Here is a 62,657-nt window from a genome sequence, read left to right as displayed (position 1 = left end):
CAGAAATACTCCTAGAATGTATTCAGTCCTTAGTAGAAGGCTTGTAAAGGAAATAGTAGGGTTATATCATTTTAGCCTAATCGAATGCTTTTTTGCGCTTCATGTTCTGGTTTATGCTTAGCGTGCTCTTATTTCATTAGCGACAAATTTCACGTTATAAGCTTTCTTTTAAAAATTTATCGTTTTTGTGCTTCGGTAATGCACTGAATGGTTAGAATTTGTGTTTTAATATACTTCTGTAGCTTCCATAAAGCCAAAGTTCACCGCGCGCACAAACAACGTCGCAAGCCATATATTACAGCATTACGAGCCATAATATGCCTTGGCAAGGTGCTAATTAAGTTGCATAATTATCGGAAGTCTGTAATGTATGTAAACAGACAAAACCAGATTTTAAAATCAGTAAATTGAGGGATTTTGCGTGTTACATATTATCGCACTTGTAAATTTATTTACAAAGTGCGATAAATTTAAGCTGATTTATTTACATCTGATAATCTGATAGCAGGGCCTCCGTCCGAAGCAGCTACTGATTAAAATGTATTCAAAATAAAGGACCGCATCCTAGGACGAGAATGCGGTTCAGCATTTCAGCTCGTTGTCTTTAATGCAGTCTGACATGCAAATTATATACAACAATTGAAATACCCTAGCTAATATTTGAAGACATAAATACAGTGACCTAACGCGCGTTCGGTAGGGTTAGGACAAGAACTAAAATAAGGTTCCCCAGTTATTGGGGCCAGAATAGATAACGAAACATCATAGTATATGAGCAAAACGTGATCAATGACAAACAGCGAATTAAGGGACCCGGCAGTACCAAGTATATCTCAAGACCCCATCCTCTGTTCGTTATGCCACTGCATGAATATCCAAGCAATTTAAATATGACGCGTGCATCTAGTCTAAAACTGGAGCAGTGCCCCGCTTGCAAAATTGTCTTATTTCCTTAAAAGGGTATATTTGTCTCACCAGATCTAAGCCATCTGGCTCGATTGTTGCTGGCATGTTGAAAGGTATCAATTGGCATAAATATAACTTATGGCATAAATATAACTCATGCATTGTAAATGTTTATTTAGACTCTTAATTCACAAAAAAATTACTTCATATATGTTGATATATATGCACATTTCAGCACAATTCACTCCCCATGCATGTAGCTATATTTTGGTTGTGATTTGATTTCTCTCGACTAGCTCCTCGAATCGGAAACGTGGAACGCGGAAAAGTCTCAAATCGTACAAATCATAGAGACTGTATGAAAGTAATGAAGCTATATCAATGATGTTCATTGTGTGACATTGTTTATTACAATAAAAAAACAAGAGTGTCGTACAATGAACATCATAATATTGCTCAGGGAAATTTAGCCTATAGGCTTTGATAATGCACAAAATATCATCTGGTCAACATAATTAGAGCTGTGGCCCGTGTGAAAAATATAACAAAACAGAAATTATGATCTATATTATACCATTTAAGTTTTGTTGATATTAAACTAGCATAAACCATCAAAGACGCCGTCTACAAATTCCGTGTTTTGTGAGATTGAGTTTAGCGCTATGTTTTAACCAAGTGCGTGCAGCCTTGCGCACAACTGGCCCAAGCCCAAGGGCAAGTTGCCAAGCTAACGTGTACAAACATTTAAGTTTGACCTTTCGGATATTTCGCTTATATATATTTCGCCATACTTCATCAGAAAACGAACATTAGAATTTATCTTGCTTGGACAACATATCAGCTGCTTGGGCAACAGGAAAATATTCACTAATTTTGATTTGGGCTCCTTTATTAGGAAATTACATTCCGGATATTAAATTGCAATTATGCATGGTCATTGCACCTTGAAGCCTGCCAGCTAGAGCGGCAAAATGAACAAATTTGAAATGGCGCCTATCAACTGTTTATGCGTATATGAGCGCTCGGGTAAAGATCTTTACCAGTAATTTCGCGAAGACTAAACCAAATATTTGCTGGATATTAACATCTATATGGAGAAGTCAAGGTATGAGACTATACGAAACATTAGCTATTATATAAGGCAAGTCATGACTGGGCATACTTTATTAGGCGCGCTTGCAATTATTTCCCTCCCAGCATTGAAATCAGGCTTATCGATGAAATCATCAACAGAATTCGTATTACGGTTGGCTCGATTTAAAGTTTTTTTTCCTTGAGTGTGTTTGCCTGGCTAAACTGTAGCTCTCTATTGATCCATGCATATATCGAAATATGACACGCATTCGAAGTAAGATTTCATATAGATGATCATGCAATTGTATATAACAAGACGTTCTCAATTGCATTTTATGTATATATGCTAACGCGAGTAAAATGGAGTCGGATATAAATGCGCACTGCAATATAATCCTTTAGATTACTTGCCATGGCCGGTGGAATCGAGTTGGGCCACGATCATCCAATCATTCCGAATAAACATGACATGAAAGGTTGCCAGACCTTTAAAATGGCTTGGCTGAGGTTAGAGTAGTTGTTAGCTTGGTGGTTACAATTTAATAGGATGCATTTACTCACATTGAAACAACAATTGTTTGCAAACTTTTCTGACATTTGTCAAAAAATATGTGGGTAGATGCTACCTTGAAATATATATATAATTATATGATATAAAAAGTTTTCGCAAGACAAAATGGATTGATGCTTTGATGCATGCCTTAACCATCTGTCTGGGGAAATCTTGATTAGTTAATTTTATTGTAAGCAGGAGGCACAAATTGTGTCACAAGTAGATGTCTCGAAGATGTTAAGGATCGGGTGTTTCTTAAAATGGTGAGTATAAACTCCCCTGTGCATGCATTTGGCATTGTCGTTTCTATATGGGCGGCAGCATTGCTATAAGCTTTGCAGAAAAAAATTAATTAGCGACTTGTTATACTGGTTAAAAATCATAACACATGCATATGTGATCGTATGGTCACAAAATATGTAACTAATATGAAAAAAATATGGCGGCAGAAATAGCGACATTGCAGCTTTAGCTTTGCGAAGAAAATATAGCGATGGTGCATGCAATCGACAAAATAGATTATTGTCAATATTTAAAATATTCTTAAGGTAATGATGCCCTTAGTTGCTAGTGACTTGCTACTGACAGTACTGTGTATAGGCGACATTCCGCGACAAGCTTGACCGCGGCTAAAGCTAGGCTACTGGTGTTGCTGCACGGAACATATTGTGTGCACTAGGTAAATATCCAAGCCTATATTTTAAATATTTTATTACCGCAATGCATTGCTGAAATTGAAATGTGGATTTCATGTGTATAAATGGTGTGGATATTTAATGTAGTATTTATACCAAATAAGTTTTGACAGCATGCAAGCACACGTTACTACGCTGGTTCGCATACAAACGAACTTTGCGTATGCGATATTCTGTATTAATGTTTGATTATCATCGGTAAACAACTTGATCCTTGCGCTAATTAATTTAATCGTTTGCGCGTCAAAGAGTATAAACAAAAGTGTACAATGGAATCTCTTGTGTTTATATGTCTTTAACCACTCATACATAGAGTTTGTTCGTGGAAAAATTTACAAAACCTGTAACGATGTTGCAAATGAACACGCGCTGAATATTTTGATGGGTATAGTTGCAGATGATGCATTAATTTGACATAACGATGATAATATATACTAATAACTGAAGGCTTTCTAACGATTAACCCGAATTTTGATGCAAAACGCCAATGTATATATGTATATAAAGTATAAAATAATGGGATTTAGGTAGTATAGCTAATAATTTTAGTTAAACATTCAAATGAAGGTATAGCTATTTATGTACACACATACTTGGAACAACACATGTTACTTGTTTGAAAATATTTCCTATTCTTTTAATTAGATAAATTAGTCAATAATATCTTGCGTCAATTATACGCGCAACAGGCGTTCAGACAAATTCGTTAAAACCGTTCATAAACATAAATCGTTCAAACGGCTTCAGATTGAACGTTTATTTATCCGTTCGTATTCTCGACTTTAAACGTTCACATTTTTAGCTGAATTCGTCAAAACGTTTTCTGGGTTCGTTGAAACGTTATTACAGATCGTTCACTACCCGTTCGTTATCCGTTCGTTTTGCCGTTTCAACGAAATATCGTTAACGTACGTTTTCCCGTGGAAGGTCACATATCCTATGGGCGTTGTATTCGTATACATATAATAAAAAATGTGTACGTATACGACGTATAGATTTGCAGTGTTGCAGAGGAATGTTCTAAGGGAACATTTATTCCCCAATGTTTAATCGAATATTTGTCCATATTCGGGTGTTAAGATGCCCATGCAGTCAGCAATCGGGCCATCGTGCCTAATAGGGTCATATAAGGCCCATATAAGTCCCAAACGGGCCTATGAGCACATGCTCATAAATGCTCATGAGCAGATGCTCATCCGCTAATGAGATATTTCAGGCCCAAACTCCTCAAAGGGAGGAAAAAGGGGGGTATGGCGAATGCGAAAATGTGTGCATTTTTAGAGCGAATCGAAATATATATTGGTGTTATGGACAACGCGATGCTTGAAGCATAAATTAAGACACGTATTAACGCTTGTAACAATGTAATTAAGTAGAACAATTTTACAAATATTTTAAACATATTGTCCGGGCACTACACTGTTTTCTTGTTTAGATCGTTTGACTTTTTCTTCCGTAAGCAAGAGTTTGCATTGAAAAGCCCGGACTTGTCCGGGTTAGGACGCCTAGTCATGCAGCAATCGGGCCATCGGGCCTAATAGTGCCATATAAGGCCATATAGGGCCCAAACGGGCCTAATAAAATACCTGACTTACGAAAAAAATGAGCCAATTATTATTAGGAATTTGTTGAGCAATCATCTAAATATGCGTCGCACTCGTAGGAGCTGTCCTGTGTTTAGCTGTGGTAGTACAAATTTAGCAAGGTTAGCAAATCATCTCGACCAAGTACACGATATGGGCACAGAGGAACGCAAGAGATGGTTAAAGTGGAGTAAGAAAGGAATATGTGTACCTCGACAGAGTAAAGAACCAAAGGAATTCGATATGGAGGAGTGTCTGGAAAATTTATTAGAGCGCGATGGAGAGAAATTTATTATCAAGAAGAGATGGAGAGAAACTTTAATGTTTACCTAAGCACTGCAAACGAACAACCTCTATCTAGGGGGAAACGAAGAAAGTACATAAGGGATTGCTAACATTTTAGTTTGTGTGAATGTACTGGACTAGGAAAAAGTACCGTTGAGCAGATTAGCACATCCTCATAACTACACATGAGCAGACATCTGCTCATAAAACTGCGTTGCTGCTCGATAACAAGGCATTTACACACTTCTAGTGCTAAGGATGAGCTGCCAATTTTGCAGAAGATATTTCAGCCGCAGTTGCAATCAGCGCAGACCCGAACGGGAGTATTGCCTACTACGAGAACAAGAAAGAAACATGTCTCAAACAGACTCGGACAGTCAAGAAAGTGATTTCCAAGATGATGTCTCGACCACTTCCACTCAGCAATCTGGAAGTTCGACGACAACGGACTCAGAATGTGAAGAAGAATTGGATCCCTGGATGCCGTTAATAGAAGAAGCATAACATAGAAGTAACACAGTATTCGAGGAAATGAAAGAAAGCCTTATAAACAGTGGTTTTGATGAGCACTATGCTAAAAAGAAAGCTTACTTCAATGCCATGCTAGACTCCAGGAAGAATTAGAAAATATCTATTTAAAGCGCCATTTGTGGATGAGACAACTGAAGAAAGATCCGGTACATAAGAAAATATGTTTATTACAAATGATGATTTTGACCAAGAAGAAGCAATAGAAGGTGCCGTTGATAAGAGAAAGTTTCTTATTAAGAAGTTTTTAAACGATGTGAACATGTGAAGGAAAACAAAGGCAGAGATGATGATGACGACGACGATGATATGTTCTAAGTATCCTGAACCAGCTTTGGTCATACCAAAATGACCCACTCGTGTCAGGTTTTATTGTCTCCTTTACCAAGCCGTCTACCCTTAAGTACACGGTTAAAACGGAGCTGTTGGAAGAACGCGATTGTATTATCAAGAATCAAATAGGTTAAAAGGTCTTAATTTCGAGTGGTATTATACACACTTCAAATTCAAGCCAGGAACAGTGGATGGAAAAATGAGTCAAATATACGTTCTCAATGGCAAGGGCATTTCACCGGTATCGCAAAAGCGTAGGTTCGATTCTTGCCATGATCTGTTCAAAAACAACACACGAGTCAGAACGCGAGTGAACACGAATGAACACCAGTGGACACGAGTCAGAATACGACTCAAGAAATATGAACACTTGTGAACACCAGTTAAAAAATCATCAACACGAATGAACACGAGTGAACACGGGTCAAAAAATCATGAACACGAACCAAAGATCAGGAACACGAGTGAACACGAATAAAAAAATTATGAACACGAATGAACACGAGTCAAAAAATCATGAACACGAACCAAAGATACGAACACGAGTGAACAGGAATCAAAAAATTATGAACACGAACGAAAGCTCACGAACAGAAGTGGAAATCGCATGAAAACGTGGAAATCGCAAGAAACATGCCAGCCCCATCAACTCTAGGCTGGTTTCCACGAGGGGCGTGTTTAATTATTAAGACAGTAATAAGAATACAGTATAGGTTTCACACACAGGTAACTAGGGCATTTCAGTGTGCAACAACAATTGATTTAAACTAACGAGCGACTCAGCTGATTTTGCTTCGTTTGTGAGCCGATTCCAAAGCATAGCGCGGCTATATTTGAAACTTTTTTAAGGTATTCTCGATTCGGCCTTGGGATCCTATTTCTCTTCTCACGAAAGACTCCCGAAGAGCGGGCGCAGTATGGTTATTAAGTATCTTGTACATTAATACTGACTTAGCACCAGACCGTCAGTTTCAAGAGGTTCATAATTTGCACTGTTAAAACCCTCGCTGCACGAAACTGAACTCTTTGCAACTAAATTGAAATCTCTGAGCAGATTGCCACAAGTATCCCACAGGGGCGAGCAGTAATCGAAGTAGGGCTGCACAAGACTTTTTCCGGGCAACAGGGAACAGTGGAATGGGAGAACCGGGAGACAGGGGAATTCCCCTAAGGATCTCACCAAATCCTTTTTTAGCAAATGTTTTATTTTAAATTGAGTGAAATATTCGCGAAACATTACCTTAATATATGACACGTTGTTTATGTAAATTGTAATGGAGAATTCTAGATTCACATGCACACGCCTTTAATTTTTGACAGTTTATTCCAATAGGTTATTTCAAGGTTTAATTTTTCCTATAATACTTTATACAATTACTCGATGAGGCTAGCATAATACGTAACAATTATTGAATGGAGTTGAACACAATATGAAAATATTATCAGCCGGTGAGCTAGTGTACTTCAAGTGACAAGGTATTATTATCTACTAACTAATTTGGTCATGGTAAGGGTCATGCAAGAATGTCAATCATCAGTAATCAATATGACAATCCAAAACTAATATTTAACTGCATGCGTAACTGTTTTAAGGCATCTGACTAGAAAAAAGCAGAAACAGGAGCACTTACATAACAAAAATGACCCGCTTTTCTAGATGTCCAAAAGAAAAACTAATTTATCGGGAAACGACGAAAAGAAGAAAAAAGCGCGAGAGAACTAAACTGTGGATCTCACGGAGGACGATGAAATCTTTTTTCCAACAATAAAAAGAGGAAACAGCGAAGAAAATTATCACATTTTCCAGTGATCCCGAATCAGTCAACTCATGAGAACAGTGAAAATGATAATACGTCTTACTCATTTGACATTGATTTGCCTAATCTTGTCCATTACAGGGGTGATAAAAGGCTTCCAATTTACAGTCATTCCAGCCCTGACATTAAAAAAATATTCCAGATCTGTTTAAAAAAGGAGATTCCTGCAGACCGAAAGGCAGAAATCAAGCCAACAAGCATTTCTACAACCTCAACCTTCGTTGTCGGCCAAAAACTTGCAAAAGTAAAGCATCCGTTTGATATCGAAACTTATGAAACACTTGGGTACTATGAGAAAAATAGCAAACTAGGTTTTATGAAGTTAAGGTTACGGACAGAGGCGAACTTTTTATCAGTTCAGAGGTCTCGGTGAACAAAGACGACAATGGCATTATCGTTGGTGGTACCTGCGACGTCCGCGATGCTCGAAATTGGGTTCGGCAGATCGTAGGCAAGGAGCTCTTGTACGCTGTAGTTAGAAAAAGAGCAACGCATAAGAATACGATGAAAATGTATCAGACGGAATTTACAAGATATGTCATATTTATTATGCTAATAGCAGAATATAATGAATCTTATAGTCGTCTAAAGAATTTGAAGTCATATACTTTGAAATGTTCCACGATTATCATGCATTACTATTTTAACACCGGGAATGCCGTCCTCGTAGTCGCAACAGCGCATGGAAATACAACACGTCCGCACGCCAAATCCTTTATTTCAAGAGAGCACTCTCTCAACAAAGAAGTGAAAGAAACGGTTCATACACATGTTCGTGCCCCAAGGGTTATTGAAGACGAAAAATCGAAGTATCTGAATTAACTTGATTCTCCATTACAGTCAACCACTATTCGGGATACCAAGCAGCTGTATAATTACCGTTATTTGTATGGGGAAACAAAAACCAGATCTAGTATCGATCAAATTCAGGAAGTTATCCTTAAACTCCTTGAGCAAAGACCCACTGCTGACGAAATGGACCCAGATTTGCTTGACAAGAATCAAGCATTCATCAGCAAATCCCAGGTTTACTACGCCTTTGGCTTGTGACACTACATTAAACATTGCAAATCATCTCGTGACACAAACGACCTACAAGCAGATGTCAGTCATTGGAAGAGAGAGTTTAAGGAATCCCTGGTTTCCAGGACCATTTCTGATCCATCGAAATCAATCAGCGCAGGATTTCGCATATTTTTGGCAAGCAGTGAAAAGAGGGAATCCGGCTCTTGCCAACATCCTTGCTTTTGGTACAGATGAAGACGAAGCACTTTCTAGCGGGATTCTTAAGGAAACGAGTGGAAAGACCATTTACCTTTTGGGCAAAGAGCATGCCCAAGCAAATGTAGATAAAAAATTGCAGTCGTTAAATTTTCCTTCAATCCAAAAAAAAATTATCCTGAGTGATATTTTCGGTGGTGCCACGTGCAAAGAAGAAGATACGGAAGCGAAAGTACTCATATTTACAACCGTAAGCTATTGCAACTGAAATCAAAATGGCTTCAAATAGAAAAGGAACACACCAGCAATCGTCCCGCGAGTCAGTTCGTGGATTATTTTGAAACTCATAAAGAGAAGCAAATGAGGGACAAAATGATTAAAAACGTTCGAAAGCAAGCTTCCATTGACGGAGTGTGCGGCCAAAATCCAATTGAGTAGCAAAACGTCTTGTCAAAAGATGAAATATCCGCCCACGTGCATTCAGAGGGTCGTAGTCATCGAGACGCGACACTTTCAGAGTGCCTAGATGCCTTGAAAGCATGCAGTATCCGTTTATTTAGCAATGTTGTCAAAGCCATATATGATGACGGTCCTTACGTCCTAGCACCAGCTTACCACATGTTTCGTAAAACATATGCCGATTGGAAAGGCATGTCATCAGACGAACGAAAGATGCACATCGCAGCATTCATGGCTTACATTGCTACCGACGATGTACTCTTGCGCTCCGGAGTTCGAAGTGCAGAAAACAAGGAATCCATTCCAACTATTTCCCTGTTAGATGACGAATCACCTGGTTTATCTACGTCAGCACCTAAACAAGATTATCTTCAAGTGTCACAACAAATCTCGAATTCTCCTCCACCAAATTTCTACCATCGGTCCAAGCCAGAGGTTAAAGGCCACGACGTTCTAGACAAACCACGACGCACGCTTTCGTATCGCTTCAAGAAGCTTCGGTTCTAAATGATGTTTTGCCTCCTCACCTTTTAGCAGATGCTTTTAATAAAGCCTTAATTTTTGGGTACAGTTAATAAGAAACGCGATGCGACTTTAATTGTGACAAGTATACTCAGTTCAACACTTGGTTTATTATGGAATAAGGTCATAGCCTCGACGGCAGACAAACTGAAAGACGGCGAAATTCGTAAGATTGTCGTACGCGAGTTATAATGATATCAAGTCTAAAATCGATGGCCTTTCTAGATCAACTTCACTCGCCAGTTATAATTTTCTAGAAGAAGGAATAGAGTTACTCAGTGTTTCTCTCGATAAATCAAATCTTTAGCAGAAAGAGAGCGAAACTCAGGACGAACCAGGTGAACTTTCGAGCGTTATTCTGTCTGGTATCTTAAACCAAGCAATAGAGCTTCCTCCAGCCAGGAAAAAGCTTAAAATCAACTCGGACAGAGAGTTAGAAACTCCGAGAAAAAGATTCGAGGAAGCGCGCAAGGCAGCAACCACTGCTTTCTGGAATGAGGCATTTAGTATCGAAGATCGAATTTTTTGCAGCGAAGCTACGAATAGTTTCAAAAATAGTGGAACATCTCGATTATCCTGAGACCGCAATCACCGAATGTTTATCGTTTTGGAAGAAGCTGCATAGCTTACAAGCCATTCAACTGATTCAAGAGATATTCTCAGTGTCTTTGAACGATGGAGTCAAATCGTTGTTGAATAAAACTCAACGGGTGGAGAACGTCTGTCGGTTATGTTAATCAACTATGTGTTGTTTCAATATGTTTGCAAATTCAGTAATAAATGTTCATTTGAAGTGTCCGCCTGCATGCCAACGATTGAACTTCCCACTCGCAGTTTTCATTCAATAATAAGCTGGCACGAAATTTCAGCAAGAAATTCTATAAAAGAGGAATTGCCTCATCCTCCAAACGAACAGACCCTTCATGAAAAAAAAGAGCTTCTCCATATGCTGTGAACAGTCAGGGGGTGTTCTTACTTTCCCTCGTACTCCGCCTTATGAGAAAATTATGATTATCCAGAAGGAAGGAAAAATTAAACGGATTGAATTACCTGAATTTACAGGCAATATTTTAATGGCCCTTTCTGTTGATATCAATAACAATGTTTACGTGCTAAAAACATACTGGTGAAGGATTCCTGTTGACGATATTGAACGAGAATTACAATGTAAAAGCAGAAGACAAATTAGATTTGCTCGAGGACAAAATATCTTCTGTAGTTAGAATCGCAATATGCAAAGACGATGATGTCATCATCATCCAACACAGAGGCCTAATGTGTATGTTTGTAACAAGATGTGTCAATTGAAATACAAATTTGACAACGACTCAAGTGAGGCATTTTCATTGAGTATTTCCCAGCAGAATGAAATCATGATACCAACAAACGATCATACGGCAGTTCAAATATACACCAAGGAAGGAAATCTGAAGACAACAATAAAAGTCCCAGACCATCATAAAGTTGTCAGAGTGGCATTTCACTAGGTTATTTGTAAAATATTGGTTCTAACCGTGGTAGGGGAAAAAATTCCTATTTCTTTCTGCGCTACCCTGAAGCAGGCGGGAAGCTGGAAACTCTTACCTTCTTTTGTAAAGTTGTCGATGTGCAGTATCCATATCTGGTATCCCATCCCAATGGCCCTATTGTTGTTGTAAGAGAAGGAAACTTCACTTACCTATGATGAGACTCAATTGTTATAAACAACCATTTTCTGCCTAAAACACAGTAAGTAAGGAACACAAGCGTAACTTATATTTAAATATTGATCCAAAAAACGTTCTTTGATCTTAAAATTAAATTAAAGATAATCATGTTTTTGTCTATCGTTTTATGCCAAATTTTTCCAGGCTTATTTTTTCGGTGAAGCCAAAAAACGAATTAATAATTATGACGAAGTTTCTATCCCATGTGCATGATGATACGATTTTAATTCAACGCCAATGTTTCTTCATATGAATTGATTTTTGTATCAAATAACCGAAGACATGCGGATCTCGTTCAAGTAAACTTTCCTATTCATAATGGAATATTGAGGGTACGTGACATTTTACTAAACCTTTGTGACGATTTGCTGACAAGTGCAATTTTCGTAATTCGGGTGTTTGTGTACATTGACATATTCCAACTTCGCAGGCCAGGCTATTCTACCTACGCTCCACGACCCACGCTGCGGCAAAAACCCTGGTTAAGGCTGGTCATGTGACAGCGCAAAAATTTTTAATTAGCGGTTAGTTCATATGCAAGGGAGGGGCGGAAAAGGGCTATCTTTAAAGGCTAGTTTCCACTCAGGAAAATTCTCCTTTGGATCGGAGGGGACGGAAAAGTTTCTTTTGTATAAACGCCGCCTGAGAACTCAGCGACAAAAGAAATTTTACTGTCCATTCCGATCCAAAAGAGATTTTTCCTGAGTGGAAACTAGCCTTAAAACCAGTTACGGGGAATCGAGGAAGGGAACGGGGGACGATAAAACAAGGAATAGGAAAAGCCAGAATCTTTAAAACAAGGAAAGGGAAAAGCCGGAATCTTTAAATCAAGGAATGAGAAAAGCCGGAATCTTAAAAACAAAGAATGGGAAGAGCCGGGATCTTTAAAACAAGGAACGAGGAAAGCCGGAATCGTTAAAACAAGGATAGAGAAAAGCCGGAATCTTACGGCTGGAAGTTTGTAACTAAATTAGTTACTCAATTTCCGCGCGAAATACAAAATATGGCAATTTGGCATGCCTATATTTCCGTATTTTACCAATTAAAGTTGTCAAAGATCTTTTCCGTCAGTTCACTCAATTGCTTTCAAAGAAGATGCTCGAAAATTTTGTCAACGGTTATCAGTATGTGTTTCGTCGGAACCAAGACGACCGGTTAGCAAGTAATCTCAGACATTAAACCAAAGAAGTCTCGCAAATCGCATTATAAATTATATAATAACAATTCGATCTAAATAGAGCAAATTAATACAAAGAAATATTAAAGTAAACATGCATATAAGCCTATAAATGTTCGCACGTGTGGCGTATAAATTACCCATACAATGCATAAATTCTGCGTAAACAAACTAGAATATAAAGTCAATGTCTTACTTCTGTGGCGAGATCCTTTAGCTGTCTATTTCATCGTTTATCGTTCAGGTTAGCCCGTCTTTCTTTCATTTACTTATTTAACAAAACATGCGTTATATTTACACCTTTTCCGTCTCGCTGTGCGTCTATATGCTAATGCTATGATTGCTATTTGATACCTAATATTGTCATCATAGTTTCAAAGTTCAATTATAATGAGTTCCATTCGTGTCTACGCACGTGTATATAAACTGTCAATCCACTCTCCCCCCGATGAGGACTCTTCCTCATCACTTAATGTTACTAATTGTGAGTTACTTATCTTCATATCCTTCTGCAGGGTACAGTACTGCGACTTTTGTAATAGGTCTTTCGTAGTGCGATGTGGATGTCTTCACCTTAACGTTACGAATTCGTCCGTCATTTCCAGGATATACATTAACAATTCTGCCCGTAGTCCAGTTTCCACGAATCGCATTCGTATCTTGAACCACGACGATGTCATCCACTCGTACATTTCTTTTTTCAGTAGTCCATTTCTTTCTGGGAACTAAGGTGGGAAATACATCTCTGCTCCAACGCTTCCAAAAACTATCGATGATCTTCTGGACAAATTCAACACGATGTTGAGGATTCTTCGTTTCTCTGAATGGCCCTTGTGGTACCATTGTTGATGCTCGACCAAGTAAAATGTCGTTTGGACAAAGGAAAGAACCGTCATCTGGATCATTGGGGATCCTTCCAATAGGACGCTGATTAATCAGGTTACTAACTTCCAGCAAGCATGTGTACAGCTCGAACGGAGCCAAAATTTGTTCACCAATCGCGATCTTTAATGCTTTCTTCGAACTCTTGACAAGAGCCTCAGCACAACCGTTATGATGTGGTGCTGCAGGAGTAATAAATCTCCACTCCATTCCTTTCTCGGCGCTGAATTCCTTCAACTCTTTCTCGTTCCATCCTTCTATCATTTCTCGGAGTTCACGTTGAGCTCCCACCAGCTGCGTCCCGTTGTCACTGATCATCAGAGCCGGTTGTCCACGGATTGCGAAAAATCGACGTAAGGTTTGCAAGAATTCCATAGCGGAATAGTCCACTGCGATTTCCAGGTGTACGGCACGAGTATTCAGACATGTAAACAGTACGCCATAGTGTTTGGTTGTTTTGTTTCGGCCAATTTTAACTTGGTAAGGACCGAAGTAATCGCATGCCGTGCGATGAAAGGGTGGTGTGAATGGCTCCAGTCGGGTAATTGGTAGGTCTGACATGAACTGCTCCTCGGTTTTGGCTTGGATTCGGCGACAACATACGCATCGGAACTTTATTGACTTGGCAAGATCATGACATCGGATAATCCAAAACTTTTTCTTGATCTTTGCAACGGTTGTTGCAACTCCTGAGTGGCCGTTTCGATGGAAGTTACGAGTGATCAGCAGGGATATCCAGTGTTCACGTGGGAGTAAAACTGGATGTTTGGCATCGTACGAGATTACGGCTTCGCTTACTCGACCTCCGACTCTGATAACTCCGTTGTCATCGGTAAACGGGGTGAGTCCTTTCAGTTCTCCCTTTTTCAGGCGATCATGAAGTGACTTCTGACTTTGTTTGACCCAATACAACTCGGCATCTTCTAACTCCTTTGCTGAGATTGATCTATCATCTGAGGTGTCTTTCGGTCGGGTCGTTTCTGTGTTGTCTTTGTTTTGATGCTTGTTTCGTAGCGTGTTGATGAACCGTAACACATAGGCTGTGACTCGGATAAGTTTCCCCCAACTGGAAAACTTCTTGCACGGAATGACTTCTGGCGATTGGGTTACTTGAAAGACAGGTTGAACTTTTCGACGTTCAGACTGATCGATATCCACGCTTTTAGTGATGGTAGCAGAAGACGACTCGCTCGGCCATTCTTCCTCCGGTAACTTCAGAAACTCGGGGCCATACTTCCATCTGCCTGTCAGTTGCAGAGCAGGTATTCCTCGCGACACATCATCAGCGACATTTAGCTCTCCAGGAACGTGTCTCCACTGATCTGGTTCAGACTTGCTCTGGATTTCGGCAATTCGGGCTGAAACGAACGGCTTAAACTCTCTGGGTTGGTTACGGATCCATGAAAGAACAATGTGGCTGTCAGAGAAGAAAATTATCTTCACAAACTTCATTCGAGACTCTTCGAGAATAGAACAACATAATCGTGTCGCCAGGACAGCTGCTTGTAGCTCTAAACGAGGTATGGTCAGCGACTTCAGTGGGGCTACTCTTGACTTTGCTGCGATGAACCTGGTTACAAAGGTGTTGTTTTCTGTCTCCCATCTGATGTAAGCACATGCTCCGAAGGCTTCAATCGATGCGTCCGAGAAAATGCATAGTACTGGCGCTCCGATCACGGAATCTGGCGTAAGAGACCTTTCGAAGGTGACGTTGTTCAGGTCGTTCATCTCTTGGAAGAATCGTATCCACGTTATTTGGAGATTCGGCGGCAATTCATCATCCCATTGTAGTCCTTCTAACCACAGTTTTTGCATCTCTATTTTGGCGCGAATCAGGAAAGCTGCAGCTACTCCTAGAGGATCGTAGATCCGAGCTACTTGGCTTAGTATTGCTCTCTTCGTAAGTTTAACTAGTTCAGGAGGAATCACTTTGAACCCAAAAACGTCGTCGTGGTGGTTCCAGACAGTTCCCAAAACTTTCTCTTCAACTGGGCCTTGTAGGAGCTTTAATTCCAATTCACTTTTTTCAATAACGCTTTCATCATTCTTCTTTAATGACCGGTTTGAGAGCCAACACTTCACGTTAAAACCACCGTTGCGAAGGATTTCGTCAATCTCTGCTGTTATTTTTCTTGCTTGATTTTCAGAATGGACCGAATCGCATATGTCGTCCATGTAAGTATTCTTCTTTAAGACTTCAGCAGCTGCAGGGTAGCGTTTTTCTCCTTCTTCAGCAGTCTTTTGCAGCGCGGTCTGTGCCATGGCTGGGGCTGGTTTGTCACCAAATGTCAAGACTGTTTTGACATAAACATCAGGTTCTCGATCCGTATCCATGTTTCTCCACAGGTATCGGTGAACATGTTGATCTCTTTCCGGGATTAGGATTCTGTGATACATCTTGGATATATCCGCGTTGATAGCCACTTCATTTTCTCGAAATCGTAGGAGAACTCCAAACAGATTATTTAGTAAATCGGGTCCTTTCATCCAGTAATCATTTAAGCGGTGCCCTTTATACGATGCTGAGGAATTGAAAACAATTCGGATGGGGGTGCTCTTCTTCTCGGGTCTGACTACCTCATGGTGGGATATGTAGTGGGTTGGTCCCTTGTATGACTTTAATTCTTCACTTGATAATTTTCGAGAGAAGTTCATTTCACTCATTTCCCTCATCTGCTTGTCATACGCTTCTGCATGATCTGGGTTCTTGGCTAATCGACGCTCGGTTGTTTCCAATTTCTTCTCCGCTTGGCTTCTGTTATCCGGTAATTCAGATGCATCTTTGACCCAGGGGTATGAAACTAACCATTTATTACCAATCTTTTTGCAGGATTGTTCTATAATCTTGGCTTCGTAGGCTTCAACTGGACTTAACTTCTTGCTTTCACAAGAACACATATTCCCTTCCACGCCCATTGATTCGGTGGTCCAAAAGTCGGTCATATCGATGGGATTTGAACACTTGACATGGTAGACTTGACTGACGTCACACTTTTCAGACGTGGCTCCAAAGACAACCCATCCCAATGGCGAATATCTTGCAACAAGATTACCAGCTTCTTTTGTCTCACCAGTGTGCAACTTCGGTTGATCAATTCCCAACAGGACATCTATTGGACCATTCTCTCTTCGTAATTTCTCTCTTTCAAGGTTGAAAGCTTCAGCTATGCCATCAAGTTTCATTCCGGAAATATCACCACTGATACTTGGGATTCCCACAGCTGCAATTGTGTGGATGGACTGGTTCTCGAGGGATCGAATTTGGAATCGATACATCTTTGTTGACATCTCATTTTCTTCTCCTCCAACTTTCGCCATTGTTACTGTGACACTCTTGCCTTTGAGACCCAGCTCCTCAGCGACTGATGTCCGTATTAAACTGATTTGAGCACCAGTGTCTAGTAACATATTAGCCTGTTTCTTGACCTTCTGTGGTCCCAGGATTTCTGCCTGAATAGTCGGTAACATAGTCTCTCCGCTAGTAGTAACAGATGACACAGCAGATATGTTTAAAATATGCAATAGTGGATGATGGTAATGCTTGCACTGAACTCCGCTGATGGTCTCGCTGCACTGGCGCCTTCGAGAGCAGGTTGACATGTTGTGACCACGACCAGCTCGCTTCAGGCAGCTATAACAGGCATGGTTCTCCTTCACAACTTTCAGGCGGTCGCTAGCACTCTGGGCAAGGAACTTTTGGCATTGGTCGGTCCAATGTTCAGACGTTTTGCAGAACCAGCACTTATGGTTTGTTGGCTTCCCATCTTCTTTTCCAGTAACATGTCCAACATGCTTGGGTGACTGCCATGAGCTTCTTAATGGTGCCGTTGCTCTCATTCTCGACTTCATCTCACTTGTCATCCAGGAAATTAACGACTCCAATGTGGCTTGACTCTTTGAACTCTCCAAATAGCGTGACCAGACTTTGCGATCGTCGGTAAACATTTTCTGTTCAATGATAGCCAGCATGTGGTTGTTATCCATGTCATTCTCCCGTCCTACTTCTCTAAGGGTGTTGAAACTCCGCTTTATTAAATGGACCAAGTCGCAAAACCGGGCATCTTCTCCGTCCTTTATTGGCTTAAACTTGGAGATATCGTGAGTGATGATGTCAGCAACAAATCGTGGATCTCCATACACGGAATCGAGATATTCCCATGCGGCATCATAGTCTTGACCAATTCCCTTGATCATTTCCAGCGGTTTTCCTTGGAGACTAGACCTCAGAATGGTTATTGCATCACGTTTACTGTATCTATTTTCCACCAAGTGCTTAAAGTCCGCTCTAAAAGTTCCAAATTCTCTGACGTCACCAGTGAATTTTGGCATCTTTGGCTTCTCAATTCGAAATAGGCTTTCTCCTTTGCTTATATGAGTTGCTGTCTCCGCGGTGTTCTCAGTTGTGTTGAACGATGAATCATTAATAGATGTGCTGGGTTGTACAGGATGACTTTGGGTTTCTTGAGCTACTGGTGCTGATATCTGGTTGTCTTGATTTTCTTCATTCGGTATCGATGCATGACTTTCTTCGCCGGCCGGGATTTCGTTAATTTGTTCTTCATTCGACAAGTTCTCTGCGGGAGTATTTACGCTTCCGGTTTCGACAGTATTTTGTTTCATCTCTGATATTTTCGTCTGTTGCTTTATATAATCTTGCGCGTCAATTTTTAAGCGCAGAAAGGTTTCCTGGCATTGTTCAATATATCGTTCTTCCTCATTGAACTGTTCGTCATCTTCGATTAGCATTGTCACTTCTTCGTGTTTGGCTTCCAGGTCGGCAAATGCGTGTTCATAATTATCAAGCGCCCTTTGAACCTCATCGGTCGAACGTTTCCCCTCGATTTGGACTATTATAACTTTCCCGAGCCGTGTTAATGCTGCTTTGCCGTTTCGTCGTTTCATCTTAGCTTTCTTAAAATCGTCGCAATTGCCGTCTTTCGATGTCATATTTTCCATTGTCGTTTTACAGTATAATTCGTCTCAAATTCCTTCGAACCGTGGTTAGCAAGAAATCGAATAGTGTTTCGTCGGAACCAAGACGACCGGTTAGCAAGTAATCTCAGACATTAAACCAAAGAAGTCTCGCAAATCGCATTATAAATTATATAATAACAATTCGATCTAAATAGAGCAAATTAATACAAAGAAATATTAAAGTAAACATGCATATAAGCCTATAAATGTTCGCACGTGTGGCGTATAAATTACCCATACAATGCATAAATTCTGCGTAAACAAACTAGAATATAAAGTCAATGTCTTACTTCTGTGGCGAGATCCTTTAGCTGTCTATTTCATCGTTTATCGTTCAGGTTAGCCCGTCTTTCTTTCATTTACTTATTTAACAAAACATGCGTTATATTTACACCTTTTCCGTCTCGCTGTGCGTCTATATGCTAATGCTATGATTGCTATTTGATACCTAATATTGTCATCATAGTTTCAAAGTTCAATTATAATGAGTTCCATTCGTGTCTACGCACGTGTATATAAACTGTCAATCCAGTATGGTAACCGGTGCTCTAATTGGTTTTGGAAAGGCGATCGCCCTTTTTGTGCACTGAAATCCATTCATCCCGTTTCCAGTCCAACGGTCACACTCCATGTCGGATTACTTTATTGTATAATGCATTAAGCTTGCCTCCTCCGCAGGCATCTCTTATGTATTTATATTAGGCATTTATAATTGGCTTTGGTTAGCTTTGTCGGGGAGCGAGAAAAAAAATTGCTGATCTCTCCCACTTTTTCCTCGCCTACCCCGACACAGCTAACCCAAGCGAAATATAAATGCCTAATATTAATACATAAGATATGCTTGCGGAGGAGGCTAGCATTAAGCATAGTAGAGACTTCTTCTGCTATCTTTCGTTAAGCAATAGGAGGTATAATATCGGGTCCTGTAGCCTTGTTTGGATTTAGCTCTTGGTTTGAATAGCCAACAACATTCCATCATAATCAAATTAATTTTAATGTAATAAATATATCTAGTTATGTTAGTCATTAAGTTAATAAAAGGATACTGTACGAGTGACTGCTAATCAGTTAAGCGTCAGGAGAAGTACGAGATAGAACGAACGGTTGATTTACAAATAGTTGTGTTAGACAAAGTCCTACGGGGATCCACCCTTCAGGTACTGAACTTTATCTGTTTGCATGTATGTTTGTAGTGTGATTAGTGTTTATGTTAATGTTTAAGTTTAGTTTGATTCATCGTATGAACTAAGAAAATGATTGGAATGCATGTATCTTTATACCTTTTACTTATATATAGTTAAACTTAATCTTTTCTATAGAATACATTTTCAATAAATATTAAAGAAATTCCCGTTCGACTTGCGTTTAAAGTAGCAGTGCCAAACAGCTCTCGTAATGAACCCAAAACGTCAGAACATGTAATCTCTCTAAAGCTGAATAAATTATCGTACCATTTATCTTGAATTTTACTACGCTACTAGTTGTGTGTAGGGTATTGAGCGTTGCATTTCAATACATGAAATCGGTGCTGTTATCAGAAAAATCCATAACTTATCTACTCGTTCAATATATCAAAAGAAGATGGCAGCAGTAATTGAAAATGTAAACATGTCTTAATATGTACCTCTCCAATAGCGACATCTCTCTGATATGAACATTTAAGTCAAGTCCGGAATTGCAAAGTTAACCCATCCCCTGCTAATGATGTGATTTATTGCAAGTGCGTGAAGAGATAAACAATTGTGATATCAACAGCCCGTGTAACTCAGATATATTTACTAGTCAAGGCCCTGTAAAGGAGTTTGTGTGCATTTCATGCAAAACAGGTTATCTCAATTGTTTTCGGGTAAAATGACCATGGCGGTCATAACCGCCATAGCTCTAAATCCTGAATTATCAAAGCTACAGTCTTTCTGAATTGCTTATATGGTTCATAATGGTTGCTTTTAGGGGTGGTCACTGGAGGGTGAAATTATCATCAGTTTTATATTTTACAAGCAAATTATGTTTACCATTCCAGGTCAACTGCTAATTAGGCATAAAATTACTGATTCACCCGGAAAAGTCTAATTTTTTCTATTTTCTAAAAATGTTCGCCATATGATGAAAAAAATGCTTTTAATATATTTATTATAAATTTCCAAAGAAATAACGATGTTTTGTTGCGATACGACATATTTCATTTCACTTAACCCCCCTAAAACACAATTTCAGCCATATTTTGCAAATTTAATCGCTGTTTTTCGTCGTCCGTCGCAAGCGCCTTCTAAACATGGTACTCTAACACGACTCTAGTTTACTAAAGAATTCTTTTCGCCATTGATTTCATCAATTATGTCGCCATTGCAATGGCATAATCCTCAACAACTCCACCAAGTCCACCTTCGTTAATCAAGCCATTTTCAATATTGTAGTAAATCACATCTGTAAGTCAAAAGCAATTGCTTGTCAATACAAAACAACTTTATACTGAAATATGTAAAGTAGAATGGATATTAGAATAAAAACAAATTAAAAAAAATGTTCGTGATATTTGTAGCAATACAATCGACTTGCAAACTTCAACAAATGTTTTAATTCCCATCGACAACTCTGGTGACGGGTTGCAAATTTTAAGGTTGGGAAGGTTTGACTTGGCTTTCTTTGATAATTTTCCACTTGGTGAGTTTTTCTCTCCAAATGTTGCACTTTCTCTTCATGTCGCAGATGTTTCAAAATATAAAGTGATTTTTTTTATAGAGATGAATGAAAGAGTGCAATGGAATAATGGTTTTCAGTCGAGGCCTAAAGGAGAAGTCTTTCAGCACTTTTTGTAAATAGTATAGCTAGTAATTTTCAATAAGTGACCGTAAGTAAGAACGGGTTCAAACGGCTCACTCCTTTCACTTACTTGCGAATGCCACTACAGAGAGAAAGATACATAAATATATGCGAGTGAATAATACTGATTATTACTGAAAATGAAAAAAATGAGGAATGATCTAGCAACGGCTTCAGCCAGTGCTTCTTCTCTCAGCAATAAAAAACTCCATAATTCGAAACTCGCTAAAGTGCAAAATTAATGTTTCGAAGTTTTCTGAGCGTCATTTAGTAATACCAGCAAAGTGGTGTTCAAGGTTTTGAAGTATACGATACTTCATCAAATTTAGATTAAAATTTAAATTACAATTAATGTATCCTACCTTTCATTTGTGCTATCGGAAACTGCAGTAGAACGAGATTGAAGCTATAAACACAAATTGAAAATACCAGTTACGGATTTTTGTTAAGCGTTGCAAAGTATTCTACAAACATCGTGCTTATAAAATGTCTCAATATTTTGAACCATGTTTCATGGTATTTGTTTTCAAGAAATAATAGATGGACAGAAGAAACAAAAATGAGGCTCACATCAAATCTCATAGTTGGAGAAAGAATAAAATTAGACCTCTAGATGTCACCCAACCAGGTTGATCTTTTTTGTTATTTTCGGAATAATTTTATTCATAAAATTTTATCATGTTCGCTCTCTGTTGTCATTTCCTACCATCTGTTGAGACCTCTGTGCCGCTAGGCAAGCTACAGCGAAAGAGCACTGGCTTCCACTGTGATATCTTATCTGTGAAGTCTTATCAATGCCCGTTTCGTTGAAGAAACGATGAACCAAGATTCAACTTCGCGTCATAAAATCTTTGAAACATCAGCCCGACTTTCTTCATATTTCAACTGAAGGCATTTCCGTGAAGTACTTTAGATAAAAAAGTCATTTATATCCGGATTGGGTTCCTCCTCCAGGGCAAGAGTCGTGCATTGACCACGTGATAACGAAACATTCTGAGCTCATCAGTGAAGGATGAACAATTGTAAAGGTTGTATTGCAACTCATAAGAATTACCAAAGGATATATTTTGTAAAATCTATTATATTACGAGCGTCTTTCTTAAGTCTAGCGACCTACATTGTTCCGGTACCGCATGAGAAACTCTAGCTCGAATCCTCTTGATCTGACGTATTCTTTGTAACCAATTACAGCCTAGGTATCTGTAGTTTTCTTCTGATTTTGGTGAATAACTGACGCAATCTTAAAAAGAAAAACATTCGTATACCGTCAATATCACATCCGGACATTTAAATTGCCCTAAGTTACTGACCAAATTTATTTAACATGCATTGCAATATGACGAACCAACTTCGACAGGTTTTTATCGGAAATAACTCTAGGGCCATAATTTGTATTGTTTAGAATATCCCTGAGTTCATCTTTAACGTTCAAACACACGATATTACTGTCGTTATCAATGGAAATGTCAAATACGTTCCTAAGAGCTTTCACTAGAAGAATATTAAAACTTGGTCGCTCTTGCAAATATATTTTGTTGTTTAAGCATGAATACGCTGGGCAGACAGTGTATGCCAATTTAAACAATGATACTGAAAGAATTTTCCTTACCTGACTAATTGAGGCCTCGTTTTTGTTTCTCTTAAGCTCAACTTTTAAAACCTCAGGCTCCGTGCCCTTCTGCAGTGAATCATCTCACACAAACACTTTTCCTGCCGAACAATATGCGCATGACATGTTCGAAGTTGCCCGCTTGTTGACCGTAACCGTGATAACACATTGCCAAGCAACCAACTTCTTGACGCTCCATTGCGCAGGAGTCGTTCAACAACTGCAGTTCTATAAAAACAACAAAATAGTCATCTTCCCTGAAACACAGTGCAGAAAAATACGAAACCAACATACAGACCTTTTTGGTTGGGTCAAATAAGAAGAAAATGTATATTTGACCATCATATCACCCACGATTTCCATCATCTCTGAACTAAGTGTGTTGCTTGAGTCTTCCTTTGATTTCTCAAGGGAGTTTGGGAGTGAATGGAATTTGGTGGGGGGATTAGTGACTAAGGGTATGGGTTTGCAGCATCTGAAGATATATCTGCGTTGTTAAGACTCTAAAGGAATACAAGGACAAATGATTGAAAACGAGCTTGCATATAAGCAAAATTATGTAACATGAAATGGACAAGTTTATGTAACAACACTGCCTAAGCTGTATAAAGTTTAAACACCACTTCTTAATATCTATTGAAAATTTAGCAAGCAATCTCCGTGGCCATAGAATGACATGTGGACTTACTTTTGTAATCAATGGCACGAATTGTTTTCTTAACAACAGTGGACAGTTGACAAACCAGGATGAAATGACATTATCAGCAAGAGTTACCGTGTATTGAGAGTATCTAAGGTGAAACATATCAGTTCGTTTATATTTTATTCAATTTCACAAAGCCAATAATATAAAGTTTGAGATGTTATCGCGTTAAACAAACCTCGATGATGCTGTGTGAGGCAAACATATTCCAATGACTTGTTTCAAATGGATCGCTGTGAAGTTTTTGTACTAATCACGAAGCTTTGACAATGCTATTTAAACGTTTTAAAAGAATGTTAGCAACTTTTCGTCGAATACGATTGAGTGTTTATACAACCTAGCTCTCCTTAGGGGGTACATTGATATTTCATAAAAGATTTCTTAATTTCTGTAACTTCAAGAAACATACCAGAGAGAAATTCTAACAGTGGTATGACAACTTGAGGCGTTGGCGAAAGTTTAGTAAACTTTTCCAGATATGTTGGGAGCAGCCTAAGGACAGAAAATTTAGAAATTATTACCCAAATAATCTTGTGAAGGAGTATCTCGCATAACAAGAGACGTTACATTTAGGCTGGAGTTTATTGAAAAACATTTCTGTAAATTCACTGAGCACATTATCAAGGCACGATTTCAAATATCTCCAAAGTAATAAACTTCTAAAACGCTGCAATTACTTAAATCAACTTCATTCTTTACAAAGTGCTAATGGACATAAAAAACGTCTCAAATTCCAGACAATCTTAAGTAGCCATACCTTGCCATAACTGAAGACATTTCTAACATACATATGGTGAGACAAGATACGCTTAACGTCGTGGAATGAGCAACCAAACCAATCTCCAAAGTACGCATCAGACAAAACTAGACGAAATATACAACAACGTTTAAGCGAGAACAGACAACCGCTGAAAATAAAGTGAAGCAGGTTCTTACCTGTTCATCTTGCCCAATAAAAATGTGGTACGTACACAGCTCTGTTAATACCTGCACATGTTACAATAAAATATCCAATTAAATCATTAGTATAGTATGATATAATTATGGTATAAATTGGTTATGCTATGGTATGGTGTGATATAATTATGGTATGATATGGTTATCGTATGGTATGATTTGGTCATGGTATGGTATGGTGTGATATAATTTTGGGATTATATGGTTATCGTATGGTATGATATGGTTATCGTATGGTATGATTTGGTTATGGTTAGTTATGGTATGATATGATTATATGATATGATTATATGATATGATTATATGATATGATGTGGTATGGTTATGGTTATGGTATGGTATGGTTTTGGTATAGTTATGGTAAGATATTATGATAGATGCAAAAAACTGAATGATAAGAACCGTACTGGAAAAATTCTAGCGTACAAATGAGGTCGGCGCATATCATGAGGAACACGAAATAATCCAGGAAGAAAATCATAATTTCAAACCTGAATGCAAAGTAAAATTTTTAGTTCATGATTTTAGTGTGAAAAGTGCACAACTTTACATCCCTTACCATTTTAGATAACACTGTACATATTGAACGTAAGTAGTGCTTTCGAGAATGTATCAAGTTTTTATCTTGCAGTGCCTCCGGAAAGTTTCTCAGAACAACATCCAACACCTCCCATTCCAATTTCTAGAAAATGAAGAAAGTTGAACTTCAATCGAAACTTAATGCCAGATGATATATTATGATAGAAAAGTTTACCTGTTGTAAGCACACAGGAATAACATTCATCGCCTCGCTGTAAGGCAGTGAAACAATCCCGGTTGTCTTATCTTCTGCAGAACTAAAAAAAAATGAGAATGTATTACACTAACAAGAAAAGGAATTTTGGAAGCAGAATAGCTGACATGCCTTGCACTATCATCATTAACCAACGTTTTCCTCTCAGAACAATTAACATGCGAAGTGAATTTGACTTTTCCACTTTTGTCTTGCACAAGGCCTTGACGTTGTCAGCTCGCAGACTGAGAAAACATTGAAGAATCTTTACAAAAAAACAATGTAAGACATCATAGAAAAATCGCAAGAAATAACATTGAATTTGGCTTACCACAAGTCGTATCTCCGATGCAATAGACGTCCGATAGCCATTGTCATAATGAGTTTTTATGTGGTACACTAATATATTGAATATTCGTTCTGCAATTACATAATAGGAAAGGGAGAATAAAAAAAAATTTTATATAGCATCAGTGTAAAATGAATGATGGAACTGTACAGCAAAATATGGTGTAGGCATAACACGTGGCCCTGCGAAGTAGTTGGCACTAAGAACCATGCTGTCATGCCTGCCATCACCAGATATCATCAGATAATCTTGGTTTTTTAATGTTGAAAATAATCCGTTTTGATACTTTTTCCTATGAAGATATATCACAGGGAATATTTTTTTCCTACAATTATTATATACAAGTACTATAATATCTAATTCCCGTCTGGTCCCTATTAGGCTATTACTCCTGACAATATTGTCGCACAGAAGAAAAACATTAAATATCTCAGCAAGTATTTGGGCTAAAGACCCCGGAATACCAGTAAACGATAGCGGTTAAAACGATTTTTGAATAGTATATTCCAACCAGCATATAGTTATAACCTGCATTTGTATTATACGTGAAAATAAGAATTAAAATAATAGCTTGCTTTGTTATCTGAAATTACTCACCCATTGCAAGATATATTTTGGAAATTCCATATTTTTTCGCTTTTTTGGTCTCTGTTGTCTTCAAAATGTCTAGAATTTGACATGTTATCATTCTGTTTTAATTCTGAGTAATTCTTGGTGTAGTATGTGCAAAATAATCATTTTATAAGTTCTAAGCGATAATCATTGCTAATCACGTGCTTAAGGCAAGCTCGAATCGGACCTAGGTCAGATTTTCGGCTTTTGGCCCGAAATTTTTATTATTGTGAAATATTATTGCCCGTGATGCGATAATTCATATCATCAGGTATGTTTATATAAAAAATGGGCAAAAATCTTCTAAAGCTTGATTTTGACGCTAAAGATATCAAAATAATCCTGAATATGTGAGCTAAACCACTGCAACCGGCTTTCGTTTGCATTTGGGCAATATCCAAAGAATTAGGCCGCTTTGATGTGTAATATTGAATATATACAACACGTGAATATCGTAGCTGTGAATAGCTATGTATGCATGGCGGTAAAACGCCGTATTTCCACTGGAATTTGCAATATTTAGCCTTGAAATTTACTACATTTAGAATTTGTCAGTTTGCTATATTTACTATTATTCTATGCCATGCCCAATTCTACAATATTCTGAAAGGTTCAGTAGTTAAATGTACCACAGAATTCAAGTGCTACAACAGTTTGAGAGATTTACTTGCCTTTTAAATTCCGACTTTCCTGTTCGATGGGGTTCTAAAGCTGGTAGGGGAATAAAGCCTTTTAATAATGATTGAACTGTAATTTCTTGTGAACTTCATGAGAGAAATAATCGAACAAATACACTCATACTGCGATACATTGGCTTGGAATATGCTCCAAAACGTGTGAAATCGAACATTTGTTGTGCAATCACCTTGCAAATATCAAAGAAACGGTATCAAATTTTGAATATAGATTAACCAATCTGATTGGTTTTTATTGAACCAATCGTGGAGTACAAAAATTGACCAATGACAAATTGACCTGTGTACAGAAATAACCAATCAAGTTGTCTTAATTTTGCTGAATTATGCAAGAGCCTACAGGCTATAAAACAGAGCCGTCTGCGACCGTTTTTCTCAGGTAAGTGAGTTCTTTCTTTAGGTAGGATCAAGGTATGTATAATTAATTTTTTAAATAGAAGTAGACCCCGTGGCCCCGCTGTTAGCTAAGAATCTCTGTCCCCGTATCTGGAAACACGGCTCACTGCTTGTCTAACTGTGTTTTGCTTTTCGTTTTCTAGGGAGCTACTAATAATTTTTTTTTGTGTTTTTCAGACAAAGACGATCGTAGTTTAGTTTCAGTATCCAACCCTAAGAAGCCACCCCATATCCATGCCGTCAGTTAAACCCAGCCAGCAATTGCCTTCATGCTAATTGTGATGCTTCATTTTCTAGGAACAACTCACCATATTTTTTGTCGTTTCAGCTACAGAGTTAGTGGGTTGTGGGTTGTTGGATGTTGTGTCGTCGGTTGTGTGTTTTGTGTTGTGTTGTGTTGTACTGTCTTGTCCTCTACGTTTCGTATTGTCTGCCAGTCGGTTTGGGAGAAGCCCTGTAGCTCTCTCTTTTTCCTGGCCACACAAAGAACACATTTTGCGGATACTCCTTTTTAGGAGTTCATGGGTTCGAATCCCATGAATGTGTCAATTTTGCGCTGATATCTAATGTGGTCCGTCTCAAATACAAAAGCACAACATCCAACGGACAATCTGCATCCTTTCATCACACCAACTACAAGTGTTGTCCTCATACAACAGAATGGAACTTCCAACGGAGCAAAGAGTAACCAATACCCAAGATGAAGTTCTTGTACCTTCTCAAACAGGACAGAATGCGGCACTTGTTAATGAAGTATTCTCGATGTTTAAGGGATCCTCTCAGTTAGACGTCCGATCAGAGGATATTTCAAAGTGGTAAGCTCATTTAAACTTGTGATTACTCTGCGAATACTTCACCCATTTTAATAAATATGAGACCACTAAACTCATTGCTGTCCGGTCGTAAACGGCGCACACAGATAATTTCGGTTTTATCTGGAAGTGTTTTATCAATTCAACTAGAAATTGTATTATCTTAAAGAAAAAACATTTACCTATTTGTATAATTTTAGTTCATTTCAAAAGCTTTCCTATAAGCCAAGATATTTATTGCAGAACTTGTACTTTTTAAATTGAATGTTAGAGAAGCAAAAATACGCAAAGCCTTCCAAAAATCTCGCCTAAAAACCTCCAAATATTTGTAGCTTACATTGGGATTTTCATATATTTTACTCGAAATACAGTTGCTTTGGCGATTTGTAGTGATATTTCCAACAAATGTGTTTACAAACGGAAACCCGAAAATGTGCATATAATTATCACCATATTAGCGAAAATTTGACAATTATGACCTCTAGGGACAATTTTACCCAGAAATCGATTTCTGGGCTTATTTTACCCGCACGGGGTAGGCAACATTACGTTTTTGACACCTCTAACCTCACGCGACAACCACTTGTGCATGCGGCTGAGCAACGCCTCGCTATACACAATAACATATAAAAAAATCTATATTTTTCCAGTTTTTCTGCCCATCCTGACTTAAATCCTATCAGAAAAGATAACTAATGCCTTTACAGTTTATATGTAACGGTTAAAAGACGACAGGATAAAAAATAACGAAGAAAATAACGAAATTCCAAAGGCGAGTTATATTTCCATTTTGTAATCCTGTGTAATTTGATATGATTTTTAGAGCTGCACTGCAGTGTCAGGTTAACAGCAATATTGATTAATTTCTTGATTAGAAATTTTCGAGCTATATTTTGGTGGTATTTTTGTGCTTTTTAAATTAAACGGATTAATTTCAACATTAAAAAACCAAGATGATTTCATGATATCTGGTGATGGAAGCATGACAGCATGGGTCATAGCGCTAAGTATTATGCGTACACAATATTTCACTGGTGTTATAAAAAATAGATTTTTTTTCTCCCTTTCCTATTATGTAATTGCATTTACCAATATATATGTAACTGTCAGGGGTTGGGGGTATTATGTGAATATGAAAGAAAACAACCTGCATTTTGTTCTGTATATTCTTGTGTTATAGAAGTAAAAAATACATGCTGTTACTATACTGTATAGGCCCTTGTGATTCATATACAATTATAGTTTCAATTGTGTGATAGTTATGTTCTTGTAATCTCAATTGTAGATTCTATGGCATATAGAGTCGAATTGGTACGGCAAAATATCTTTGAGAATTGAAGTTTATGGCGGTTCTTCAGGTATGTTCTGGCAATTCACTGAAATACTATTTGTTCGCTAAGGAATGTTGTCCCATGGTAGCGGTACGCATGAACCTGGGATATCACAATGCTGATAGCCTCACAACCCTGGACAATAATATAATAATTTACTTGTTCCTTGTGTTTCAATTTTAGATCAAATAAAGTATGGCAACCCAGGAGTTGCTAACAATTATTACCTTTCTCTTATCACTGACTACACCTCCATCCATCGCTGTGCCATACATGGATTTGATGGACTGACATACCAAGCAAGGTAAATATTGCAGGCTACATGGTATATGTTCAGTTTATTATTATGTCATACTAGTCAGGGTTAGCTGGATTAATAAGCAAGGCTTCTACAGATTACCCTGTCACGTTATATGCATCACATCATTTCCATGCGGTCATATATAACTTTTAATGTGTGATTAAGATTAATTGTTTAACAAATTATTCATTTCATTAGAGACTCGCTGGTGGAAAATGTCCTATCACCAACTGTAACCGCGCTTTACATCCGCATTCATCCAAAGACATGGTACGCAACATATCTTTGAGAATTGAAGTTTATAGCTGTTTTTCAGCTTTATAGGTATGTTCTAGCAATTCACTGAAATACTATTTGTTCACTAAGGAATGAGAAATGACTGAGAGATCCATCTGACTGAAATATATAGCGAAAATTTTTCAATAAGTGGCTTATGTAAGAGCGAGTTTTTGATTTAGAAATAAATTCTTTACACCCTACCGGCGGGTTTGTCAGGTTTTTTACTAACTTAGGTGCATTGGAATACAAGTAAAAATAAGGCGTGTTTTAGAAGTTATACCTGGACGAGGAATCCAGCATATCATTATGAGAAACAAAGCTATTATAGCGGTATATACTCAGGGCTATCACAATCAAGTTTAGTGTTATCGCTTTATTTCAATGTTTGCTGCACGGTCGGATTCTCACAATTAAAAGAAAATCAAGCGAAAAGTTTCACACGTACAAAAGTATAGGTATGGAACTGGGGCCGGTTGTTCGAAAGATGGATAACTTATCCAACGGATAAGTCCTATCCAACGGATAAATCTTGATAGTTATCCATTGGATAAAAACGCGTTGCAGGAAGCGTGGATAGTGAAGTGGATAGCTATCCAATAGATAAGTTAAAATTTACCAGAAGAAAACAGGATTTTTCTGAAATTTCGTACCACAACGTCAGCTGTTGCTAAGCATTTACAACATTGAATTCATAATCATTACGAATTCTCGAGTATAGTTACTGAATGGAAAAGACTTGAACAAGTGATTTGCTCGAACTTTGCACTTCACATCATAGTGATTTTATTAATTAAACACATTGCAATTTTATTCCTTGACCTTGCAACGCTTTGCCTTTCGGCCCCATAGCAAATTTAGAAACACTATTTTAATGTTCGTGAATGAAATTACTTAGATATTAGCAAGTTTCCTTGGAATAGGTTGAATCTTTCTTTGCATATTCGCGTTTATAAACTGATTAGAAGCGTATAGTAAATTTACCACCTGTTATAAATGCGAGGATGTCCAAAAAATCGCCGGTCGAACGGAATGTGTAGGCAACGTGAAACGCTGCTGCGACAAATTGCACTTCGAAAACATTTTTAATATATAGTGAATACAATCATGATGTGTATTAGTTTGTTGAAACACAGTAAGAGGAATATTGCATTTTTGTCCTATTTTATATAAATGTTTACAGTGTTACCTTGTATCTTTGAATTTATCCACTGGATAGTGGATTTAAACCACCTCCGGACCTTGGATAAATTTATCCGGTAGATAGCGATTTTTATCCTCTGGTTAAAGTTAGACAAGCTTCGTGCAACCCAAATCACACGCTGGATAAAACTTATCCGTTGGATAGTGAGTTATCCGTTGGATAGCGACTTATCCACCTTTCGAACAACCGGCCCCTGTTCTTTTATTTATCGGAATAACTAGTGATGTGATCTTACATGAAGCATTTTCAGTCATGCTGCTAAACTGTCGTGCTGGCTTACCACTGAGTATTTTATTTGCTCGCAGAGCCTCGTCTGCGAACGTGACCGTCGGCCAGTCTTCACCATGTACGGTGACAGTTATTTTCTGCCTTTTAACTTGCCGACATGCAATGTTTCATTGCACGGTGAGTTTTCAACTTTACTGAAGGCGCTACTATACAATATGCAATTTTCCTTACAACTTGCAATGCAATTATAACTCCGAAGGATGTTAATTTGTAAAGAGTGTTCGAAATACTAAGGAAACGTTAGCGATCGTAATAGATGTTCGTATTTGACAACTTTAGATGCCTCAGGAGTAGAATGGTTTTGCAATTTGCAAGGAAAGTTGCGTAGTGTAACAGCGCCTTGAGATTGTTTCGGAAAGCTGGTTAAATTTCGATGTAACTTGCAAACATGTAATGTTTCATTGCAATTGCGAGTTGAAAATAAGGGTCATTGGACGGAAGAACGGGACAAGTATCGTAGTTTTCAACATACCTTTTATAAGGGCGGAGACATTGATCTTCCATCCACGGTCAGTTTTATCATTTTTTCTGCTTTTTCTATCATTTCTTTATCCTACAAAAGACAAAAACCTTGTTAAATCGTGGATCAATCTAACACTTTTAAAAGCTTTCTCTCCTAACTGAACTAATTTTATTTATACCGTATAGTTCTATCAGTTCTAAATTGTCCTTCATGGAGGTCCAGTAGGGGTCATCCCGTATTGATCCAGTGTTACTACAGGAGGAAACCTGAACTAAACTGACTTTATTTATGCTGGATAGGTGTATCGTTCTAAACTTCAACCAAACTAATTCTAACAATTCGAAAAAGCTGGGACTTCAGACGAAAAAGGTCAGCCGATTTTGAAAAATCTTAGATGCGGGGTGTTATAAGGCGGTTAGTAATTTCATCATCACCTTCATCCAAGGATGTTCCAGAGCTTCTGAAACCGTGATGCATTTTCTGTGACCAACAGTAAGCAGTTTTGTTATAAGATCCTTAGCTTCACTGCTAACATTCTTCCAGAGGTTGTTCGGAAATTTATACGACCCTTCTTTGACTTGTTTCTCCAATGGGTTATTTGCCTGCTTTGAAAATAAAGAAGATCCGGAAAGTCTAAAAGACGTTAACTTTTCATTGACGTACTCCAATTTTGAAATGAGGTTAAGCTACCTCCAGCTTCATTACAAATCGTGTTCACTACGTGAATTTGAGTAAACTGAAGTATATGGCATACCAAACATATAACACACGATTTCTTGTAGGATCGTTCTTCAGGCTACGGGATTAACATTTTGGTAGCGAGGTAACTTGGTGTACCACAGAGTGTTTCCATATAGGAATTCTGATCTAAAAAATTAATTGTTATCATTGAGAAACTGTAACAATGAGAAATAACTGAACCTAAAACGTTTGCAGAATGCGCTCTGCTTTCGTAAAACGAAATCACGGACAAAACTCGGAATTGAGATTATAGTGACTTCCAGGATTTGCTGGCAATGGTCACATCGAATGGTTTCTTCAAAGACAATTTAAAGGGCAATTTAAACACAAGTTCAATACACAACCGACACAAACCTTTATAAGCGTTTCGTCATACGAGGAACACAATAAAACATTTTCTGGCTAGAGAAGAAAAAGTTAAATTATGGTCGTTAAAGTTTAGGATATAAAGCAGTAGTGATAAATAAATTAGGGCGTGCTTACCTTCCAATCCCTGTTAGTGATGCCATTTTCATGTAAATGCTAAAAATACGAAACAGTATGAATAAAGTTAGTTTAGTTCAGGCTCCTGCAGTAACACTGGATCAATAACAGATGATCCTTAGCTTGGTGTCATTAAAAGCTCCAATCTCTTCGTGATATTTTCCATAAACTTTAGTCATCGCCTGTGAATGAAATATTCCAATTTGTTTAATTCATTCTTCGAAGGCTACACATGGCTACATTCGCGCTAAACGACATCCTCACCTGAAGGCACATTGCTTTCATAGTTGGTTTAGTTGTCAATAGGAATCAGTGATACAGATCGTTAGACAACTCGAGCCTGAAAACAAAATAGAAAAGTCGATCGAATCTTGAATGGTTTCATCCATGATTCTATACTTCTCTACTACATTCTGCAGGACAAATAACATTGCGTGAACTGTGCAGCAATATAGAGAATAGGGGGAAGCCAGACAGAAAAGCACATGGAAAGTAGTTTGAATATTTGCAAACCCTGATAGATAAATGTCGTGGACTCACACATTTGTTATCGGCGTCTCCTCGTCGTTTTGTTCCAACAAGACTCTCAAATAATAGTCACCTGATAGCAGAGATACGTTATGAGTTTGATTCCTATCGAGGAATAAGGGGGGGACGCTTTATGAGAACTGTTAAAAAGCTAGAGCAGTTAGGCTTATCACTAACCTATTTCAGTTCATCAGCTAAACATTCATACAGGACTTCAAACTAAAGGTGATTCCAAAAGACAACGTAGTTTCCACTCAGATCTTTTTCCATTGCAAATGCGTGCAAATCAGATTCGAGTGCCCCAGAAGTTCCTCTCGCGTCTGTCACATTGAAAACATAAGAAATTGTTTCATACTCTTTTACGAGAACAGTTTAGAGAAAGAGGTCAGGACTATTGAATTTGTCTTGTTATACTCATAGCGACAGGAAATCCTCCATTACATTTCCATTTCCTATATTTTCAACGGAAACTAACCTTAACTTCGAGACTCACCTTGTAATTCCAAATCAGGTTGTACGCTGTCAGATCTTGACTGAATCTGTAAAAAAGATCCGCTTAAATATCATTGCTTTTTCATCTTTCAAACGACTAGAACATTTTCCCATTTTCTTAATATGAACACTTACTTGTAATAAAAAAACTGGATTTAAATTCTCACATCTTTCCTGGATTTGAATCCTATTTTTGTCCTCCAATGCGAGAGATATCCTTCAAGTTGATTCCTCAACGTTCCCCTCGTTTTTCCAGAGCTCTAAGACACAAGTATAGCACGTGAAATAACAGGCTTATACGTACATGCAAGCATGCATTATGAAATTTTGGAACACGATTGTTGATTTAAAACGTACTTCTGCAAGCTTTACATTGTCACGAATTGATAAACGATCTTCTTCAGTCTCTGGTGGCTGAAGGAAAGATAAAAACTTTCCAACAAAATTGTTTCTTTACAAAAAGGTTTTACACTTCTGAATGAATTACCATTTAATTATTTCGTCAGTGGGGCAGTTGGCACAGTTTAAGGATGAATGATGGAGTTTAGTTACCAAAGCAGTTGATACCCTTAGTCATGAATACGATTGGTTAGTCAGAATCACCTCAATGGGTTTATGTAAATAATGGCCCTCGCAAAAAAGTTTTCAAAGATTTCTTACTTCGTCAGGGCTTTCAAGGTAATAGAGCAAACCAGCAGGCTGTGAAAATCGTATTCAAATTTATTACATAATTGTTTATGAACCAAAAATTATGAACAGGAAATCTCGCATTTAAACTTTCTTGTATATTTTAGACATTAAAAACTATAACTACTTTAATACGAACATTATTCTCGCAAGTAATGCCATTGCTGTTGGATGATGCTATGCCAACAATAATGATTATAAATTACTTATGGAGTATGCTTGTTAGTCTCAATTGAACTATTTACAGATGGCTAGTATATAGAGGATTATAAAATCACAAGTTTTAAGATGAATCTGAGAATGTTGCTAAAATACAACTCAGGTCCTGCGGATGGAATAGAGGCTATACCTCTGCAACAATTTGTTAATTTATCACACTAATTCGCACCTGTTCAATAGCGAACGTCTATCAGTGCTTTGCGTAAACATGGCCATGCGTAAGCGTTTTGGTAGAGCGCCCTCGGCAAGCGCCAGAACTTGTATTTTTGCCGCGGTTTCATCAGCTTCCTAAAGTGAAGTTCTAACTAAATATCAACAGATGATTTTAGGCACTTCACACGATGCAGGAATATTCTTGAGGTTTTAAAGGGTCTTAATTTCGAGTGGTATTATACGCACTTCAAATTCAAGCAGGGAACAGTTGATGGAAAAATGAGTCAACTGTACGTCCTCAGTGACAAGAGCATTGCACCGGCATCGCAAAAGCGTAGGTTCGATTCCTGCCGGAGGATCTATAGTTCACTCATTTTTCCGTCATCTGTTCCTGGCTTGATTTGAAGTGTGTATAATACCTCTCAAAATTAAGACCCTTTAAAACCTCTTAAATATCAACTGAACTAATATGTACATTCATCACGGCTAAAAAATGCAGAGCGTTATAAATGACGTTCGTCAAAGGCAGAAAATTCTCAATGGATGAATGAATGAATAAAACGTACCTCGATTATCGCCTTCAGAACCATGCCAGCACCTTTCACAATTGTTGTCGACGGATGCTGAAATTGTTGAGGAACGAATTCAAAACCACGATTGGTAAGAACCATTAGCGGGGCAATAGTAAAACATACATAAGCGAAGAAATGGTAAAATTGGTACTATTATTTAGTTTTGTCGTAAACCTACCTGGAACAATCGATAAATGCAATGACCCATTTCTAGACAAACAAATAACAGACTTCATGAGTTGCTCCTATGCATGGGTCAAGCTAGTGGACGTGGTAAACTTCACCAAAAAGGTAAAGAGAGAAAGGCTATTTAATCAACTCTCAACCTCAGTCAAAGAGCCATAAACTACCAAGAAGACAAGTTGAATGAAAAGCTCCTCAAATTTCTTTGTAGCATACCTGCAACTTTCTCCAGTAATTTCCCAAACTGTTCATCATCTGTTGTCTCACTAAGAGGAATATGCAATAGTCGATTTATTGTAACAGACTACATGAGTTGATTCAAAATATTGGAAGCAATCACACCTTACTATTAGTTTAACATGAATGTCCAACTTCACCCCCGTATTATTTTAATATATTGCAAAGCAACTAGAACAAACCTGTAAGGAGGACACAGAGCAAACGTCAGAAAATCAAGCAATCCACTTATAACTAAAACCCCAGTAGAACGAATATAGAAGAAAAGTTTTCATGGTTAATCTATTTCTTGTGTTTAGTTAGAAAGGTAGTTCAAATTAGAAAGGCAGTTGCTACGAATCACTTGCTGGGTTTTGCAAGGGAATTTCTCTTCCAAAACAAAGCTATATACATACAAGAGGGATGGAAAAATAAAATGCAAGGGTTCAGCATAGATTATAGGCAACCAACACCGCACATCTTACCACATTTATCGTGAGAATTTCCAACAAACTGCTTAGAAATTTTTCAGAGGATAACAAAGAGCTTTTGTTTATCTGTTCTTGTCGAATGTCATAGTTATCGTGCGTTGGCTATATAAAAAAACAGAATTGGTTTCGATAAAATTGGATCCTGTTAACATTCAGATTTCAAAGTTGGCTGAGTTTATGTGGATTGCAAGTTAAAGGGGTAACACTAATGACAGTGACAGATTTGGCAACATATTACCAGGAAATTCATCGTTAAAGTGTTGGCGCTTTCCTTTATACGGAAAAAACGGCCAGACCGGTCCTATTGTTGATCTCGGTACAGACAGATTACTGGTATTTTAGAGTGTTTCAAGAACTCTGCGTTCAAGTATATCGTTACTTGCATCTGTCTAGCTCGGAAATTTCGCAACTATATTCTTAACGAAATACTCTATTTTAAATTTAAATATGACCGGTCTGACCATTTTGGCCGCTTAAAGGAAAGCCCTCTCTTTACCTGCATCAGAGCACACAGCATGTCGACAGCGGCGTGAGTCACGGCTTCATTATTCCTCTTCAAAGCTTTCACAGTTTTCACACCAACCTTCTCATAGAAGCTGTAAAAACAAAACAGAAACACGGTCTAGAGAAAGTGAGCTGGTTGAGTAAACAGCGTGTGTTGTGGTTAAAGATAAACGTTTCTCACCTAGTGAGCGTTGTGAAACCTGCTTTGGATCCAACCTAATGTCTCAAAGCGTGAAACAGTGCTTCGAGATCTTTATCTGATATTTTGTTTTGGTCTCCTGCAAATAGACGAAACATTTTAACTATTTTATGTATATATTGAACCTGTGAAGGTAATAGCAGTCAGAATATGTATATTTTAGGGGTGAACACTAAATATATTTATTGGCAAAGATATACAATACCTTCGTGAGCAATGAGCATTGTGATGGCATTAATGATAAGTCTTTCTTTATTCTCCGGGAAAAGTCCTTACAAAATATTTAAAATCGTTTGAAATATATATTGGAGTTTAAAAGACTTAATATTCCAGCCGTACTTCTGGCGAGAAAAATTCAAATCTACCATTTCATGGATTCGGACCCAGTCAACTCAGCAACCAGAGTTACCGCAGCGTAGTCCCTAGCCTCTTAACGTTCCTTATACGCGGCGAGGCGGGAACTGAGAGGCCTAGAACAAAAGTGTTTTGTATTTTGGCTATTTTGTCCCCACTTTCTGTATTGAGGTCAGTTTACGATCCACGACGCGGTTAACTGGCCTTGTTCGACGTCGCTAGTCAAATATTTGCTTGAAATAACCTACGGGATATTAATTATACTGTCAGGACTTCGAAATATCCATACAAACGTTTCAATGTCATTTGCTGTCGACGCTATCGACTATCAAGTAAACTCGAGTCCGTGCGTACATGGTTATGATTATAATAAGCTTCAATCTGCCAATTTAAATTATTCTCGCTTCCTTTATAACGATTATTGTTGTAAATCTAGGTCAACTAATGCATACTAAAATATGCAGAAAACTAACGTGCGTATGAAAAACACGTGAGTGGAAAACAGCCTTAATCCAGATTTTGACAGAACATTAAAACTCAGTAAAAATGCAATAATATTCTCTACACAGGATTTTGTCTGCAGAAAAGTACAAAATAAGAAATTGTCAACTTACGTCTTGGGTGACTGCATGAAGTAGACCGCTGTAGGAAATATTGCAGTTAAATCTCTACACATCTTCGGTTAAATTTCCTGCAAGGAACCAGTAATAAGACAATATAAGCTTTTGGAGATATTTCAAAAATTTAAAGTGAAATAAAAAGAGAAATATTTCACCTGGAGACGCAGCGAGGAATTTTAAATGACTGCTTTCTACTTCTTCGTCAACAACGTTATACAATGGACCCCAACGATAACCTTGAAAAATATATCATCTTAAAAAAACAATTCTTCTTTTGCTGTATGTGATGTATTGGACTGACTAATAGGAATACCTGACGAGAAGTGTAATTGTTTGTGTGTTATATGAGATCCCATACGTCAGGAGGAGAATGAAATGAGGGTTCGTATTTACGGCAATCATAGCAGTGCGAGATTTTCATCAGGAAAATTTTGACCATAATTTTCGCTCAATCATCTATGAAAAAGCGTACAGTACTCTTCGTTGGGGTCGTTTTTACACAAACATCTCCATTTCCACTGCCTCTAACCCCGTGTAGCTAACCAGCCAATGATATATCCCTAGATTGGGTAAAATACAAACATTCAGAACAAGAAATATTTTATATAGCTTCATACAAAATCTGCTTTTTTAAACTACCTGTCGGAAGACGAGTAATTTCTCAGCTGACCGCTTGTGTATTCCAGCCCGAACAACTGAGGATGGTCTCGATAGCTAATTATTGAAAATATCTGACAGAAAAAGAAGTTTTAAAACTATGATATACTATAATACACAAGTCTTAACCAAACGGTATATTCTGGAAAGTAACTGCAAAAATAAAACTATTTTAAGTCGGCTGGATACTTTTTTGCAATTGGACATGTTCAAAATGGAAACGTGAAATAAAAAAGATGATAAAAGCAGTAAACTTGAATCCAGGTCAGAAGACATGGAGTGTTTGGAGTGTTTGGAATGTTTGTTTTTTTTCTTTCAAGGTCTGAGATGAACAATTACTGGAACTGACATGGAATGTCGCATGACTTACTGAGCTAAGGGGATGAAGGCTGACGATGTTGAACATATATTATAGTAATAATAGTTTATAGTTTATTATATATTATAGTAATAGAGTTGATGTTCGCGGGCATAAATGTGTTTTTGGCCCTCCTCGCGGAACACATTTTAACCCTCGCTACGCTCGGGCTAAAATGAGTTCGAAGTCGGGCCAAAAACACATTTATGACCGCGAACATCAACCCTATTGTTACATTATTATCACTATAACATACACATGAGTATATACAAAATTAGTAAAATACAATAATTAGTAAATACAATAATTAGTAAATACAAAATTAGTAAAATACAATAATTAGTAAATAGATTTGAATAAATATAGTTCACCTGGTGCAAGGCACTTTTTAATGATAACTCCAAGCTTATACTTTCTGGATAATTTAATACATGCTATAGGGTTTAATGATCAATATAGGGATAAGTATCATAAAATTGTTTGGCTGTTGGGGTTATAAACTATCAAAACTACAAAATTATATCCTGTCAAAATTTCGAATTCTAAAATAATGCCGGGTTTATGGTCATTTGAATTTGCTTGCTACTTTTATAATATGCAAAAAAGTAGACGGTAGACACTGATTTTAAGTTCAAATTTATAATATTTCGAAAATATATTATGCATTATTAATTATATAACATACCTTGAATAAATTTGAAGTTTTACATGATTCAAGAACATTTTCATTTGTATACCGAACTGTTTCGCCTTTGGATTTGATTCCGTTCATTAGTCAAAGTACACTTCAAGATGTCGGGCTTCCCTTCAAAATTGTCGAGGCCAGGGATATGACGGTGCTAGTGCTGTGTCCAGCCAGGTAAAAGGTATTTCTGGGAGAATATTAGAGAAAAACCCGAAGGCGTTGCATGTTCATTACTCCAGTCATCGTTTAAACCTTATTGTTGCCAAAGCGTGTTCAATTCTTCCAGTGAAAAATATTTTGAGTCAGGCACAAAATATCGCCAGCTTTTTTATCAGTTTCCCTATCCGCTCACAGTATCTAAGTAAAAAGATGAAAGAGTTTGGTTTAACCCGTAACAAGCTCGCAAAGCCTTCCACGACACGATGGGTAGAACGAATAAGATCCCGCGATGGTTGTTTGGATGCATTCAAAGTTATCTACGAAACACTCAATTTTATGCAGTTTGGAGGATCGCAGGAAGGGCCATTTCCTAGATTAGCTAGTGACGCACAGTCTCATTTTCGCAACGTGGAGAAATTTGAATTTATGGCTGCTCTCATTATCACCCAACATGTTCTGGATCATACTTTGTCATTGACGGTCCAATTAAAGAAGAAAAAAAATCGATATTGCGGAATCAATAAAACAGATTAATCTTTTAAAGGATGAAATGGCAAAACTACGTGCCTCTGTAGATTTATTCCACAATGAATACTACGACAAGCTGTTGGAATTAGCTAATAACCTCGACGTGGCTGAGTGTTTTCCCCGGGTATGTAAAGCTCAAACAAAATGTGATAATAATCGTACCAGTACAGCAGGTGGTTACAACAGATTAACAGTAACCATTAAGAGTCGTGCATAGGCCACGTGATAACGAAACATTCTGAGCTCATCAATGAACAATTGTAAAGGTTTTATTGTAACTCATAGGAAAACCTAAGGATATATTTTGTAAAATCTATTATATTACGAGTGTCTTTCCCTAAGTCTACCGACCCCTGAATTCCCCACGCTATCGTCACCCTGTAATAAATAAGTAACGTTGCAAGTCCTCACCTTCAACCACAAGGATTAAATTACGTAATTCGAAGTGCAAAATTGAGATTACCGGTTTCTGAGTTTACCGGTTTATAATGCTCAGTATTTAATAATCCGTATAAGACCAATTTATCATTATTATTACTTGACTTACGGATTCATTAAGTTTATCCTCGTCTTAACTCAAAAAAGTTTTCAAAGGACTTGCATCCAGAAGGGATTTACCAGGAACAGGCTAAAATTAAACAGATGTTGAGATTAATGCACGATGATGATTCGTGATCTTAAAATTGCTACCTTTTGAAACTCTTCACGAGTTAATAAGCCTTGACTGTTCCCTGTGAAAGAAAAATAGGTAAATATAGTCATATTATAATATATATTTCCTCCATATTGCAAAGGTAATTTCGCTTGCCTTCAGTTTCTTCCTTGTGTAAAACAGTGTCTTTGGAATCTGGTACGACATCAATCTGAAACGATTGTAAAATGAAAAAGCTAGTCTAAATCAAAGATTCTTTCTTTTCTGCTTCCCCTGCCAGTCATGTTAGTAGCAATATAAGGGATGGATAGTGAATGTTCTTGCACGAAATAAATTTCATGCAAAGCGAGTTTGAAGAGAAATTCTTACCATAAAAGCGCTTGGTCCATATCTCGGACTACGACTCAAATATCGAGTTCGTTGAAGAAATGCCGAACCAAGATTCAACTTTTGACCGGAATCTTGTAATAAAATCGACGAGGGTGAAGATCTGCCGTGTTCTGTAAGCAGCATCTTTTGTTCTGCGCTGTCTAAAATGTTGGCAGATAATTTGTTCATTTCGTAAATGCGCGAACAATGGCCGATCTGTTTTAACATTACAAACCTGACTCCTTGAGTTCGGTTTTCTTCATTTCAACATCATCCCGGGTATCTTCAATATTAGTTTCCTCATCTTCTCTACACGATGCGAGGCGATCTTTGACAAGATCTACAATCAATGTACGCTGTCTGTGCTCTTGCTAAGAAGTTCTGTTGTAGTTTCAAGGCGTTGTCTGGCTCCTTCTTTAATGAGTTCGGCCGATAAATCATCTGAAATACAACAATATCAATTTGACATTCCGCCAACGGAATGCCCAACCAAACATTGAACAGGTTTGACCCATCGTTGACCTTACCAAAGAGTTGTTTTGGAATTAAACTTTCATAAATCTCAGTCTTTCCCACCGCTGGTCGTCACAAGATGTTTGAGTCACAAGATTTCTGTACTGAGCCTACGGTACCAGTGGGCTTTAAATCGCGGGTAAGAAGGTCAGATGCTTTGGTATCGAATTTTGTGTTTGGCACCGGCTAGAATCATCTGCACGAGTTTTTCTATCAGTTGAAGAAGCCTGGAAATGACAACGTTCCTAAGAGCTTTCACTAGAAGAATATTAAAACTTGGTCGCTCTTGCAAATATATCTATTGAAAATTCAGCAAGCAATCCCCCTGGCAATAGAATGACATGTGGACTTACTTTCGTAATAAATGGCACGAATTGTTTTCTTAACAATAGCGGACAGTTGACAAACCAGGATGAAATGACTTTATCAGCAAGAGCTACAGTGTATTGAGAGTATCTAAGGTGAAACATATCAGTTCGTTTATATTTTATTCATTTTGACAAAACCAATAATAAAAAGTTTCAGATGTTATCGCGTTGAGCCAACTTCGATGATTCTGTGTAAGGCAAACATATTCCAAAGACTTGTTTCAACTGGATCGCTGTGAAGTTTTTGTACAAAGCACAAAGCTGTTACAATGCGATTTAAACGATTTAAAAGAATGTTACCAACTTTTCGCCGAATACGATTGTGTGTTTACACAACCTAGCTCTCTTTAGGGGGTACATTGATATTTTGTAACAGATTTCATAATTTACGTAACTTCAAGAAACATACCAGAGGAAAATTCTAGCAGTGGTATGGCAACTTGAGACGTTGGCGAAAGTTTAGTAAACTTTTCTCGCATCACAAGAGACGTTACGTTTAGGCTGCAGTTTATTGAAAAACGTTTCTGTAAATTCACTGAGCACATTATCAAGGCACGATTTCAAATATCTCCAAATAAATAAACTTCTAAAACGCTGCAACTACTTAAATCAACTTCATTCTTACAAAGTGCTAATGGACATAAAAAAACGTCTCAAATTCCAGACTATTTTAAGTAGCCATACCTTGCCATAACTGGAGGCATTTCTACCATACATATGGTGAGACAAGATACGCTTAAGGTCGCGAAATGAGCAACCAAGTACGCATTAGACAACACTAGACGAAATATACAACAACGTTTAAGCAAGAACAGACAACCGCTGAAAATAAAGTCACGCAGATTCTTACCTGTTCATCTTGACCAATAAAAATGTGGTACGTACACAGCTCCGTTAATACCTGCACGTGTTACAATAAAATATCCAATTAAATCATTAGTATGGTATGATATAATTATGGTATAAATTGGTTATGGTATGGTGGGATATAATTATGGTATGATAGGCATGGTTATGGTATGGTATGATTTCGTTATGGTATGGTATGGTGTGATATTATTATGGTAAGATAAGGTTATCGTATGGTATGATTTAGTTAAGGTTAGTTATGGTATGATATGATTATATGATATGATTATATGATATGATTATATGATATGATTATATGATATGATTATATGATATGGTATGGTTATGGTATGATATGGTTTTGGTATAATTATGGTAAGATATTATGATATATGCAAAAAACTGATTGATAAGAACCGTACTGGAAAAATTCTAGCGTACAAATGAGGTCGGCGCATATCGTTAGGAACACGAAATAATCTAGGAAGAAAATTGTAATTTGAAACCTGAATGCAAAGTAAAATTTTTAGTTCATGATTTTGGTGTGAAAAGTACACAACTTCACTTCCCTTCCCATTTTAGAGAAGACTGTAGATATTGAACGTAAATATTGCTCTCCAGAAAGTATCAAGTTTTTATCTTGCAGTGCCTCTGGAAAGTTCCTCAGAAGAACATCCAACACCTCCCATTCCAATTCCTAGAAAATGAAGAAAGTTGAACTTCAATCGAAACTTAATGCCAGATGATACATTATGATAGAAAAGTTTACCTGTTGTAAGCACACAAGAATAACATTCATCGCCTCGCTGTAAGGCAGTGAAACAATCCCGTTTGTCTTATCTTCTGCAGAACTAAAACAAAAATGAGAATGTATTACGCAAACAAGAAAAGGAATTTTGGAAGCAGAATACCTGACATACGTGGCACTATCGTCATTAACCAACATTTTCTTTCAGAACAAACAAAATACGAAGTGAATTAAACTTTTCTACTTTTGTCTTGCACAAGGCCTAGACGTTGTCAGCTCGCAGACTGAGGAAACATTGAAGAATCTTTAAGAAAACACAATGTGAGACATCATAGAAAAATCGCGAGAAATAAAATTGAATTTGCCTTACCGAAAGCCGTATTTCCGATGCACTATACGTCCGATAGCCATTGTCATAATGAGTTTTTATGTGGTACACTAATATATTGAATATTCGTTCGGCTCGTTCTTGAGGTTTACGCAACAATTTTATCTGCGAAAATAGAATGAAATTACTGAAAGAGAAGCAAGTGTGGCATTAAATTACACTTATTTTTGTTCACGAAAATAACTTCATCACAATGAACGAATATGTGTGGACAATCTCTGCATGTCCTTCATTACCTTGAACAAGCGTACTAATCCTAATACAGCCTCCTTGATGTCTTTCTATGCTGTTTCATCCTGAGGCTGCAGCAACAAAGACAAATTACAGTGATTAGATGTAATTTTATGTCTCTAGATGTTCCTACATATACCTTGCAGTCTCTATAATTACCTTACATGTTCTTTACATGACGGCTTAACGTATCGCTTGAGAGGATCAACTGGACAGTGGCAATCTGGAATTGATAAATGAAATATATATCCTTTTACTTCACTGATGCGTTTGCATTCACGACCCCCGTGTAAAACGATCCAATTTGCGGATATATAGTTAGGTTCAGGTCAGGAAGCTTTCACTGATAAGAAAGAATTTTCTATTGAAGTACAGTATCAGCTCATCACGAATGAAGAGGGAAATTGGAGTGGAGAAATGAAACCGTCTGAAAATGATTGTATTGAGTACCTTCTCGATTATATGCAAAACATCGCAAACTTTCGGTGAATCAGAGGATTCAATAACATCGACCAGAAGCTGGACAGCTCGGATCCGCACAGAAATATCCCGATCTTTGACAATGTGGTCTAAATGTGGCAACACTGAATTCTCAAGTATTTCTTCCTGTAAAAATCAAGGAGTTATAAAACTAGAAAAAGATTCATAATATCGCTAATGTCTAGAAAAATGGACTAAAATTTATTCAAAGTACTAAAATTTTATACCTCATATAGTGGAGATAACGTTCCTAATATGTTACAAAGCACATTTAGAGCTTTAATTCGGTTGGCCGTCCTCTCTTCACATCTAAAAAAAAATTCCCATTAGGATAAGACTGAGGCTACATAGAAATACATCACGAACTTAAACAAAAATCAACATACCAAAATATTACATTTTTACATAACAAAATATAAAGAAAAAAGAAGACCACACACTTGAAGTATTTCTCCACCAAATCTTTAATATTTTCAAACCAGTTTTCGCAGTAAGGATGAAGAGACTGGGAACGATGAGAAACCAGGAGAATAACTGAGGATTACTGCAAACAACGACATTTCATTTAGCTGCAAACAACGACATTTTATTTAGCTAAGTGGATTCCGTTAGATCTTCATATATTTTATTAATTTTGTCCTCAAAAAAGTCATAAAATTGTTAGCTAGATTCTCATCAGATTGGCACACAGGATATTGAGAATCAGGGGTATAATGTAGTAACTTTCCAACGGTTTTAAATAATTTCTTTTGGTCACTCCAATTATCTCTAACAATTTCAGAATAATAACGAGTACAACTTTCCTATAATAGCTCACTGACACGGCGACATTGCTGACTGTATTTTAGACGATCACAGGATTGTCTTGACTTACGCCATACCCGCTCGAGTTTCCTTCTAATACGTTTTTCGTTTTTAATTTGTTCAGTGTACCAAGGTGCAGCTGGACGAATAATTATCTCTCTTGAAATAAGTGGTGCATGATGATCCAGAATTTTGGGCAGCTCCGAGTTGTATTGGTTGACTTTCGCACTTATATCAGCCGTGTTCCCAGTGTTAATCGGAGATAGCCTAATTTCATTAAGGAACGAGTCCATATTGATTGCTTTAATTTTACGTGACTCCACGACCTTTCTCTGAAACAATGGTTTTTTAAAATTGAGTTCATATGTAACCGTGTAATGGTCAGATATAGATGGATCATGAACGTCAATAGATTGAACAATATTTTCCTCATGGCGAGACAAGATAAGGTCTAACGTGTGACCAGCAAAGTGTGTTGGTTGTTTTACACGTTGTTCCAGATTAAAAGAATCAACAAGATTGAGAATTTTTTTGTTGTTAATTCCGACTTATCGTCTACATGGAGGTCGATATAATACGATTATATTTAGAATTTGAGATGACACATTGATTTGCATACCCATCACTTCGAAAGACTTAATGTGTGAGAACATTTTCGCCGAGTCCAGCTTGACTTTTAAAGTGTTGTTGTATAGTACCAATGCCTCCCCCTCTACCTTGTTGTCTCGAGATATTGTTAAAGGAGTAGCCCTTCGGGGTGAAATTCCCAAAAGATATATGATCAAATTTGTCAGGGTGAAGCCAGGTTTCTGTAATCGCAAATATATCAAATTCATTCTCAACCACATAGTCTTTGACTAAATTCGCTTTGTCCCGAATAGACCGTCAGTTGAGAAGACCAAAAGAACAAAACTGAGTAACAGCTGTATCAGGAGTGTTGGCAATGCCTGATAAAGGAATATTGATGAGATTGATTCTCTTAATATAATTTCTGCCATATATTTACAGGCTTTGGGACACGGTCCGTGATTCTAACAGGGATAGCTTCCTGATGATTTGCAGGATGATAGTGTTTGTATAGTGTGGCGGTGGTGTTTGCGAAGTAGGTATTATAGCAAATATTCCTATAGGTCATATGGAACAACCAACCTTTCTGTAGATTCAACTGCCCAAGCATTGAACTATGCTCCTCAGGATTATTAGCGGGTCGAAACGTGTTCATCAAACGTAACTGCTTTCGATGTTGAGACATCTCATCCGACTGATTAATATCAAAAGATTGAGGACCAGGATTAGGCGAAACATCCACACACATTGTTAGATCCTGCTTGAAGGCTTCGTACACAGGACTAGACTAACAAATCCATGTTTCGTTTCTTTAGCAATCGCAAATGAGACTTTGTATTTAGATTCAAAACGAACTCGTTGTATGTTGACCCGACATCGAAAAGCAATATCTCCACAAATACTCAAGGTTATGCCATCCGCAGCCAATCCATCCAAATCCGTGCAATTAGTACTCTTAAATGCCATATTAATTGGTCGAGATGTACGAAACTCGTTAGATGAAATAAATATCATAAAAAATATATAGAGCTGCCGACCAACCGACATATTGGTCGTGAATTAAGCAGTACGAAAACACAATATTCATTTCCATACACCAAAAGATGGTGATTCAATGATAACATCACGTTATCAGCTTTAGAGAATTTCTTTAAAAACTTGTTTAACGAATCGGATAGAAGCAAACGGGAACGAGAAGAAGAAGAAGTTGTGAAATCATTGTAAGTGTGTTTATTTCTATTTAAGCCCGACAACTTTACTTGTTCAGGGAAAGACATATTAGAGTTGTTTACTAGTAAAAGCTATGTACACACACCTTGGGTGGTGGTGGACAAAATATTGAATCATTGGTTATTTTTATTCTAGATCACTAGCTGCCTGTGAAGGAACATACAAAATTTTACTAGAATGCTACAAAAACAGCTGGATTGAAGGTTGTCAAACTGAAATGGTCTCCCAAGTGGCAAATCGATTGCTCGAATCCTACCATAACCGTGTTTCATTATAAATCTGTGAAAAGGATAAAGTAAATTAAATGAACATGGCCGTTCAGCACAAGTACTTGTAGTCGATTGGAGAAGACAATTGTCTCCCAAGCGGTAAATCGATGGTTCGAATCCTACCATAACCGATTTTCATTATAAACTTCGTCAAAAGAAATACAGTAATTAAATAACCATGGCCATTCCCATAAGATCTTGCAGTCTAGTGGCTAATGCAATTGTCTCCCAAGTGTTAAATCGATGGTTCGAATCCTGCCATGACCTTTTTTCATTATGAACTTCGTGAAAAGAATAAAGTAAACTAAATAACAATGGCCGTTCAGCACAAGACCTTGCAGACTAGTGGCTAAGACAACTGTCTCCTAAGTAGTAAATCGATGTTTCGAATCCTGCCAAAACCATTTTTCATTATGAACTTCATGAAAAGAATGAAGTAAACTAAATAACCATGGGCATCCAGCACAAGACCTTTTGGTCTAGTGGCGAAGACGATGGTCTCCCATGTGTTAAATCGATGGTTCGAATCCTACCATAACCGTTTTTTCATTATGATCTTCGTGAAAACGATAAAGTAGATCAAATAAACATAGCCGTTCCCCGAAGAACTTGTGGTCTAGTGGCCAAGACAATTTTCTCCAAAGTTTTAAATCGATGTTTGGAATCCTGCCAAAACTATTTTTATTGTGAACTTCGTAAAAGGATAAAGTAAACTAAATAACCATGGCCATCCAGCACAAGATCTTGCAGTCTAGTGGCGAGGACAATGGTCTCAGAAGTGGTAAATCGATGGTTCGAATCTTACCATAACCGTTTTTCATTATGAACTTCGTACAAAGGGTAAAGTAAACTAAATAACCATAGCCATCCAGCACAAGACCTTTTGGTCTAGTGGCGAAAGCGATGGTCTCCCAACTGTTAAATCGATGGTTCGAATCCTACCATAACCTTTTTTCATTATGAATTTCGTGAAAGCGATAAAGTAGATCAAATAAACATAGCCGTTCACGCAAAGAACTTGTGGTCTGGTGGCTAAGACAATTTTCTAACAAGTGCATGTTAAATCAATGTTTCGAATCCTGCCAAAACTATTTTTTATAATGAACTTCGTGAAAGGATAAAGCAGACTAAATAACCAGGGTCATCCAGCTCAAGACCTTACGGTCTAGTGGCGAAGACGATGGTCTCCCAAGTGTTAAATCGATGGGACGAATCCTACCATAACCGTTTTCATTATGAACTTCGTGAAAAGAATAAAGTAAATTAAATAACCATAACCGTGCAGCACAAGACCTTGTGGCCTAGTAACGAAGAAGATTTTCTCCCAAGTGTTAAATCGATTGTTCGAATCCTACCATAACCGTTTTTCATTATGAACTTCGTGATAACGTTAAAATAGATCAAAAAAACATAGCCGTTCACCCAAAGAACTTTTGGTCTTGTGGCAAAGACAATTTTCTCCCAAGTGTTAAATCGATGTTTCCAATTCCGCCAAAACTATTTTTTATTATGAACTTCGTGAAAGGATAAAGTAGACTAAATAACCAGGGTCATCCAGCACAAGACCTTGCGGTCTAGTGGCGAAGACGATGGTCTCCCAAGTGTTAAATCGATGGTTCGAATCCTACCATAACCGTTTTCATTATGAACTTCGTAAAAGGATAAAGTAAACTAAATAACCATGGCCATCCAGCACAAGATCTTGCGTCTAGTGCCGAGGACAATGGTCTCATAAGTGGTAAATCGATGGTTCGAATCCTACCATAACCTTTTTTCATTATGAATTTCGTGAAAGCGATAAAGTAGATCAAATAAACATAGCCGTTCACGCAAAGAACTTGTGGTCTGGTGGCTAAGACAATTTTCTAACAAGTGCATGTTAAATCGATGTTTCGAATCCTGCCAAAACTATTTTTTATAATGAACTTCGTGAAAGGATAAAGCAGACTAAATAACCAGGGTCATCCAGCACAAGACCTTACGGTCTAGTGGCGAAGACGATGGTCTCCCAAGTGTTAAATCGATGGACGAATCCTACCATAACCGTTTTTCATTATGAACTTCGTGAAAAGGATAAAGTAAATTAAATAACCATAACCGTGCCGCACAAGACCTTGTGGCCTAGTAACGAAGACGATTTTCTCCCAAGTGTTAAATCGATTGTTCGAATCCTACCATAACCGTTTTTCATTATGAACTTCGTGAGAACGGTAAAATAGATCAAATAAAAATAGCCGTTCACCCAAAGAACTTTTGGCCTTGTGGCAAAGACAATTTTCTCCCAAGTGTTAAATCGATGTTTCCAATTCCGCCAAAACTATTTTTTATTATGAACTTCGTGAAAGGATAAAGTAGACTAAATAACCAGGGTCATCTAGCACAAGACCTTGCGGTCTAGTGGCGAAGACGATGGTCTCCCAAGTGTTAAATCGATGGTTCGAATCCTACCATAACCGTTTTCATTATGAACTTCGTAAAAGGATAAAGTAAACTAAATAACCATGGCCATCCAGCACAAGATCTTGCGTCTAGTGCCGAGGACAATGGTCTCATAAGTGGTAAATCGATGGTTCGAATCCTACCATAACCTTTTTTCATTATGAATTTCGTGAAAGCGATAAAGTAGATCAAATAAACATAGCCGTTCACGCAAAGAACTTGTGGTCTGGTGGCTAAGACAATTTTCTAACAAGTGCATGTTAAATCGATGTTTCGAATCCTGCCAAAACTATTTTTTTATAATGAACTTCGTGAAAGGATAAAGCAGACTAAATAACCAGGGTCATCCAGCACAAGACCTTACGGTCTAGTGGCGAAGACGATGGTCTCCCAAGTGTTAAATCGATGGACGAATCCTACCATAACCGTTTTTCATTATGAACTTCGTGAAAAGGATAAAGTAAATTAAATAACCATAACCGTGCCGCACAAGACCTTGTGGCCTAGTAACGAAGACGATTTTCTCCCAAGTGTTAAATCGATTGTTCGAATCCTACCATAACCGTTTTTCATTATGAACTTCGTGAGAACGGTAAAATAGATCAAATAAAAATAGCCGTTCACCCAAAGAACTTTTGGCCTTGTGGCAAAGACAATTTTCTCCCAAGTGTTAAATCGATGTTTCCAATTCCGCCAAAACTATTTTTTATTATGAACTTCGTGAAAGGATAAAGTAGACTAAATAACCAGGGTCATCTAGCACAAGACCTTGCGGTCTAGTGGCGAAGACGATGGTCTCCCAAGTGTTAAATCGATGGTTCGAATCCTACCATAACCGTTTTCATTATGAACTTCGTAAAAGGATAAAGTAAACTAAATAACCATGGCCATCCAGCACAAGATCTTGCAGTCTAGTGGCGAGGACAATGGTCTCATAAGTGGTAAATCAATGGTTCGAATCCTACCATAACCATTTTTTATTATGAACTTCGTGAAAGGATAAAGTAGACTAAATAACCAGGGTCATCCAGCACAAGACCTTGCGGTCTAGTGGCGAAGACGATGGTCTCCCAAGTGTTAAATCGATGGTTCGAATCCTACCATAACCGTTTTCATTATGAACTTCGTGAAAAGAATAAAGTAAGTTAAATAACCATGGCCGTTCAGCACAAGATCTTGCATTCTAGTGGGTAAGACAATTGTCTCCCAAGTGGTAAATCGATGGTTCGAATCCTGACATGACCTTCTTCATTATGAACTTCGTGAAAAGAATAAAGTAAACTAAATAACCATGGCCATTAAGCAGAAGACCTTGCAGTCTAATGGCTAATACAACTGTCTTTTAAGTGGTAAATCGATGTTTCGAATCCTGCCAAAACCATTTTTTATTATGAACTTCGTAAAAGGGTAAAGTAAACTAAATTACCATGGCCATCAAATACAAGACCTTGTGGTCTAGTGGCGAAGACGATGGTCTCCCAAGTGTTAAATCAATGGCTCGAATCCTACCATAACCGTTTTCATTATGAACTTCGTGAAAAGGATATATAAATTAAATAACCATAACCGTTCAGCACAAGACCTTGCAGTCTAATGGTTAAGACAACTGTCTCTTAAGTGGTAAATCGATGTTTCGAATCCTGCTAAAACTATTTTTATTATGAACTTCGTGAAAGGATAAAGTAGACTAAATAACAGGGTCATCCAGCACAAGACCTTGCGGTCTAGTGGCGAAGACGATAGTCTCCCAAGTGTTAAATCGATGGTTCGAATCCTAGCATACCCGTTTTTCATTATGATCTTCGTGAAAAGGATAAAGTAAGTTAAATAACCATACCCGTTCAGCACAAGATCTGGTGGTCTAGTGGCGAAAACAATGGTCTCCCAAGTGTTAAATCGATGGTTCGAACCCTACCTTAACCTTTTCTCATTATGAACTTCGTGAAAACGATAAAGTAGATCAAATAAACATAGCCGTTCCCCCGAAGAACTTGTGGTCTAGTGGCTAAGAAAATTTTCCCCCAAGTGTTAAATCGATGTTTCGGATCCTGCCAAAACTATTTTTTATTATGAACTTCGTGAAAGGATAAAGTAAACTAAATAACCATGGTCATCCAGCACAAGACCTTGCGGTCTAGAGGCGAAGATGATGGTCTCCCAAGTCTTAAATCGATGGTTCGAATCCTACCATAACCGTTTTCATTATGAACTTCGTTAAAAGGATAAAGTAAATTAAATAACCATAACCGTTCAGCACAAGATCTTGCTGTCTAGTGGCGAGGGCGATGGTCTCCCAAGTGGTAAATCGATGGTTCGAATCCTACCATAACCGTTTTTCATTATGAACTTCGTGGAAAGGGTAAACTAAACTAAATAACCATGGTCATCCAGCACAAGACCTTGCGGTCTAGAGGCGAAGACGATGGTCTCCCAAGTGTTAAATCGATGGTTCGAATCGTACCATAACCGTTTTCATTATGAACTTCGTAAAAGGATAAAGTAAACTAAATAACCATGGCCATCCAGCACAAGATCTTGCAGTCTAGTGGCGAGGACAATGGTCTCAGAAGTGGTAAATCGATGTTTCGAATCCTACCATAACCATTTTTTATTATGAACTTCGTGAAAGGATAAAGTAGACTAAATAACCAGGGTCATCCAGCACAAGACCTTGCGGTCTAGTGGCGAAGACGATGGTCTCCCAAGTGTTAAATCGATGGTTCGAATCGTACCATAACCGTTTTCATTATGAACTTCGTAAAAGGATAAAGTAAACTAAATAACCATAGCCATCCAGCACAAGATCTGGCGTCTAGTGGCGAGGACAATGGTCTCATAAGTGGTAAATCGATGGTTCGAATCCTACCATAACCGTTTTTCATTATGAACTTCGTAAGGACGGTAAAATAGATCAAATAAACATAGCCGTTTACCCGAAGAACTTGTGGTCTTGTGGCAAAGACAATTTTCTCCCAAGTGTTATATCGATGGTTCAAATCCTACCATAACCGTTTTCATTATGAACTTCGTGAAAAGGATAAAGTAAATTAAATAACCATAACTGTTCAGCAGAAGACCTTGTGGTCTAGTGGCGAAAATAATGGTCTCCCAAGTGTTAAATCGATGGTTCGAATCCTACGATAACAGTTTTTCATTATGAACTTCTTGAAAACGATAAAGTAGATAAAATAAACATAGCCGTTCCCCCGAAGAACTTGTGGTCTAGTGACTAAGAAAATTTTCTCCTAAGTGTTAAATCGATGTTTCGGATCCTGCCAAAACCCTTTTTTATTATCAACTTCGTGAAAGGATAAAGAAAACTAAATAACCATGGTCATCCAGCACAAGACCTTGCGGTCTAGAGGCGAAGATGATGGTCTCCCAAGTCTTAAATCGATGGTTCGAATCCTACCATAACCGTTTTCATTATGAACTTCGTTAAAAGGATAAAGTAAATTATATAACCATAACCGTTCAGCACAAGATCTTGCTGTCTAGTGGCGAGGGCGATGGTCTCCCAAGTGGTAAATCGATGGTTCGAATCCTACCATAACCGTTTTTCATTATGAACTTCGTGAAAAGGGTAAAGTAAACTAAATAACCATGGTCATCCAGCACAAGACCTTGCGGTCTAGAGGCGAAGACGATGGTCTCCCAAGTGTTAAATCGATGGTTCGAATCGTACCATAACCGTTTTCATTATGAACTTCGTAAAAGGATAAAGTAAACTAAATAACCATGGCCATCCAGCACAAGATCTTGCAGTCTAGTGGCGAGGACAATGGTCTCAGAAGTGGTAAATCGATGGTTCGAATCCTACCATAACCATTTTTTATTATGAACTTCGTGAAAGGATAAAGTAGACTAAATAACCAGGGTCATCCAGCACAAGACCTTGCGGTCTAGTGGCGAAGACGATGGTCTCCCAAGTGTTAAATCGATGGTTCGAATCGTACCATAACCGTTTTCATTATGAACTTCGTAAAAGGATAAAGTAAACTAAATAACCATGGCCATCCAGCACAAGATCTGGCGTCTAGTGGCGAGGACAATGGTCTCATAAGTGGTAAATCGATGGTTCGAATCCTACCATAACCGTTTTTCATTATGAACTTCGTAAGAACGGTAAAATAGATCAAATAAACATAGCCGTTTACCCGAAGAACTTGTGGTCTTGTGGCAAAGACAATTTTCTCCCAAGTGTTATATCGATGGTTCAAATCCTACCATAACCGTTTTCATTATGAACTTCGTGAAAAGGATAAAGTAAATTAAATAACCATAACTGTTCAGCAGAAGACCTTGTGGTCTAGTTGCGAAAACAATGGTCTCCCAAGTGTTAAATCGATGGTTCGAATCCTACGATAACAGTTTTTCATTATGAACTTCTTGAAAACGATAAAGTAGATAAAATAAACATAGCCGTTCCCCCGAAGAACTTGTGGTCTAGTGACTAAGAAAATTTTCTCCTAAGTGTTAAATCGATGTTTCGGATCCTGCCAAAACCATTTTTTATTATCAACTTCGTGAAAGGATAAAGAAAACTAAATAACCATGGTCATCCAGCACAAGACCTTGCGGTCTAGTGGTGAAGACGATGGTCTCCCAAGTGTTAAATCGATGGGACGAATCCTACCATAACCGTTTTTCATTATGAACTTCGTGAAAAGGATAAAGTAAATTAAATAACCATAACCGTGCAGCACAAGACCTTGTGGCCTAGTGGCGAAGACAATGGTCTCCCAAGTGTTAAATCGATGTTTCGAATCCTGCCAAAAGCTTTCTTTTTTTTATTATGAACTTCGTAAAAGGAGAAAGTAAACTAAATAACCATGGCCATCCAGCACAAGACCTTGTAGTCGAGTGGCGAGGAGGATGGTCTCCCAAGTGGTAAATCGATGGTTCGAATCCTACCATAACTGTTTTTCATTATGAACTTCGTGAAAGGAATAAAGTAAATTAAATAACCATGGCTGTTCAGAACAAGACCTTGCATTCTAGTGGCTAAGTCAATTGTCTCCCAAGTGTTAAATCGATGATTCGAATCCTAACATAACCTTTTTTCATTATGAACTTCGTGAAAAGGATAAAGCAAATTAAATAACCATAACCGCTCACCAAAAGATCTTGCAGCCTACTGGCGAAGACAATCGTCTCCCAAGTAGTAAATCGATGGTTAGAATCCTGCCATGACTTTTTCATTATGAACTTCGTTAAAAGAATAAAGTAAATTAAATAACCATCGCCGTTCAGCACAAGACCTTGCAGTCTAATGCCTAATACAACTGTCTTTTAAGGGGTAAATCGATGTTTCGAATCCTGCCAAAACCATTTTTTATTATGAACTTCGTAAAAGGGTAAAGTAAACTAAATTACCATGGCCGTCAAGTACAAGACCTTGTGGTCTAGTGGCGAAGACGATGGTCTCCCAAGTGTTAAAAAAATGGCTCGAATCCTACCATAACCGTTTTCATTATGAACTTCGTGAAAAGGATAAATAAATTAAATAACCATAACCGTTCAGCAGAAGACCTTGCAGTCTAATGGTTAAGACAACTGTCTCTTAAGTGGTAAATCGATGTTTCGAATCCTGCTAAAACTATTTTTATTTTGAACTTCGTGAAAGGATAAAGTAGACTAAATAACCAGGGTCATCAAGCACAAGACCTTGCGGTCTAGTGGCGAAGACGATGGTCTCCCAAGACTTAGTGTTAAATCGATGGGTCGAATCGTACCATAACCGTTTTCATTATGAACTTCGTAAAAGGATAAAGTGAACTAAATAACCATGGCCATCCAGCACAAGATCTTGCGTCTAGTGGCGAGGACAATGGTCTCATAAGTGGTAAATCAATGGTTCGAATCCTACCATAACCATTTTTTATTATGAGCTTCGTGAAAGGATAAAGTAAACTAAAAAACCATGGTCATCCAGCACAAGACCTTGCGGTCTAGAGGCGAAGACGATGGTCTCCCAAGTGTTAAATCGATGGTTCGAATCCTACCTTAACCGTTTTCATTATGAACTTCGTTAAAAGGATAAAATAAATTAAATGACCATTACCGTTCAGCACAAGATCTTGCTGTCTAGTGGCGAGGGAGATGGTCTCCTAAGTGGTAAATCGATGGTTCGAATCCTACCATAACCCTTTTTCATTATGAACTTCGTTAAAACAGTAAAGTAGATCAAATAAACATAGCCGTTCACCCAAAGAACAAAATAACCATGGCCATCCAGCACAAGACCTTGTAGTCGAGTGGCGAGGAGGATGGTCTCCCAAGTGGTAAATCGATGGTGCGAATCCTACCATAACCGTTTTTCATTATGAACTTCTTGAAAAGGATAAAGTAAATTAAATAACCATAAACGTTCAGCACAAGACCTTGTGGTCTAGTGGCAAAACAATGGTCTCCGAAGTGTTAAATCGATGGTTCGAATCCTACCATAACCGTTTTTCATTATGAACTTTGTGAAAAGGATAAAGTAAATTAAATGACCATGGGCGTTCCAGCTCCAGATCTTGTAGTCTATGTGATATATATATTGAATATTTAATTAGGCTGTAAGGTATAAATATGCATGCGTAATTAGCACCGTTGTTGGCTTGCTGGATGATGCTGTAACATAGAATAAAACAGAGAATAAAACATTTTATGAAGACTAGATCAATCTGTATGAATCCGTATCAGAGACAAGGCATGTACACTACAATTGGGCTCACTGAGGAGTAAGTCAGGGCTGTGGTGAATGCTACGGAGCCGAAACAGCTCTGAAGTTCGGAGTTTTCTTGGTCTGGTAAATTCTGTAGTCTGTTCATTCCAGATTTAGCTATAACGGCTGAACCCCTGCGGAAGTTAACCAGGACAACTACACTTTTGTTTGTGGAAATGAACAGAATAAGGTGTTTCAAGAGCTTAAGAATACGATGTCTACCGCTGATTCATTGGCTTTTTTTGATAGGATGCAGAAACGTCGATAATCTCAGATGCTAGTCCTGTTGGTCTTGGTGCAGTGCTTGTGCAAAAGCAACAAAATGTAATGAAGGTTGTGGCATATGCTAGTAGATGTCTTTCTGACATGGAAAGGCGGTATTCTCAGACGCAGAAAGAAGCATTAAGTATAGTATGGGCTTGTGAGCGTTTTCATGTGTATTTGTTCGGGATTCACTTTGAGGTTTTGAGAGACCATAAACCATTAGAAGTGATTTTTCCAAAACCCATAGGCCCTCTGCACGAGTCGAAAGGTGGGTTCTAGGATTGCAGAATTATGATTTTACTGTTAAGTATCTTCCGGGTCCAGAAAACATCGCAGACACGTTGTCTCGGAAACAGTTGTTGAAGAAATCGATCGAATCCAGCGGTCGTGACTGTGAAGTTTCGCGTCAAAACGGATAGCTATCGCCTAAACCAAGAAGGCAGTGTTGGCCTCCTAAACGTTTTGGTGATTATTTACTATATAAGTAATTCGTAGTACTTTATGATACCTTATAGTACTATATATATATATATATATATATATATTGAAGTTTTAGAAACAGTAGAATTAAGCTAACATTATCATGTATACAAAGTGCGAAAACCTATGGAAAAATCATTTAAAATCTGTTTCTAAAAAGTGTTTGCAACATTTCTTCCATAGCATGTTACTAGCCCTATTGGTGCCACTGGGTTATATGTAAATGTTAAATATGTATATGAATATTAATGAAACATACAACATATACTCTATAGATATGTAAATATATAATCTAGTACAATGTAATTAAAAAAAACAACTTATCTCCAATATTAAACCCTTACGAAAATGTTATATAGAATCCTATAGAATATGCTATAACATATTCTAAATCCCATAGAATATTCTATAGGACTTTTTATCCTATAGCATATTCCATTGCCATATTCTATAGAATTTAGAGATGCTATAGAATATTCTATTGCACATTCACATTAAAATATATTCTATAGAACATGCTGTACACAATTTTCTATAGAATTTACAGATGCTATAGAATATTCTATTGAACATTCACATTAAATATCCAATAATATATTCTATAGAACATGCTGTACACAATATTCTATAGAATATATGTTATACAGAATGAGACCTTTATGCAATTTAAAATATAACATTTTTAGTACACTATTCATTGGTCGAGAATTATAATCGCATTTTTTGTAAGGTTCACTCAACATACTTTTAAAGTCTTAAAGTTAAAATTCTCAGCAGAAATCATTCGTTTTGTAAAGACAAATCACGAATATTTCACACATATGACATATCTCATATGAGTCATATCTGTTTCATAATATGCCCGTTCGCAGGTTAGATGGCGGGCGTTTTGCCCAAACAAGGCCGCAAGGTTATGTGGGACTTGTTTAACCGCCAGGCATTATTTTCAAATTTTGAGCGCGTCTTTGTATGTAGTTTGTCATCCGTTGATTCAACGTTTTATAACTGATGCTGGTAGAATTTAGTGCGTTTTTCTTTCGTATTTTAACATAAAATACGCATTCTTTGAATTTGTCAAAGAGGAATCATAGGAGGGTGGTGAAACGCGCTGTATTATGCGAGAAGAATCAGAAGATATGGATAATTTTGTGAATGCCTGAATGGTGACTAGGATCGTGAGAAAGAAAGGCCATGGCGATGAGAAATTTCTAAAGTTAAGAAAATAATCAAAAGTTCATTGACCCATCTATACAACAACATGTGTAGCTAAAGTATTGGAATTCAGCGGTGAGTGTGTTTTATATATGCTATAAATGCTATATGTTTGTATAGGCAACATATGTTCTGTATACCATTATAATTAATCTCATAAATTTTTATTCACCTTCAGATTAAACTTTTTATTTGAACATTTTATTTACACCTTTTATTTATACCACTATAAATAGAGCCATTCCAATTAAAAATTATTTCTGTCACGACATTTGCACTAGCTCTAGATAAATTTTATATATCATTAATATTGAATTAAATATAAGCTAGGTCTCAAGTGTTTAATTGTGTGTTTACTGTTAAAATTTACAGATTTCCTTTTGTCCAAGCATCACACTAACCAAAGGTCAAAATGGAGCTCTATTAAAGCAATATTAAATGTGAAAGGTTTTGTTTATGCAGTGCCGTGGATGCAAGAACAACTTTGCTCTCATTCCATCACTGGAAAGGCTTCAAATGCCTAGCTTAATTCAAAGAAAAGGATGCAAAACCAGAGCCAGAGAAAGTTAAGAGTATATATGGTAAGCAGTATAATTGTTAGTAATTATGTCTGGTCTAAGTTAATATATCTTATATACATATCTTGGTTCAGTTATTGATGAGTTTTACCTTTTCTAGCTGTGTCTAAAGTATGGTGCAAAAAGGTTTGAGGGAAAAGAGGCTGACATATGACAAGTTATGGCACCAAAAATTAATAATATTGTGCAAGTTGAGAAAACCAAGTTGAAAGCATCTGGACATCAGTAACTATATGACATTCCATTTTCTACTATTTACATGTTCTGTACATGTAAATATATTTAGTATAATAGCCTAGTTATATTTTTGCTATTTTCTTGCACAGTCATTTTATTTGGTGGGAAAACTGCAGTATGGTAATAATTTTATCTAGAAAATATTGAATAAATTTATACATTCATAAAAAACCAAGCTAAAATATTTCAATTTGAGTGACACCATATTGTTTTCAATTACTTAGTGCATAATATTTCAATTGAATCCTCCTCAAAATGTGTGAAATGTATATAATTTTCACTTAACTACCATTTAAGCTAAAAAGCCTTCAAACAACCGGCTGCAGTTGTTTTATCCACGAAACAAAATGATTATTTGACAGACTTAATTACCAGAGCTAGAGTTCTACATGCAGATTAAAGTTATATGGACACTTATAGGACTTGTTTTTTATTCTTTGTTGTATAATATATGTATTTCAATTTCTTTAATCTCTAGATTTATTTATATGTAATTTAAGCAAGGCATTTTCATTAAATCTTTGCATCAATTGAACTTTAAGTAAATAAATTTGTTAAATACTTGGTATATTTGGGAATATTTTATTTGTTTGTATATCTCACTCTTGGCAGAAAGAAGTTTTGATTATGTTGTTATAAAGTGATATATTTCAAAGTCGAAACATGGACGAATGTTGAATATACCATTTATCATCCAATAGCATATTTAATAGATTATCCTATAAAATATACTATAGAATACATATTCTATGGAACATTTTATCACATATTCAATAGGATCATTAATGGAATATTCCATAGATTGAAAATATTTTATGGAACATTTCATATAGGATGTCATAGAATATGTGTTAGAATGTTCCATAGAATACCAGTATTCTATAGAACATTCTAATGAATGTTCTGAAGGATATTCTATTGAATATTCTATAAAACATGGCATATGTTATAGAATATTCTATTAAAGGTGCTATAGAACATGTTGTAGAACGTTCCATAGAATAGGTTCCAAAATCCCTTAGAATATTCTATAGGATATTCAGTAGAGAATTTTAATGGAATATTCTATAGAACATTTTTGTAAGGGAACATCACAACGAGTAAATCCTTTTGGCATAAATTTTAAGTTCCAAAAACAACAATGGTATGTGCAGTTGCAAGCAAACTGCGTGTTTGCACCGACTATAACCATCATGTGAATGATTGTACAGTATAATATAAAACAAAATATTTACGAAGGAAATAAGAAATTTATGTAATGTGATTTTATAAATAGACTATTTAGGCAAGGTGTTCCCCCAAGGGGATACGCATTGCCGACGATAATTAAAAATCTTATATTATGGGCTTTGCGTCCTATCTAAAAGACCGACAGGTAATGGATGGCACGCAATATGGGAAAGGTGGTCAATGGCCAGCAGCAAATCGAAAACTAACAAAGACCGAATACCCAAACCATAAACGGTCAGTTTAAGAGTGACATCGCGAAAGACAGATCTCCTTTAAAGTTGAAAGGTATTTACAGAAGTGTTCTACTTGTTTTTCTATATATTTATATGTTGATATACATATAGATAGTAGCTACGAATACACAATGGTACCCCCAAAAGTTTTGGTCCTGGGACACTCATTTGTTCGTCGCCTACAGTGCGACCTGAAACATAAACGGGATATTCGCATGTGCCCAACCTTTAAACTCAAGGGCACAGCGAGAGTTTCTCTACACGGTATAGGAGGTAGAACAGTGAAGAAGATTCGCAAATTTGATTTAGGCGTAGTTTCTCGGTGTGCCCCAGATATTGTTATTCTGGAGATAGGCACGAACGATTTGTCCTCCTTAAGGCCCGAAACAGTCGGGTCACGCATTGACGACTTGGTTGCTTTATTGCTGGATCAATATCACGTAAAATTGGTATGCGCATGCATGATTTCCCCGCGAAAGAACAACCCTCTTTTTGAAAAGCAGCGTTTAATGCTGAACAATTATCTACAGGTAGTTTTAGAGAAGGTCCCGAGAGTGTTTTTATGGACACACCATGGCTTTATACGACCTTCCGTGACGCCATTTCTACCTGACGGGGTCCATTTTAATCGAATCGGGCAATATAAATTATACCGAAGTTATCGGGGGGCCA

The 62,657-nt window shown here is 37.4% G+C and overlaps 2 protein-coding genes and 1 long non-coding RNA gene across 7 annotated transcripts; all 3 read right to left on the bottom strand.

Annotated features, from left to right (window-relative positions):
* Positions 1–13,305: 13,305 nt before the first annotated feature.
* LOC114541379 lies at positions 13,306–19,251 on the bottom strand. The gene is made up of 2 exons (XM_028561311.1): positions 19,006–19,251; positions 13,306–18,862 (listed from the first exon to the last, which is right to left on the bottom strand). The coding sequence occupies exon 2, from the start codon at positions 18,695–18,697 to the stop codon at positions 13,349–13,351; it is 5,349 nt and encodes a 1,782-aa protein (XP_028417112.1). The 5' UTR covers positions 18,698–18,862; positions 19,006–19,251; the 3' UTR covers positions 13,306–13,348.
* A 7,968-nt stretch (positions 19,252–27,219) lies between these two features.
* On the bottom strand, positions 27,220–33,437 carry LOC114541381 (calcium/calmodulin-dependent protein kinase type II delta chain-like). Of its 5 annotated transcripts, XR_003689258.1 has the most exons (5): positions 33,399–33,437; positions 32,994–33,170; positions 32,738–32,908; positions 32,313–32,393; positions 27,220–27,248 (listed from the first exon to the last, which is right to left on the bottom strand). XR_003689258.1 is itself a non-coding variant. In XM_028561313.1 (4 exons), exons 2-4 carry the CDS (start codon positions 33,003–33,005, stop codon positions 32,316–32,318), a joined length of 261 nt encoding a protein of 86 aa, XP_028417114.1. In that variant the 5' UTR covers positions 33,006–33,170; positions 33,399–33,437; the 3' UTR covers positions 32,176–32,315. The 5 variants fall into 5 exon arrangements, 2 of the variants coding, with proteins under 2 accessions (XP_028417114.1, XP_028417115.1); XR_003689259.1 differs by lacking the exon at positions 27,220–27,248 and having other exon boundaries at positions 32,176–32,393; positions 33,058–33,170; XR_003689260.1 differs by lacking the exon at positions 27,220–27,248 and having other exon boundaries at positions 32,176–32,393; positions 32,738–32,905; positions 33,058–33,170.
* A 231-nt stretch (positions 33,438–33,668) lies between these two features.
* LOC114541378 lies at positions 33,669–34,158 on the bottom strand. Its single transcript, XR_003689257.1, has 3 exons — positions 34,068–34,158; positions 33,792–33,867; positions 33,669–33,709 (listed from the first exon to the last, which is right to left on the bottom strand). It is a non-coding gene; the product is annotated as an uncharacterized LOC114541378 (long non-coding RNA).
* Between the last annotated feature and the right edge of the window lie 28,499 nt (positions 34,159–62,657).

Source organism: Dendronephthya gigantea, unplaced genomic scaffold (assembly GCF_004324835.1).
Source record: "Dendronephthya gigantea isolate DGI-Jeju-01 unplaced genomic scaffold, DenGig_1.0 000285F, whole genome shotgun sequence".
In the NCBI taxonomy this organism is placed as follows: domain Eukaryota; kingdom Metazoa; phylum Cnidaria; class Anthozoa; order Malacalcyonacea; family Nephtheidae; genus Dendronephthya; species Dendronephthya gigantea.
Note: the sequence above shows the minus strand (reverse complement) of the source record. Positions and strands in the feature narration are given on the sequence as shown.

Bases quoted from the DNA above. Each gene is read 5' to 3' on its own strand.
- LOC114541379 (XM_028561311.1), bottom strand. From the start codon at position 18,697: ATGGAAAATATGACATCGAAAGACGGCAATTGCGACGATTTTAAGAAA.
- LOC114541381 (XM_028561313.1), bottom strand. The intron at 32,394-32,737 runs GTGATGATGAAA...TGTCTTTTGTAG, and splicing joins TGGAACATCCTTGGATGAAG to GATAAAGAAATGATAGAAAA.